The following is a 72,089-nucleotide window of genomic DNA, read 5'->3' on the forward strand; positions in this document are numbered from 1 at the left end:
GGGGCCTTCTTGTGGGACAGACCAGGGGCCCCGAGACTTGCCACTTCCCGAGGTTGAGTCGATAGATCCTCCCGAACTGATATTTATGACGTCGGGGATCTCCCAAGGTCCCTTGGTTTATTGAGTTATGTGGGAGCCTGGAATGATTCTTCCAGTGCACTCCCTAAGGAGAAGGTGACGTTAACGCGGCCAGAATTAATTGGCCCTCTTGAGCAAACGAGCAGTTTTCGCTTAGCCTCTATGTATTTGCTCATCCACCCTTTATGCGGTGATTTTGCAGTTCTTGATAAGCCTATCTCCTTTGTAGAGTCTGCCGCTTTGTGTTAGCCTTTTCGCTTCCCTGCTTCAGAAATTTCTTGCTTTGATCCTCATCTTATTCCCCTTATTCTGATGTAATCATGGCCGCTGCTTCGGCGCCTAATCCTCGGACTAAGTGGAGTCCCTGTTGTGATGCGCCTTTGGTTCGTACCAGCGGCTCACCCCCGATATTGGGAGAGTGAGACTCGGTTGCCCTACCTCAAAGAAGGCTGTCACACCGGGGAGGCCTCCCAATGTTCCGGGCCATCGAGAGCACATGTCGAGGATTATTCATCGGTGAGGGAGGAAAACCTCGAGATGGTCAGGAAGGAATGCTGATGGGGGAAGGTATGATTTTGCAAGCACCTTCCCCCGATGAGAGTGTCATGACATACGTTGAGGGGTTCTTGAGTGTATATATTCATGTTTTTGTGCCGGATTCCCCTAATCGGGTCATGTTTGATTTCTGCAGAAGATATCAAGTAATGCTGGCGAAGATTCATCCCTTTCTTTGGAGAATAGTGTAGTCAATGAGATATTTTGCTGACAAGGTCGGGATAGAATTCACCCTCAGCCACCTCATGATATTGTATCCGTCATTGCACTATCGGGGCCTGATTGCTCTTCAGCATAGATCCACCTGATCTCCTGTGATCGACAGCGAGGAGGATGAGGACCTTGGTTGGAGGAATCGGTTCGTTCGAATCCGAATGACCGATGTTATCCCTGGAGAATTTTTGTCGTTCCCCAAGAAATGGAACTTCACACGTAAGCGCTTCGTTTAAACTGTCTTTATCACAACATGAGGTTGGCCCCGTAACGACATCTTTCTGTTCTTTGTTTATAGCAACTCATTTGTTGCCAGGCGAGGTCCCTAATTTAGACGAGTGGTCTTGTAAGCTAACAGCTTGCTCGACTTACGATAGCCGTTGTTGGAGAGATCTATCAAACAGGAGATGGGAGGCGAAGCATCATGGTAGGTGACTAGCGTTCTACCCCCTAAGAGGTGGCTTCCTTCTTGTTGGCTCATCTAATTTATCTGCTACAGGTGCCGGGTGTCCTTTCAAAGCGATGACGCATTCCCCGAGGGAACAGGAGAGATTGCTGGCCTTGGGTCAAGGAGCGCCGGTAAATGGAAATATGCCCCGGGGTGTGAGAAGGCTTGTGGTAAGGTGACTTCTTTGCAGTAGTTAAGGGTAAGCGATTTGGCCGACCGGAAACCTTCAGGGGTCGATGCATCGTCGGACGTTACTTCGGCCTTCGGCGGGGCTCAGCGCTTTCGCCTTATAGTGAGTTTCGGCCACTGTAAGGATGTTCTGGCTCTGTGCTCCTCTCTTTTCTTTTTATTTACCTAGCTTTCTTTCTCAGGCTTTTGATAGGCTCAAAGTTGAACTACTTTGTTGCAAGGCCCCGTTGCGGGATGCTCGAGATAGGGAGAAATCCTTCAGACTTCTTGTGCGACAAAGGAAAGTGAGCCCGTCTCTTTTCGGTATGAGGTGGACCGGAGCCGGGCACAGGAGGCTCTCTTGGAGAAATAGGTATCCTGCATCTCGTGCTGGCCTGTATTACCTTTCTGTCTCGCCATCTTGATGTGTTGCTGTTTCAATTGAAGGATAAGGCGGATGAGCTAGAACAACTATGGGGTGAGGTTGGCAGAGCCAAAAGGGAATTCACCGAGCTGCAGGCACATGTGAATGCCCATTTTAAAGCCAAAGAGAGGGCACAGGTCGGGGTTTTCACTTTTGAGGCGCAAATTCAGGCCGCCCATGCGAATGATTCTTCTCAAGCGAAAATGATCGTGAGACTCTCATCCGATCTTTGAAGGACAAAAACCGAGGTGGTTAATGTCCGGGCCGAGGCTGTGATGAACAACACCAGGGTGGGACAGAAAATGGCAGCTTATTCAAGAAGCGTTGCCACTACTAAAGTTGAGCTGAAAAAGACCCTCGATCTTGCAAAAAACAGCAAGGAGTATGTGAGGTGCAAATCCCGAAGGGAGATCCTTAAGGAGATTCATTCCAGGGGTTTGATCACTCAGGGGAGATCGAGCAAGTCAAAGGAGAGGAATATGATGCCAAGTTCCTATTGTCCGATGCTGAGGACAATGAGGAGGAGACCGCTGGGCTATAATTGCCGGAAAAAAACGGAATGACTACTCCCTGCCTGCTTTGCTGTGTATATATATAGCTTTCATTATATGATGTAGGCTGAGATTGCGCTCCGTCGTCAATATGTAGAAATAAGAGGGGGAACCCCACAACTTGTATCTTCTATATTTCTGCTTGTGGAGTTTCAATTGGATCGATTCGACCCCGAATTTGCCCTAGGCTTGCATGTTTTAACCGTCTTTGGGTTCAGTCTCCGAGTCGGGATCCGACTCGAGCATAATTTACCCTCGGGTTTTGCGTTTGTTTGGGCCGGCGATGACAGTTTTTATTTCTTGCCCTTGGGCATTTGTTGTTTCGAATTTTTTGGGTCCAGTCTCTGAGTCGCGTTGCGATTCGAGCTTTAATTAACCCTCAAGTTTTTCCGATCTTCAAATTGGCGATAGTGCCTCTTACGTTGTTTTAATCATTGAGACCTTTTGCTATGTGGCCCGGAGGCTTGCATAGTTAACTATTTTGGATCAGGTCTCCGAATCGGGTTACGATTCGAGCTCATTTTAATCCTCAAGTAGTCAATTTTCAAGATGGCGACAATGGCTCTTAGGTTGTTTTCGGTCGTAGGGACCTTTTAGTGTGCGGCTCGTAGGCTTGCTTAGCTGGCAATAATGGCTCTTACGCTATTTTGCCCGTGGGCTATTTGTAGGCTTGTTTTCCGCTAGTTAAGGTCTTTTGAAATAGTTTTGCCTGACCCGTCGTCAGTTTTGGAGATCCTCGATTTCATGTTATTATCAGTGATGTTTGAGCACCTCGGAAGGTTTTTAGCTCGTAGGTCGAGTAGATCGATGCCTTGTGATTGGAGCTGATATGGTCGAAGCTCCTTTTTGCCTATTGAGGGAAGCCTGTTTTAACCGGGCATCACCGAGTAGCGTATGCCATTTTGACCGTAGTCATATGTGTTTGGCCAGAGCCGTTTTTGATCCCAAGTGATAGTTTAGGCGTCTACACCAAGGGTATGCCCTTTCGGGATTCTTATAAATGTAACGTATAGCCTAAACTTCGGGATTTTCATGTTTGTTGAGGTCTTACAGTTTGTCATGCCTGTTGAGGTCTTACAGTTTTTGTTGTAATGTAGAATAGATCTTGTTACGTCGAGTCCGCCTAGTAGGGGTCTTACAGTTTTGGGTTTTCCAGTACATGGCGATTAATGGCAGACATCGAGTTTGTTTAAGCTTGAAGACCGCTTCTCGTGAGCTCGGAGTTGCATTGTAGGGGCTTTATGAGCCTGAAGTTCTGACTCTGGGGTTGCACGGGTGCTGAGTTGCTGCGAAGTCTCTGAGTATCTCGGGACGCGTTTGGTGGAGAGGCCTTCGCCGTGAGCCTGTTAAAATTCCCTTTTTAGAGTATGAGATGCCGAAAGATATTCTTTATTTCTTGGTAAAACATACATTGTTTCATTGTTATGAGCTCGGCCAGCGTGGGTGTGGATCCTCAGACCATTTGATCCGGAACATAATTCCCTATTGAGACTTAGTCTGTCACTTCTCGATCCTCTCAAGGGGACAGTGCCCTTATGAGAAGATCATCGCTCGTCATTGGACTATAGAAGAAGGCCTGCGACCATATCGGATCCTCCTCTAGGGGTACGTTGCTCCGCTAAAAATCTTGCTGACGAGGCCCTCTTCAGGGCGGAAGTCCGATTAAGGGGAAAGAGTGTGGCGGTCCCCTTTTTTTTTAAAGCATATAGATCTTCGGGTAGAGTTTGAACTTCCGAATGTCCTGGCCAGCTGTCTGCATACAGGTTAGTGAAAAAATAACAAGGGATTAAAGCAGTTTTTCCTCATCGTGGGATGCGTAGGCGAGGTTGTGAAATTTGGTGTGTTCCTACCCTTTCAAGGCGTGAGTCCCGAAACAGCCCTCCGCTGTATCTTATCAGGCTTGGCCGAAGATGTGGTTTGCCTACCCTTTGAGCCTTTCGAAGGTGGGGGCATTGATGCCGGCGACGTGCCATTTGGTGAAGAATTTCCTCTCGTTGTGTATTGCTTTCTGTCGACTTATTTTAGTTCTGCCCTTTGCGAGTGGTTTCATTCTTTTGAAGAAATGGGGCCGACGCTATCCCCGGGTGGTGTGCCGGCGGTCGTTTGAACAAGACGTCCGTGCTTTCCACCTCCTCTGATGGTATGGAGCTCGATGTCGCGGCCCGAGCTCAGATGGGCTGTATCTAGAGAATGGTCTTTTTGGCCATTGTCATTTGGAATTTGCCAGGGATTTAGGATGCGGGAGCGGTTTGGTCTGTTAGTCATGACCGCCTATTGATTTTGGTCTGACATCGTTGTTGTAGGTGGTCGAACCACCTGAATTCATTAACACATTTTTTATTTGAAATAGATCAAATAAGGGAGAGCGTTACCAATGCGTCAGTGTGATGCCGAGGCGGAGTCCCGGTGTCCTTTTCCCTGGATGTAAGGGTGTCCTCCGTAATATTTCCATGGGCCCATTTTTCCCTGACGGCAAACATTTTCACTTTCCATTTTATGAGTCCTCGAAGGGTGTCGTCGATCCTTCACTGTTGTGGTAATACGTCGTGGCTTGTTTGCTTCATCCTTCCTGGTTGCCTTCCTCCCTTGGGGCTGAACTCGAGACTGACTATTGGATGGTACTCGGTGGTGATTTTTACTAAGTAGCATGGCTATCATCTTTCTGAGCTGGTGGCAATTTTTGAGCTCGTGGTCGCGCGCGCCCTTCTGTTCCCTCACCGGGATGTAGTTCTTTTGAAGGGGTCTTGGTCGAATAGGCCTGAGTTGTTCAGCTCCCCAAGTTTCTCTTATGGTGATCACAATGTTTGGTATAACAATATTGAAATCGTACTCCGCTGGGCAGGGTCCCTCTGCCGGCTGTGCCTCGTCAGATCTGGTTCTGCTGAAGGTTCCTCGAGGATGTTGCCCTCAAGCTATTTCCCTACCGTTGCGAGGTAGGTTGCATCTTGTTGCATTCCTCCCATCTGTGGCGCATGGATGGTACCTCCATATGTTAGGCATTAGTTTCTTTGTCGGGAGACTGCTTGGGTATACCAAGCCCGTAGAGGTTCGCAGACGGTTGTCCACGGCCCTGATTCATGGCTGGTGCCGGGTACGGGCATCCGACCAGATCTTGGTTGGGTATCTAATCAAACTTCGTTTGAAATGACCCGGAGTTGTCAGGCATGCTTCGTTTAAACTTCGGGTGAGGGCCTGTATTACCCAGTCATCCAAAACCGGGAGTGATCTCATTCGTTCTATTAGGGAACGAGGCACGACTTCCTATGGAGTTTCATACTCTCTGTTTTCGGCCTCAGATGTGTCGGGCTCTTCCGTTACCGCTTTGATGGCATCGATGTGTGCTTCAGCGGAAGAATCTGCTTGTATGGTAAGCAAGTTTGTGAGGTCAGACGCTAGGCTGTAGCGCCACATCATGGTTTCTTTTGAGAGTGTTTCCTCCGGTTTCTTCAACGATATGGGCTCGAACTCGTCATCTTGAGGGTCGCTGTGGTGCCTTCATCAGGATCCGAGGTTCTGTCGCACCTAAAGAGTTCCGGCATTCTAGATTTCCATGAAGCGGGTTCCGAGATTGCTTCCTTGGGGGACAATTGTTTCATGAACCTCCACAAACCTTACTCGATACTTTTGGATAGATCCCCGAGCATATTATGTATGGCGGGGTCTGTTATCGATCCGTTGTTGCCCGATCTTTCGTGTACTCGTTTGGCATAGGGAGATGTTTCCGGCGCTACTGTGTTGGGAGTCTTCGGATAGCTCTGCAGTTGAGTGATAGCCAACTACTGTGCCTGCAACATTTCAAAAATATCATGAAGACTAACTTCCCATGTTTCCCGAAATCGGGGTTTGTTGGGCTTCTTATCGGTCGTTGTGCTGTATGCTCCTGTCGGTGTGAGGGGTTTCGTCGACCTGCAGTGCGTCCTGTGAATCCGCGTCCGCTAAAATCGGTCCGGGAGTATTATCGGGATTCTGTAGTGGTGCTTCGGCGGCCGGGACAGTCACACCATTTTCCCCATGATTTTTGAGGTTGTCGTTCTCGACTCCGTTTATCGAGCCAGACATTTTGACCTAAAATCAAAGGATCTTTGGACAAGAAAAGTGTGAAATATAATGTGCATTTGTGCAATGAAACCAGCAAGAAAATAATCACTTTTATTTTTAGCCCCACGGTGGGCGCCAAACTATTTACCATGAAAATGGTAACAATAATTAAATTTGTAAATGGGATTCTAAAAATACGTGATCTACTCCCGAGCTAGTTTCTAGAGTATTTGATGCTAATAATATAAAGTTTAATGATGGAACGCAAGCTAAAACGAGATAGTAATCGAACCGAAGGTCCTGCTGTCCGGGTGTAGGTCTGGTCGATGGGGGACCTCGGGGTCGATGACAGGGTCGAGTTTGAGCTATCGGGGATAATCGGGAATGGGATAACAACTAAGTATATATTCAAACAAGGCTTTTTACGACCAATACTGAGCTATATAATGAAGAGCAAGTAAGAGAATGATAGATATAAGGTAGCCTCGGGATAGTGAGAACAAACAAGTTAGAAAGAAAAGAGAAAGAGATAGGGAGATATTATTGCATTCGTGGAGAAAATGGAGCAACATTAGCCCTTATATAGGAGAGGGAATACCATGTAGTACAAAGTGTATTGAATGTAAAGACATGGGGATGGGACGGCTAGGCATGGTACTAGTGTCTATTGACTTTAGCCGCTTGCCTTGGGAATTCCCCATCTTTGTAACCTCTGTTGGGTCACACACAGATTCCTTATCCTCAGAGTCTCTACTGGGTCGCGTACGATCCTCTAGGGAGGGAGCTCGATCATAATCCTACAACCTCGAGATGCAGACATGACTTCCCGAATGTACCTTAACAGCGGGAAATAGACCCCCCCTTGATTTCACTACATACACACTCCAATAGAGATTTGCAGTTTCTTAGGTTTGGCTGGGTACTACAGAAGATTTGTGGAGGGGTTTTCTACTCCTGCCTCTCCATTGACTAAATTGATGCAGAAGACAGTTAAATTCCAATGGTCCGATGCTTGTGAAAGGAGTTTCCAAGAATTGAAATCAAGATTGACTACAACACCGGTATTAGCCCTACCAGATGGTACAGAGGGAATTGTGGTGTATTGCGATGCTTCAAATATCGGGCTTGGGTGCGTGTTAATGCAACACGGCAAGGTTATAGCTTACGCTTCTAGGCAACTCAAGAATCATGAAAAGAACTATCCACCCCATGACTTAGAGCTTGCGGCAGTGGTGTTTTCGCTAAAGATTTGGCGTCATTATTTATATGGGGTCCATGTGGATGTATTTACGGACCACAAGAGCCTTCAATATATTTTCAAGCAAAAGGAGTTGAATCTGAGACAAAGAAGACGTCTAGAGTTACTCAATGACTATGACATTGATATTCTCTATCACCCGGGAAAGGCTAATGTTGTGGCGGATGCTCTTAGTCGAAAATCTATGGGATGTTTGGCTCATTTAGAGGCATATCAGAGGTTGTTGGCCAGAGAGGTTCACCAGTTAGCTAGTTTGGGAGTTTGCCTTGCAGACTCTAATGAAGGAGGAGTGATTGTGCAGAATAAGGCTGAATCATCGCTTGTGGCGGAGGTGAAGGAGAAGCAATTCAACAATCCAGGTATTGGATTCATAGACACAAGGCCACACCTTTCTCCTTTGACATGGGTGATGGTACCCTACGGTACCAAGGCCGCCTATGCGTTCCGGATATTGGCGGTCGTCGGGAGAGGATCATGGCAGAAGCTTACACTTCCAGGTATTCCATGCACCCAGGTTCTACGAAAATTTATCATGATATCAAGTAAGTTTATTGGTGGAAAAACATGAAAAAGTATGTGGCGGACTTTGTGGAAAAATGTCCGAACAGTCACTAAGTGAAGACCAAACATCAAAGGCCCGGTGGTTTGGCTCAAAGCATAGAAATTTCAATGTGGAAATGGGAGATGATCAGCAAGGATTTTGTGGTGGGATTATCGCGCACTCCACGCAAGTTTGACTCAATTTGGGTGATCGTAGATCGACTCACGAAATCAGCGCACTTCTTTCCAGTTAAATCTACCGACACAACGAAAAAGTATGCTTAGTTATACATCAAAGAAATAGTCAGGTTGCATGGCACTCCAGTCGCAATCATTTCAGATCGAGGGGATCAGTTCATAGCCAACTTTTGGAAGAAATTTCAGCAAAGTTTGGGTACGCAGGTAAATATTAGCAGAACTTTTCATCCTCAAACCGACAGGCAAGCAGAGCGGACTATTCAGACACTTGAGGGCATGTTGTGTGCTTGTACGCTTGATTTCAAAGGTAGATGGTATGACCATTTTCCACTCATAGAAATTTCTTATAACAACAGCTTCCATGCTAGTATCCAAATGGCACCATTTGAGGCATTGTACGGTAGGAGATGTAGGTCTCCCATTGGGTGGTTTGAGGTTGGAGAAGCAGAATTGTTAGGGCCGGAACTTATGCATCAGGCTATGGAGAATGTCATGGTATCAACGAAAGGTTGAAAACTGCTCAGAGTCACCAAAAGTCTTATTCGGACATTCCTCGCAGAGATTTGGAATTCAAAGAAGATGATTGGGTATATTTGAAGGTTTCCCCCATGAAGGGTATCATGCGGTTTGGAAAGAAAGGAAAATTGAGTACGAGGTATGTCGGACCGTACAGAATCATTCAGAGGACTGGTCAGGTGGCGTACAAGCTCGAGCTGCCACCTGAGATGTCATTGGTACACCCAGTCTTCCATTTGTCTATGTTGAAGAAGGTAGTGGGAGATCCGTCCACTATCGTGCCAGTTGAAACTATTGAAGTTAATAAGGAACTGTCGTATGAAGAAGTTCCAGTTGCCATTCTTGACAGGCAAGTCCGAAAATTGAGAAATAAGGAAATTGCCTCAGTAAAAGTGTTATGGCGGAACCAGGAGGTTGAGGAAGCCACTTGGGAAGCAGAGGAAGAAATTATAAAGAAGTACCCACATTTGTTTGTATAATAGCCCTGCAATAGCTTTTATGCATTTGGTTCCTATAAACTCTTATCTTTTGATTTGATATATGTAAAACTGTTCTATCTTGGTTATATGTTGCCTATGCAACCATGGTTGGTGTTGTACAAGTTATGTTATGTCTATGGAACATGCATATGGTGTTAGGATATGTTTCTAGGGCCCTCTGGTAGGTGGATAGGCCTAGTTACAAAGGAAACTCTGACGAAATTTTTGGAAATTTAGGGAGTTATCCAAATTTGGGGCTGTTGATATGTTCATATTGTGAAAAGCTGAGATTGCTAATAAGTGAACCTTGATCCTCATTTGAGGACGAATGATCTTAAGTGGGGGGAGGATGTAAGGCCCCGTCAAAATTTCTACTAAAAACTCCGAAATCTCGTAGTGCCAAGTTAGGACCATATGTTAGAAATTCGTAAAATTCTAGCTTGCCGCGATTCGGACCCTTTTGATTGATCTGTGCATTAAAAAGTTAAGGAATTATGTTTTTCAGAAAAGTGCATTTCTACAGTTCATTATGCGGTCGCATAATAGATATATGAACCGCATAGTCGCCGCAGAGTCAGACTATTTGTTGGTTAATATGAGGTCAACTATGCGGCCAATTATGCGATCGCATAATCAATATGCGGGCCGCATAGTCATCCCATAATCCCCTTGGAATTTTTGTGAGGGACAGTTTTGTGGTGCATTATGCGACCACAGAACAGGTATGCGGACCGCATTTCTATCGCATATGCAGACAGTTTGTTCAGGTTTTGGGACCATTTTTGCGTTTCATTTTGCGGGCCGCATGTCCATTATGTGATCGCATATGTGATTGCAGATTGTGTCGGGGCTCCTATTTTCTAACTTTTAATCTTGAACCAATCTTATTAAAAACACCCATTAGACCTCTTTTATGTTATTTTTACTGCAAATAGAGTGAGAGAGGGAGCTCTAGAGGGAGAAACTTACTGTCAAACCTTGCCAAATCGTTGAAGACTTTCAAGTAAAATTTTCTAGGCTTTCACCCCAAGAGGTAAGAACTTGAGCGCTAATCTCTGGTTTCGAAATTCACACTAGAATGAGTAATTAGCTTGTGGGTTCATGGGTATAAGAATTGATTTTCTTGCATGCATAAAATATAATAGGATTTCGGGTGGTTGTGAACTAAAAAGATAGCAATTGGGTTGTAAGGTGATGAAAATCCCTCACAAAAGGGTCCTAAAATCACAATGCACACTTAGTGCTTGATAATATACTTAAACGAGCTAGAATCTTGAGCATGTCTCTAATTCGTGGTTAAATTGGTAATTTTTATCTAATAGATTGATGTTGCTAAGAATCTGAGAATTTCGTAAGAATTTAAGGAAAGCTCTATTGAGGTATGTATGGCTAAACCCCCCTCCTATTAGAAATTGAGCTATGTTGGTATGTGTATGTGCAAATGTGGTAAGACCGAAAACTTGATTGATGTATTGATTGTCATTTTACATGAATTTGTTTTGAAATTGTATATATACATGAAAGGTGTGCCCCAATGTGTGCAGAGTACTATTCTAGATATTTAAAGATGTGCAAAGAATATGAACCATGTGTTGAAATTGCCTAGACTTCACGTCAAGAGTTAAAACTGAGATTGTCATGATAATTATGTGAAATCTTACCTATGTTTACAACTTGAACTGCTTTTGTATGTGCGTATGATCATAAATTGCAAGATTGACATTGAAAATGGAAATGATGTGATAATTGTGGCCCTAAGCGCCAATGAATTGATATGATATATGTGAAATAGAGATTCAAATGAGATGATTAATAAGAAAGGAACAACGCCTAGATAAGGTGTCCTAGTCGATCGAGCCGTGATCGGACACCATGCCGCAAACATGGTAGTAATGTGCTGATATTGAATTCCGGAAAAGGGAAATGAGATGGTGATTGAGGTATATGTATCAAATGAGGCAACCTAGCTGATCGGGTCATGATCGTACTCCGCTCAAGATAGCGGTGGTATTGAGAACAATGATGAACATATGAAATGCCCCAAACAAAAGTTACGGAAATCATGTAAAGGTTGTATGATTCTTTATTTGATGATGTGGTATTCGGTTAAAGCTTTTATTGTCTCTTGTGATTTCCTTGAATTCTTGTATGATAGTTCTTTCTAATAAGATGGTGTTTAGGTATACATACTAGTACTATTCCATGGTACTAACATCCCTTTTGCTAGGGGCGCTACATTTTTAAACGAATGTAGGTGGCTCCATAGTGGATAGTGCCGATCGCGCGTAGCGCAGTGTCCCCCTCTCAAAGTCTTGTTGAGACCTTTTCTCCTTCAAGGGGTTATGTTGTACATCTTTTGTTATAGATATCCACTTTTAAGGTATAGCGGGGCTTTGTTGCCGGCGTTGTTATAATTGTATTTTGTATCCTTAGAGGCTCGGTAGACGTTTGCATGGGTTATGTACGGGTATTGGATGGGTCTATGAACTATGTTGTAAATCTAAACTCTTGTTTCTCTAGATTATAATTGTACGAGATCTTAGAACTTAACTACGGTTTAAAGTTGTGATATAAAATGAACTAACAATGTTGATTGTACAATCTTTCATATTGTCTAAGTAAACGAAAGCATGGTTCCATTAATCATATTGAGTTGGGTAGAAAGTGTTAAAAAGGCTTGCTCAGATAGGATCACTCAATTGAGCGCCGGTCGTGCCTCCCGAGGTTGGGGCATGACAGATCACCCCACACAATATCCGGTAAATAATTTTTAATGAGGGGCTACACGTGATATTAACGCATAGTCATCATATCCCATATCTACCCTTCCCATCCCCTTATTGATCATACAAAGCGAGTGTTTGGTCAATGATTTCTATTGTGTGCTGCTACCCATCCCTTCTTAATTGTCCTAGAGGGAGTTCAGACCTCTACCTATAGGTGATTTTAGATGGACCCCTAAGGTTTTAAAGGTAAAAAATTCTAAGGCGACATTCAAAACACTTAAGACTTTCAGCACATAAATGGAACAATTAAAGGCCCAGAGTTTCCTCCTCAAACAAGCACATAAACAGCACGACTCAAGTACAATTAAGGGCTTTTATTAGACATCATCTTGAGACAGGATATCTAGGTGAATATGCAGAAACAAACAACCTATTATTTAGAAACTCATGAGTAGTGACCCTAGCAGTGGCCTATCAATTTTAAAGATCTGTTGGGATCAGAAAACATCAAGCAATAGAAATAGTTTCAGAGTTGCAGGTTTGGAAAAACGCCTTAGGGCCTTGCCTATACGCGGAGCATTGATTCGCACACTTGTATAAAAACAAAGCAAGTTTTGAAACAGACTTCTTTGATACTTATAGGCATGATATCTAATGAAATTGAGGCAGTTTTAAAGAACTAGTTTCAGAAAATATAAACCACTTAGTTAAACCAATTTAGGATTGAACTAGGGGTGGACTAAGTTGATTTATTTAGACTAGATTAGATTGACAGGCAGAATTGTGAGTGTCGTTCCCTATAGGCACGATATCTACATTTGATACTGATTTTAAGACATGATTGTTTGGACCTATAGGCGTGGTTTCTAAACATGATAAATTGTGAAACCTTATAAACATGATTCTACTTAGTAAGGTAATCGAATTTAAGCATAAAGTCATAGGAGCATGATTTCTATTGGAAAACAATCAGATAAAGTCCTAGGAGCATGATTTCTACTTGGTAGAGCAAATAGATATTAAAGTAAAGTCCTATGAGCATGATTTCTACCCGAATTACCCCATAAAATATGTATCTACCCACCCTTTTCACTAAATACCCCAATATTTGTTTACAAGTTATTATAGACCAATGAATGAGCTACACCTCGTATGTTTAACAACCTTACCATAATATATATTCGATATGGTATTTTAAGTTGAATACATTCTGGAAAAAAATAGTTTGAAAAATATGATTTTATATAGTTATTGATATTACTACTTTCGAATATGTTTTAAATTATACGTACAATATGATTATAAAGATAGAAATTATTTTCTCACATGAAAAGAAGGTCGTCGTTTTTATCATTTTAAGAATTAAGCATACGAAAATTTGTATTCTTTATACGAGATTAAGAAAATTATAAGTTGAGAAAATATATGTATTTTTACATGGATATTTTAATAAAATAATAGTGTATACATTTATTTTATATGGTACTCCATAATCAAGATGGTAAGTTATAAAAAGTTATTTAAAAGTGAGTAGTATTTTAATTAAATTGAGATAATCCTTAATTATGTGGGTAATTGATTAATTATTGGGTAACTAATTAAAGAGTGGGGTAGGATTTAATGGCTAAGTAATAAAAAATGCAAGGTGTCTTTGAAAGAAATGTGACACCAAACATTACTCAAGTAAGGCTACCTATTATGTCTCTATACAGCTTTTTCCTATTTTACACTGCCAAAATTTTCGTTCCCTTTACCTTTTCACACCTTCTGAAAGACTATGGCAGCAGAATCTTTTCTCTTCAATATTGTAAACTCCATCTTAGGAAAATTAGGATGAAATGCACTTCAAGAATTTAACTTAATTTGGGTTGTTAAAAATGAGCTTAACAAATTAAAGAAAACCTTAATTACCATTAGAGATGTACTCTTAGATGCTAAAGAGCAAAAAATCAAGAATCATGAGTTGACAAATTGGCTTGAGGAACTTAAAGATGTACTTTATGTTGCTGATAATTTTCTTGATGAAATTCAGACTTATGGTCAACAAATGCAAAGGCTTAAATCCAAGGTTGGGTTTTTATTCTCACCCTTTAAACTGATTCTTTTTAGATACAAAATGAGTCATAAGATGAATGAAATATGGGAGAGGTTAGATAGTATTGCAGCTGATAAAGCTATATTTCACTTAACTGAGAGAATTATTGCCTTAGAAATGAAAAGGGATTTGACATATTCCTTTATACTTCCAGATGTTGTTGGAAGGAGGAATAAGAGTGAAGAGATTGTTGAAGTTCTAATGCAGGAAAATGGTTTTGATGAGTGTCTCTCTGTGGTTTCAATTGTTGGAATTGGAGGTGTGGGGAAAATCACACTTGGTAAATTAGTGTACAGAGACGAGATGATAGTAAAGAATTTTCCTTTGAGGATTTGGTTGTGTGCCTCACAGGATTTTGATGCCATAAAGTTGGCTAGGAACATTGTTAATTTGGCGATTGGTGTATCGTGTGATAACTTTAATGTTGAACAAGTGCACTCTTCACTTCAAGATGTTTTGCATGCGAACAGATTTCTACTCATCATTGATGATGTTTGAAGTCGAGATCGTTCAAAGTGGTTAGAATTAAGAAGTTTGTTGATGGTTGAAGCGCGTGGAAGCAAGGTTGTTGTAAGCACTCGTAGATATTATATTGCCTCAATAATGGAATCTGTTGTTACATACAGCTTGAAAGAACTACCGCATGAGGATTGCTTCTCTTTGTTTCTGAAATGGGCGTTTAGAAATGGACAAGAGAGACATTTTCCAAACCTAACTAAAATTGGAGAAGATATTGTAAAGAAATGCATAAGAGTGCCTTTGGCAAGGAAGACTCTAAGTAGTATGTTATATGCGACAACTGATGAAAGGGAATGGTTAAAAGTGAGAGACGATAAGTTATGGCAACTAAAACAGGATAATAATGATATCTTACTTGCACTAAGGTTAAGCTATAATCAGTTGCCATATTACATGAAGCAATGATTTGCTTACTATTCGATATTTTCCAAGGGTCAAGTTAATCGGTTCAGGTATGTTAAGGCTATTCTTTTTTCCTTTTGGCATGATCCGCACGATACAAATGAAACGAGCAAATGCACAACTTTTATAAATAACTCTATTCCTAGAAATACTAAAGGTTCCTATGTTCTTGATTCCCTATATGTATTTTTATTCTATCATCTGTTCATGGGTCTCAAAAATACGTAAGTTGGTAATGTTTATTTCTTGATATTAATAAGAGGCATAATGGTCTTATGACGTACTAAGAGATTTTCTTAACGTTTTTAAATGCATTTCATGCATTTATACATGCACTCATGACCAGATGTTGTTATATACGCGTATTTATATCTATATATATATATATATATATATATATATATATATATATGTGTATATGGGATATGGGAAGAGGTTATGGCCTTATATACGCACCACCACCTAATCAGCTGGTATACGTTGATGATTTGCCCACAGTGGCGGAGATGATATGATGGGATGCCCTCAGAGGCGTGATAATGTTATGGCGTTATATACGCATATATATATATATATATATATATATATGTATGTATGTATATATATGTATATGTATATGGGATACGGGAAAGGTTATGGCGTTATATACGCACTACCACCTGATCAGCTGGTATACGATGATGATTTTGCCAACAGTGGCTGAGATGATATGATGGGATGCCCTCAGAGGCTATATGATGTTATGTACGTACAGACCTTCGCATTACATGACATTAATACGCATATGCATGATACTATAAATATTTCATGATTTACAGAGCTATCCAGACTTACAGGTTGAATCCTTTACTCCATATTTCTTCCATATCCTTAATTAATGTTGACTTACTATTATGTTGCAGTTCTGCCTTACATACTCAGTACATTATTCGTATCTGATGCCCTTTTGTTGGGGACCCAATTAACTGATCTTTGTTAGAGTAACCTCGTTTCTCATTTTTGTAGGGGTGAACTAAAGAGGAAAAAAATGTATAGTTGTTATAGATAGAATTTTAAGTCTTGCCACTTCAAGAGAAGCATGTATATTATTTTGAATCTTTCGAAGGATGAGAAATAAAATTACTACGAAATACTGTTGATATTCGGATGAAATGATGATATGACAGATGTTTAGTATTTTGCATTCACTTCTACGTGCTTGCAAATGTTACTCTCAATTTTAGTTTTAGAACTCTGAATACATAAATTAATATTCAACAAATGGTAGATAAGTCTCGTCTCCTGTGATCTTAAGAGATCAAGTGTAGATCGAGTGGCAAAAATCCACTTACAGTTGTACATTACGAGTTGTGGCTATGTTGGCCTATGATAGTTACAAAAGGAATGAATAAGTTACAGAGTGGTTCGCTCGGGCCTCTATGACACCGGGTGCCAGTCACGCCTCCCCAGGTTCTAGGCATAACAAAGTGGTATCAGGACAATTTTATCCTAGTGAGTCTACAAATCGTGCCTGGTAGAGTCTCACTTATAGGTGTGTTGTGCGCCACATTTATAATTGAGAGGCTATATGACATTTAGGAAATGTTACCTTTCTTTTGTTTTCAGATCGTGCCATAGAGCTGAGTCGTAAGAAGTCAGTATGAATTTGTCGCGAGTTTTTGTATGCACCAGAGATGCAGGTATCACAGTAGAGCATTAAGTAGTAATGTGGACGGGAGGTTATGAAAGAAACAGCAGATACGATGCGAGATTTAAAATTAAGTAAGTTAAAGGTGAATAAAATATGAGACACTCAAGTACGAAATGTTGTGAATAGTCGAGACTTCAAATAAAGTTTAGGTTTTAGTTTATTTACAGAGGAGACCCTAGTGAAAATTTTGCAAATCTCTAAGAGTTAACATTCGAGGATAAATGTTCTTAAGGGGGGGAAGGATGTTACACCGCGTAAGTTTAACAACCTTACCGTAATATATACGTACAATACGAGAAAGTTATGAGATTTTTTTTATAAAAATAGAAATTATTTTCTCACATGAAAAGAAGGTTGTCGTTTTTACTATTTTAATAATTCAGCGTACGAAAATTTGTACTCTTTATACAAGATTAGAAAAATTGTAAGTTGAGAAAATATATGTACTTTTACATGAATATTTGAATAAAATAATAATGTATGTATTTATTTTATATGGTACCACATGACCAAGATGGTAAGTTATAAAAAGTGTATTAAAAATGAGTAGTACTTTAATTAAATTGAGATAATCCTTAATTATGTGGGTAATTGATTAATCATGGATAATTAATTAAAGAGTGAGATAAGATTTAATGACTAAGTAATAAAACATGCAAGGTGTCACACTTTGAAAGAAATGTGACAACAAGCATTACTCAAGTAAGGCCACCTAATATTTAAGGATAAAATAAAAGGAATCCAACTCATTTTCCTTTATCCTTCTCAGTTGTTACAAAGTCACATGAACAACAAAACTGCCTCTATACAACTTTTTCTATTTTACACTGCCAAAAATTTTGTTCCCTTTACCTTTTCACACCTTCTGAAAGACTATGGCAGTAGAATCTTGTCTCTTCAATATTGTAAATTCCATCTTAGGAAAATTAGGATCAAATGCATTTCAAGAATTTAACTTAATTTGGGGTGTTAAAAATGAGCTTAACAAACTAAAAAAAACCTTAATTACCATTAGAGATGTACTCTTAGTTGCTGAAGAGCAAAAAAAATGAAGAATCATGAGTTGACAAATTGGCTTGAGGAACTTAAAGATGTACTTGATAGCTGATGATTTTCTTGATGAAATTCAGACTTATGGTCAACAAAGGCAAAGGCATAAATCCAAAGTTGGGTTTTTATTCTCACCCTTTAAACTGATTCTTTTTAGATACAAAATGAGTCATAAGATGAAAGAAATAAGGGAGAGGTTAGATAGTATTGCAGCGGATAAAGCTAAATTTCACTTATGTGAGAGAACTATTGCCTTAGAAACGAAAAGGGATTTGACATATTCCTTTATACTTCCAGATGTTGTTGGAAGGAGGAATAAGAGTGAAGAGATTGTTGAAGTTCTAATGCAAGAAAATGATTTTGATGAGTGTCTCTATGTGGTTTCAATTGTTGGAATTGGAGGTGTGGGGAAAATCACACTTGCTGAATTAGTGTACAGAGATGAGAGGATAGTAAATAATTTTCCTTTAAGGATTTGGTTGTGTGCCTCATATGATTTTGATGTCATAAAGTTGGCTAGGAACATTGTTAATTTGGCGAGTGGTGTATCGTGTGATAACTTTAATGTTGAACAAGTGCACTCTTCACTTCAAGATGCTTTGCATGCGAACAGATTTTGATAGATCTTAAATACTCTTGTCGTTTTGATGATCTAGCAAACTTAATGTTAATAAGCAAATAGGGAACCTGACCTACTTGATTTGCTGCAACCTTTAACGGATTTCAGCTAAAGGTGAACTGCTACAGCTTCAAGAGTTAGGAACCAATACAAGGACCTGATGGCCTTGTAGTTTCCTCATAGCAGTACAAAGTTAATTTGACACAGCTGGAAATGAAGTGTCTGATGGCACTATTTCTGCCGCAGTGCACTACACTGTCAGCCCACTCATTCTCTAACCAAACAAAGTACTCATATCATATCAAGTAATGTGATCAAGATGTACAAGCTCATACAAAAACATCACTAGAAGGGTTCTGTTTCTTATTCAAGCCTCTTGCAAAAATAGAGAAATCAATCCTCACAACATGGAGAACAAGGTTGAACGCTACTAAAGACCAGTTCTTAAAAGATAGATTTTTGTTGTCCAAGCTGAGTTGTAACCTTGTTATTGTACTTACTGTATCTCCTAAATCGCTTACCTAGAATCATTCTGATTAGGAATCCTTTTGTAAATTCATAAACTCGTTGAGATTATGTTGTGACTAGATTTAGTCATAAGGAAACGTCTTTGTAATCGAAGAATTACAAAGTGGCTTGTGGTGATAGAATCACAAGTTAGAAAAAGCCTTTCTAACTAGGATATTCACAAAGTGGCTTGTGGTAAAGGTACCACAAGTTAGTTGAGTAAATCCTTTGCAATAGGAATTATTGTAATGTGGCTTGTAATAGGTAGATTACAAGTTAGTGAAGTTAAAAGCCTACAGGTGTAGGTCGTGGATATTTTTATCCCCTTGTGTGGGATATTTTCACGTACAAATCCTCTGCCTCATTTACTTACTATATTATTAAGTGCTTTCAGTAGAACCTCGTAGAGGACCAGGTGCTATATAGTTTGGTGTACTCATATAAACTAACAAGTTGTATCAGAGCAGGTTCCTCCTATCAAGCTAACACCTAGGAAAGATCCTCATGGCGGCTCCACCAAATTTTGTAGAAGGTCAATCCATATACCGATCCCCCAAGTTTGATAGCCAATGCTATTGGTGGTGGAAAGCTAGAATGCACGATTTCATTATGGCTGAGGATTCTGAGTTATGGGATATTATTTGCGATGGTCCTTATGTTCCAATCAAGGTACTAGATGAATTTCCATATTCAGTAGCAAAAACTAGCAAAGAATTTACTAACGCAGACAAGAAAGTTGTGGAAAAGAATTTTCGTGCCAAGAAAATTCTGGTATGTTGAATTAGACCTAAAGAGTATGATAGAATCTCTACCTGTGACACTGCAAAGGAAATATGGGAAGCTTTGCAAATGGCTTATGAAGGAACTACACAAGTAAAACAGTCTGAAGATAAATCTAATACTGGTGATAGTTCCTTGATGGAAGTTGAAGGCAAGGAGATTGGATATGACTCAACTTTTGCTTTGATGGTTCAATCAGATGATGATGAAGACAATGGCAACAAAGAGGTAAACTTCAGGGACGTTCAGAGAAATCTGAAATCCTATTCTCCAAAAAAAACTCATTTGTTTAGATGATGTTTTAATCACTGCTTTTTGTAGTCTTGCGGATGATAGTGATTCCTTGATCTTAGAACTACAAGAATCTGAACATACTAGAGAAGACTTAGTGGCTGTAGTTACTGACCACACAAAAATCATTGAAATCCTTAGAAAACAAAGAGTGATCTGTTGGAAGAAACTACAGACAAAGGGAAACAATAGTAAAACCTTGGACCAAGTCAAAACCTGAAAGTTCTGAAAATGGAAAGGATATAGCAAGTGAGGAATACCTTAGGCTCGTAGATGAGGTGAAAGCTATGAGATGTACGATGTGTGCTGAAACTGAGAAAAACGAGCTCCTCCAAACCAATCTAGAAAAAGTAATGAATGATCTTGAAAGGTCTCTAAAGTGGACCTGGTCCTTAGAAGCTACCACTGCCTTGCTTCGTAATGATAGTGAAAAAAGGCAGGGAGCAGGGTTCCAAAGGGAGAAAACACCTCACAACCCTCACAATAAGAGCGTCACTGTCTCTGATAACTGGACTCGTACCCAATATGGAAACACTGGGCGCTTCAAGAAAAGTGTCCAGGCCAACAATCAATCAGTTCAGAAAGACAAAGTGGCTGTCGAAACCGTGACCACAAAAGAGGGACCATGTTTTACTCACAAAAAACGCACATTACCTGCATGGACTAAGAGAGCACTTATTCATCCTCTAGCTTATTACAAGGGACCCAAAGTTGTTTGGGTTCCTAAAACTAACTTCTAATCTCTTGTGCAGGGAACAGTGAAAGGAAGTGTTCAGCAATGGTTCATGGATAGTGGATGTTCGAAACACATGACTGGAACACCATAGACTTTCTTTCACTAAAAGACCTGCAAGGAGGGAGTGTATCCTTTGGCAATGGAAAAAAGGGATACATTCTTGGAGTTGGAAAAGTTGGGAAGTCGCTCGCTCATTCTATTAAAAATATGTACTATGTCAATGTGCTTAAGTACAGTCTCTTGAGTGTTTCTCAAATTTGTGATAAAGGAAACAAGGTGAAATTCTTGTCCAAAATATGTACAGTCACTAACCTTGTAACTGGTGAAATAGTACTGGTGGCCAAGAGATACAAGAATATCTATGTTGCTGATTTCGAGTCCGTACAGAGCAGTGATCTGAGTTGTCTGAAAGTTGTTGACGATGATGCTGAACTATGGCACAGAAGACTGGGCCATGGAATCTTTTCCCTTTTAATCAAACTTATTCAAAAGGACCTGGTCCATGGTCTGCCTATGTCACAATTCAAGATGCAAAAATTCTATGATGCCTGTGCTAGAGGAAAACATGTGAAGTCCTCATTTATATCTAAAAGAGATGTGAGCACCTCGAAGCCGCTTGAGCTTCTTCATATGGATCTGTGTGGACCTATGAGGGTGCAAAGCAGAGGAGGAAAAAGATACATTTTCGTAATTTTAGATGACTATTCCAGATTCACATGGACTCTATTTCTCAGAACCAAAGATGAAACTATTGAAATGTTTGTGGCCTTTGTGAAGAAAATCCAGGTGAAGATGGAGTTAAGAGTTGTATGCATTAGATCATATCATGGGACAGAATTTACAATGTCAAATTTGATGAATTCTGTAATGAAAATGGCATCACTCACAATTTCTCAGCTCCCAGAACTCCCCAGCAAAATGGAGTAGTAGAAAGGAAGAATAGAACTATGGAAGAAATAGCAAGAACAATGTTGATTGACAGTGGACTTGCAAAGAACTTCTAGGCTGAAGCTGTAAACACTGCTTGCTACTTAGTGAACAGGTGCATGATCAGATCACTTCTGAACAAAACCCCATATGAAAGTTGAATGGAAGAAAACCCATATTTGGATGTAAATGCTATGTTCTCAACAATGGAAAGAATCATCTTGGTAAGTTCGATGCCAAAAGTGACGAAGGAATATTTCTTGGTTACTCTTCTCAAAGCAAGGCCTACAAGATTTATAACAAGGGAACTCGGTGTGTTGAGGAAAGTATCCATGTTATTTTTGATGAATCTCATCTATTATTTGAGAAGAGTGTTGAGGAAGATCAATATGGAGAACCCTTGCTTGTTCTTGGGGAAGTCATTAACATGTCAAATAAAAAAGCAGATATGATGAGTCGAGTCAAGGAGACAAATGAAGACAATGCTGCCTCATCATTAATAGAACCAAGCACTTCAATTACAACTACTAAAGCTGAAGAAAGAGTGGTTGATGCAGTTCAGGGAACTCCACTAGCACCTAAGAGAAGGATAGAGGAAAATTAGCCAAACATACCTTCCTCCTTTAAGAATGAACCTCAAACGTCCAACTGGAGACATCAAAGATCTCACCCTACAGACAATATAATCACTCCTCTAGATTCCGGAGTTTAAACCAGGTCAAGAGCCAAAAATTCACTTGCCTTCTTAGCCTTTCTCTCCCAGATAGAACCCAAAAACATCAAGAAAGCCTTGAAAGATGCAGATTGGATTACAACCATGCAAGACGGGCTGCATCAGTTTGAGAGAAACAGTGTATGGCACCTAGTTCCCCGACCCCCAGATAGAACCATTATAGGAACCAGGTGGGTATTCAGAAACAAGCTCGATGAACATGGAATTACCACAAGGAACAAGGCCAGGCTAGTAGTCTAAGGCTACAATCAGGAGGAAGGGATTGACTATGATGAAACATTTGGTCCAGTGGCTCGCATGGAAGCTATCAGAATTCTAATCGTTTTTGCATCTCATATAAAATTTACCTTGTCCTAGATGGATGTCAAAAGTGCATTTTTGAATGGACTCCGTAAGGAAGAAGTCTATGTGAAGCAACCCCCAGGGTTTGAATGTCATGAGCACCCTGAATATGTGTTCAAACTGGACAAAGCTCTGTACGGGCTAAAGCAGGTTCCTCGAGCTTGGTATGAAAGATTATCAAAATTTCTCTTAGAAAATGGTTTTAAGAGAGGGAAAATTGACAATACTTTCTTCTTAAAGAAACGAGGAAGGAACCTACTCATTGTTCTGGTTTATGTTGATGATATCATTTTTGGAGCAACAACTGACTCTCTGTGTGAAGAATTTGCAAAACTCATGGGAAGCGAATTTGAAATGAGCATGATGGGGGAATTAAACTTCTTCCTGGGTCTTCAAGTAAACAGTCCCTAAAGGATACTTCCATTTGTCAGCAAAAATACATCAGGGAAGTCTTGAAGAGGTTTGACATGGAAGCATCAAAGGTGATAGACACTCCCATTGCAACTGCTACTCGACTAGACATGGATGAAACCGGATCTCCTATGAATCAAACAATGTATAGAGCCATTATTGGGTTTCTCCTCTATCTCACTGCTAGTCACCTGATATAGTTTTAAGTGTGGGGCTGTGTGTAAGGTTTCAATCGAATCATAAGGAATCTCACTTGAAGGCTGCCAAAAGGATACTAAGATATCTCAAGGGAACACAAGACCTGGTGCTGTATTATCTATCAGGTGACAATTTTAATCTAATTAGGTATGTTGATGTAGACTATGCAGGGTATCTTGTGGACAGAAAAAGCACTTCTGGAATGGCTCACTTTCTAGGTTCATGTCTTATCTCTTGGGGAACAATGAAGCAGAATTCAATGGCTTTGTCAACAACTGAAGCTGAATATGTAGCTGCAGCATCCTGTTGTGCTCAGATTCTATGGATCAAGCAACAACTGGAGCATTTTGGGGTACTCACTAAGAGTGTGCCCCTTATATGTGAGAATACTAGTGCACTCAACGTGGCCAAGAATCCAGTTCAACATAAAAGGACAAAACATATTGATGTGAGGCATCATTTTCTGAGAGAAAATGTGGAGAAAGGGCTGATATGTTTGAAGTTTTGCAGCACAGAAGATCATATTGCAGACATTTTCACCAAAGAACTAAGTTGGGAACAGTTTGAAAGAAACAGAGTAAAGTTGGGACTGTTGAGGCCAAATTAAGAACCTGATTCCTCTTTGACTAGCTCGTTTTCTAAAGAAATAACTGGCTCAAAGTGTTTTCTGGCCCTGTCTAACTCACTTCAATATCGTTGCAGGTAAACATGCATGATGATCATAGAAGCAATAGATGTAGTGCATGACTGATAAAAAAGGATTGACTCTTTTCAAAAAAAAAAAGGAAGAAGAAGAAAATGTTCTTTTCAAGAACCAGGTTCTTGTACTAAAGGATAGTAGTCCTGTGCATCCTTTTGATATACGTCTTAAAAAGAGTACAAAATGTAACTGCCATGTCATCAACCTTTTAGATCCCGTTGTCATGTCCTTTCAATTCAAAACGTTCCATCTCCCTTTGAAACATCGCAATTCTCCATGCCCAACTACCATTTCAGAACTGGTGCCTATTCCTCTCCCTTCATAATTATCCTTTTAAAAACCCTCTCTTCTGCCCTTCTTAATCGTAAGCCCTATTCTAGATTCACCCAATCCTCTTCTTCCAATGGCTGAAAAAACTTCCGATCTCTTTGCCTCAACTGTAACTACCTCTGACCCATCTATGAAATCTCTCGTTTTTACTGAGCCTTCGTCACCCTTCATCATTCCTACTCTTGCAGTCACACCTTCCCCAATTTCCCAATCACTTCCCAACTCAAAAACCCTTGAAACTGCTATTCCGTTCTCCCCATCATCTGTTGTTCCCACCAGTAAAACCCTTAGTGGAGAACAAGGTCAAAATACTGAGTTTACAGAGGGTTCTGCCATCGCTGCCGCTGATTCCATGGTTGTGGAAGCACCGGTTGAAGAAGAGAAGTATTTCATTACTATGTTTGTAGTATCCGCTGATGGGATATTGCATGAAATTACTTCCCAGAAAAATGAGTCACATAGTGTGGGGGGGGGAGAAGGGGCCATTATGGTTGTTGAAGGTGATGTAGTAGTAGATACTATTGGGGCGTCACATGAGCAACCTGATCCCTCTCTGGAGGAACCAGATCAGGACTCTCATCCCTAGGACAGTGTTGTTCCTGCATTCGATGATGTGCCCCTAAAAATTCAAGTACCTGAAATGCCATCTAGTGATGAAGAAGACCCGGACAACGTGGCCCTTGATGCATTCATAAGTAACTGAAAGGTTGTCTCCACCCCTGAGTCTGAAATCAAGTGACCTACTACTAGGCTTCAAGTAAAAGTGGCCTACGACTCCGCTCTCCTAAAGAGAAAGAAGAGAAGTAAGAAGAAAAGAAGAAAGTTGGTGAAGGATGATGTACCTGTAAGTTATGAGGCTACCCCTGTAGTTGAGGTGGAAGAGGGAACTCCTGAGGAACCTGGTTTCCTTATTAGGCGTTCCTCTAAAAAGGAAGAGCCTGTTTCAATAGAGAAAGGGTCAACATCTAAGTTCAAAATGAAAGAGGTAGTGAGTGATGAGGATATACTAGTCAAGTCCAAGGGAAAAGGTAAAGTCAGTAGAGAAAAGCTTAGGAAACACAAGTCGAAAACTGATGAAGAACCTAGTTCTGGGAAGAAAGTGAGAAGTGAGGTTTGCCTTGGCTCTGAGCGCCCGAGCCATCAAAAGGTTATGTTGGGTCGTACGTTTGACCCAACAATCTCTGAGATGATCGGAATGCACCAAATTCTGGAAATGTTCGAGTTTCAACAATGGGTGCATCTATTTCACATTGATGCACCTAAAGTGTTTGAGAAGGAGGTACAAAGTTTCTTCGCTAGTCTCTTTCCAGTTGATACTGACCATGTCTGTGCTTTGGTCAATGGAGTAGACATTGTTTTTGATGTAAAATTGCTTGGAGAGATTTTGAAAGTTCCTACAGTTGGGGTGTCATGTGTACGAGATGTTTGTCAGTATAATTTCAGAAATGCAGTGGTGAAAGACAATGCTAATCAGAAAGGGGACCAGATCCCTAAGAAAGCACTACTCCCTGTCTACCAGCTGCTATTTGAGTTGGTTAATAATGTTCTAAATGTCAATACTATACAGGAGGAGGGGTGATTTTTGTGGTACCCAATTTTTGCTCTAGAAGAACCTGCTTCTTCTAGGTGTTCTAACTACTACTGTTTGCGGAATAAAAAGTACATAAAATAAAGAACACAGAGATTTTTACGTGGAAAAAACCTGGCTCAAAAGGTGAAAAAACCACGACCTACTACTCAGTATGATTTTCCTAAACTTCCACTAAAATCACTAAGCCAAAACAACATTTACAAAAATATTTTGTAAACCTAAGGATTAACTCTAATCCCGTTGTGGCACACAGTCTCAACTGTTACGACAACTTTAAGTTAGCTTATAATTTGAACACTCAAAGTACCTAATAAAATTGCTTCTATGAAAGCTGAAAGGTACAACTTTAAACCACCTACTACAATTGAACTAGAATAAGAAAAAATACAATGAAACTGGTTTTTCTATCTCGTTCAAGTATCTTCAGGAGTGCACACTCAAATCTCACATAAATTTCTTGCAAAATTGCCTCGATCTATTGCTTTAAATTTAGTTTAAATTATGCGTTTGTGCAATACCTGTAAAAGAGAACAATCACTGTCATTTAATAGGTTAGAAATCAGAGTTTGATTGGGACTCAATTTTTGATCTTTTATCGTAGTTGAGTCCTTGAAGTTATCAAACTCTAACATTGTCTTTATCCGGATTGTGGTATCTTCATATAAGGAGACTTTCTCCCCTTATCCAATATGCAACCTTTTCGATCAGATCAGGAGATATTGCTGCTTGATCAGTAGGACTTATCCCCTTCACGTGCATCTCTCATGTGTAGGTTGATCATGACAGTGCTTCATAAGATGAACCTGGTCCATGACTGAGTTCATTTGTTATTCTTCAAAACTTCACCTATTCTTGGGCCAATAGTTAACAAGGTCCTGTTGCCTCGAGCAGAAAGGAGGTCTGTGACTTCTAAGTCTGACCTATTCCTAATGGAGCAATTTGACAGTTTCAACCCTGTGAGTCTACACGCCATAATAATTGAACACATGCAGAAGGTTGCCAATTTCAAGGACGGTAATCATGGGCTTCCCTATGGATTCTTTCTTACTCCGGTGTTCAAATTTTTTAAGGTTCCACTAGGAATAGGTAAAGTAGGGACCCAAAAGCAGACATTCTCACAAAAAACCTTAGAAGAGTGCAAGTGTGTTGAGAAGTATGGGGGGTAGGAAGTACATCAACTATTTCTCAGCTCACCAATTCCTAGAACAGTGCAGCTGAGGAAATTCATCGGTTGAACGCCAGAAATGCTATCTTAGAAGGTTAGCAAGCCTGAGCGGTTCCCATGTCGAATGATAAAGTGGTTCGTTTGACATAGGAAAATGCTTATGTCAGGGCGCAGGTTATGAACCTGGAGGCTGAACTGCTCAATGAGCAAAAGTCTGGAAATGCCCGAATAGTCTTGTTCTCCAGACACTTATTGCAGCTACCAAGCCTGTTCCTCCTAGTGCCCCCTAAGAACCCCTTTAGTGACCAGTTTTCTGGATATGTTACTTTTTTTTTCTTCGTTGATGTTTGGTGGATTTTTTTTATTGTGTTTTTTTATGGTTGGGATGTACTACCACTGCTCCCGTGAACAAGTCCAATGTTTCCTCTTCCTTTTTCAAAAGGCAGAGGCGTACTAAATCATCATTAATATAAATCCTTTTTTATTATGTCTAGTACTCTCTCTATGCGTTATATTCTCTATCATGATTGTGTGCACATACATGGTATGTGTTAGCTTAGCTGGACTTCTTTGTGTTGTTGTTTTTTTTAATAATTCCAAAAGGGGGAAATACTCAAAGGGAAACACATTGGGGAACTGGTTCTTATGCTCTATTAATGTAAGATAAGGCACAGTCTTAGGGGGAACTCAAGGCATAGTCTCAGGGGGAACTACTTTTTACTGCCCCAATTCCTACTTATAAATGTTAAGTTTGTCATCATCAAAAAGGGGGAAATTGATAGATCTTAAATACTTTTGCCTTATATTTTGATGATCTAACAAACTTACTGTTAAGAACCAGATAGGAAACCTGACCTACTTGGATTGCTGTAAGTTTTAACGGATTCGAGCTAAAGGTGAACTGCTGCAGCTTCAGGAGCTAGGAACCAACACAAGGACCTGATGCTCTTGTGGTTTCCTCATAGAAATACAAAGTCAATTGGACACAGCTAGAAATGAAGTGACTAACGGCACTGTTTCTGTCGCACTGCACTACAGTGTCAACCAACTCATTCTCTAACCAAACAAAGTACTCATATCATTTCAAGTGATGTGATCAAGATGTAATTATCATATAGTAGTTAGAGATGGTATACATACCTCTCTTAGTAAGACTCTAGAGAATCCCCACTTGTAGTGTTCTTGACCAATTTGGGAATTTGAATGGAAATCTATGGATCTTCAAGATTAATCCTTGTTAACATAAGTGATTAGGAGTAATAATCAACTCAAAATACTTCAAAAATATTACCTTGGTTCATGGGAGGGAAGTATGGGATGGATTCCGCTTGATAGATGTTACACCCCATATGTTCGTACGTGAAAGTACGCCATAAATAAATTGATGAAAGCTCGGAAAGGAGATGTTACATCCCGCATTTTCGTACGTTAAAGTTTTGTCGTATGTTAATTTACATAAGTTCGGGAAGGAAATTATTTTGAGATTACAAGTATTATGCTATTTCAAACAAATGATAAGTAAATTCGTGAAGGTGACTGGGTAATAGAATCGAACAAAATAATTTTCGTCGAAGTTTGAAAACTTGGGATAAAATACGGTTCGAGCTATAATACGCAGTATTTATGGACTAGTACCATACAAGGTACCACATGACTATGATAGTAAGGTGTATAAAGTGTGATAAAGGTGAGTAGAATTTTATGTAATTTTAGCTAATTCTTAATTATGTGGGTACTTGGTTAATTGTGGATTTTTTGTAGAAGATTAACAATGTAATTAATGAATTGTGGATAACTATTGTGTGGGAAATTTTCCCCCAACGGGGCAGCAATGCTTGGTCAATTTAATGACTCTTGAATCAGAAAGGCAAGGTGTAAAAATTAAAGAATTATATGGCTTAGTCATCAAAAGTGTAGGGGCCACACATAAGGAATTGAAAAGCTCTCAAAAAATTCATTTTGTACTCTACAAAGTAATAAAGGAGGCTTCATCAAGTTCATAAAAGAATTGATATGTTAACAACGTGAATTTTTGCTAGAAAAATCATACGAGACTATGTAATGTTATGGCAACAGGATTCGGCGATTCTAAGGGAGTATGGTGCAATATTTCTCAAAGAACATCATACGGATTTCCCCTACTTCAATTCGATGTTACATGTTTTGTCGGAATCAACATGTGTTGGAGGGATTGTTAAAAGAATTAGCTCAGCTATGTTAAGGCTAAAACTTTCCTTCATTTTGGCATGATTCAGTAACTACATGTGTTTGATAACGAGACATAAAGAGGAATTCATATTCCGTAATTTATGTACATTTTTCTAGTCTCATAAGTTACAGTATTCTCCCTTATCCGGACTTCATATTCAATTGAGTATTGTCTTTTTCCAGTCAAGAGATCAGAGAGCCTATATATATAGTATTATAGTATTGTCATTACCATCGAGCTATAATCGACGGGCAGACCCTATTGGGAAACCTCTGATCAGTTGGTAAGTTATATACCGAGCCTACTGTGGCCGAGCACCTATGAGCGTGCAAAGCATATGTTGGTGCCATCAAAGTAGCAATGAGGAAATCCGACGTCTTCAAGATCAAGCAAAGGAAAAACGAGATGCTGCGAGAATTCGTATCTCGCTTCCAAATGGAACGGATGGAGCTACCACCAATTTCCGACCACTGGGCAGTGCAGGCTTTCACTCAAGGTATGAATGAACAAAACTCAGTGGCTTCAAAACAGTTGAAACAGAATTTGATCGAGTATCCAGCTGTGACCTGGTCGGATGTCCACAATCGGTACCAATTGAAAATCAGGGCCGAGGATCACCAATTGGGAGCCCCCTCGGGCTTAGTATATGTCACGACCCAAACCGATGGGCCGCGACGGCTACCTAAGTCCTATTTGTCAAACACCCCTAAGCATGCGTTTAAGAAAAGAACCTGTATAACATGTGCTATATTACAAAAATAACATACGTAAAGGAAACCTGCCATCAATGCATAAGTACGTATACGTGCAAAATACAGTGGGCAAGCCGGCAAGGCTGCTATAGAAAATTATACATCCAAAACTGAAAGACTAAAAGGCCACATAAAACCCAACTAGACACACTGTCTACAGACCTCTAATAGAAACATAACTGTACAAAGACGGGACTGAGCCACGTCATACCCATATACATATATATGTCCAAACGCATTGTACCAATATCAAAAGCAGCTCCAGATCAAATAGAGCATGCCAACTCTAGTTGATCAAGGATCCTAAGAATGGGGACCGTCAACTTGCCTACCTGCACCTGCGGGCATGAAACGCAGGCCCCGTCGAATAGGGCGTCAGTACGAAAAATGTACTGAGTATGTAAGTCATAGAAATTAGTACGTAAAAGACATAGATGAAACATGGAATACTTAAACACATCTTTAAATCTGAATAACTTTGTAAATTCTGAAACATTTATAACATCATGCACGTGCGTGTAAATGTCATGACATGCATAGGTATGGGTGTACATAGTATCATCAAGCCACTAAGGGCATCCCATCATATCATCTTGGCCACTGTGGGCAATATCATCAACATATACCATCTAATCAGGTGGTGGTGCGTATATAATGTCGTAACCTTTTCCCATATCCCATATACATATATATACGTATATAATGACGTTTGAATCATTTTTCAGCCACTGTGGGCAACATCATCGTCATACACCAGCTTATCAGGTGGTGGTGCATATATAACGCCTTAACCTTTTCCCATATCCCCTATACATGTACTTACATATATACACGTATATAATGACATTTGGTCATGGGTCAATGCATATGTATAAATGAGTGAAATTCATGAAAAATACATAATAATCTCGATATTCCTTGCGGATAAACTTTTCCAACTGCATATTATTCTTAAACCCATGAACAGAAGATAATAATAATTCTCATGGGAAATCAAAAGTGTAGACACCTCTACTATTTCTATGAATAGAGTAATTTATATAAACTGTGTATTTGTTCGTTTCTTCAGTATAATTTGGACCATGCCAAAAGAAAGAAGGGAGGGTCTTAACATACCTGTTTCCTTGAAATTGGAACGAACTTGTTCTGCTTCTAACATTTTTTGTATACCAAAAGCAAATATGGATTAAATCTTAAACGTTGAACTTGAACGTTTGCTTCAGCTTCTTTTGTTTTTTGAATCAAAATGGCTTTAAGGCAAATCTTTGTCCCAACGTTGGTTTTGAAGCTTCTGTTTCTCGTTTGATCAGAATGTAACATTTAAAATCTTGTCTTTTAAATGAAATATGTTTTCTCATTTTTTTGATTAATAAGGTCTTGATAATACTTTGATCTTTAAGCTTTTTTTGACACATGGAAAGCTTAATCAATGACTCATTTCAAGAAGGGGGGTGCCACGTTCCTCCTTGGGGGTGTGATTTTAATTTATCCACTTATTAGTTAACCGGGTAATATTTCGTTACCCGGTAATTAATCTATTACCCGCATAATTTAAAAATTATTACAAATTACTTAAAATTCTATTTATTTTCAAAATATTTCATATATAATTTATATATTACACTACCATGGTCATATGATACCTTGCATGGTACTAATTTATAATTATCGGATATTATCGTTCGACCCGTATTTTATTCCAAATTGGCCATTTTCAATGAAACTCGTTTTCGTTAATCCATGTATCCATTTATCCTTCATAGCACTTATTCATCACTTGTTATAAATAGCGTAAGTACGTTGACGTCAAGATGACCTCATCCCCGAGTCTATGTCAATTAACTGAAGACAAAACATTATACGTACGAGAACGTGAGATGTAACATCCCTCCCCCCTTAGAAACATTCGTCCTCGAATGTTTAACTCTCCGGGATTTATATAACCTCGGTAGAGTTGCCTTTGTAACAACACTACTAGCAATTCTCCTTGTAGAAGCTTAATAACACAACGACATAGGACCACAATTATAAATAACGACCATGGCCTCACATGACCAACGACAATAACCAACATAAGAATTTATACATGTACCTTATAATTATGATGTCTCTGTCGAACCCTTCTTTGGAGGAGAAAATAAGTAGGGATATCTAGACTTCATGTTTTCCTTGGCCTCCCAAGTCATCTCTTCCACATTGTTGTTTCTCCAAAGCACTTTCACGAAGGCTACCTCTTTATTTCGTAGCTTGCGGATTTGTCGGTCCAGAATGACAACTAGAATTTCCTCGTATGAGAAGTCCTCTGTAATCTGTACATCATTCTTGGGCACCACTCGTGTAGGATCGCCAATGCACTTTCGTGACATAGATACGTGAAAAACTGGATGGACAGACTCCAATTTCGAGAGCAATTCTAACTCTTAAGCTATTTGGCCCACTCTCCGAATGATCCTATAAGGCCCAATATACCGTGGGCTAAGTTTGCCTTTCTTTCCAAATCTCATCACACCCTTCATAGGCGATACCTTTAAGAATACCCAGTCATCAACCCCGAACTCTAAATCTCGAGGTCGCACGTTAGAATATGACTTCTGACAACTCAGAGCCGTCAATTGTCGATCCTGGATAAGCTTTACTTTTTCTATGGCTTGCTGAACTAGGTCTGGCCCGTGTAATCTAGATTCTCCAACGTTGAACCACACTATAGGCGACCTACACTTTCATCCATAAAGAGCTTCGTATGGAGGCATCTGAATGCTAGAATGGTAGCTATTATTATATGCGAACTCAATAAGCGGCAAATGATCATCCCAGCTACGTTTGAAGTATAGTAAACAAGCTAGTAACATATCCTCCAGTGTTTGAATAGTACGCTCAGCCTGTCCATCTGTCTGGGGGTGAAATGTTGTACTAAGACTTACTTGAGTCCCCAATCCCTTTTGGAAGGATCTCCAGAAGTTAGATGTAAATTGAGTTCCTCTATCCGAGATAATAGATACAGGGACACCATACAGTCGTAATATCTTCTTGATATAAAGTCTCGCATAATGTTCTGAGGAATATGTAGTTCTAACGGGCAGAAAATGGGCTGACTTAGTGAGCCTATCAACAATCACCCATATCGAATTGAACTTACGCTGGGTACGAGGTAAGCCTATGATGAAGTCCATATTGATTATTTCCCATTTCAAAGTCGGAATCTCTATATCCTGCAATAATCCACCGGGTTTTTGATGCTCAATCTTAACCTGCTAACAGTTAGGGCACTAAGCAACAAATTCTGCTATATCCATTTTCATTTCGTCCCACCAATATATTTCCCTGATGTCATGATACATCTTTGTCGCTCCAAGATGGATAGAATAACGGGAATAGTGAGTTTCTCCCATGACCTATTGACGTAGCCATGCAACATTAGGTACACATAATTGTCCTCGATATTTGAGAACCTCATCTTCTGTAATTTCAAACGGTGTCTTCTCCTTCTGAAGGGTGGTATCCCTATAATGAACTAACACAGGATCCTCGTACTTGCGTTCCTTTACTTCAGTTACTAAAGAGGATGTTGCCGTATCCTAAAGAGTAATTCCAATGTCACCTGAGTCTAGTAACCGAACTCCAATTCTAGCTAGCTGATGAACTTCATGGGCTATTCCCCTCTTTTTTGGCTGCAAATACGACAGGCTACCCATAGATCTACGGCTGAGAGCATCGGCAACTACGTTCGCCTTCCGCGGATGATATAAAATATCAACGTCATAGTCTTTAAGTAGCTCCAACCATATCCTTTGACGAAGATTCAATTCCTTTTTCTTGAAGATGTACTGGAGGCTCTTATGATCTGTACAGATATCAACATGAATGCCATACAAATAGTGCCTCCACATCTTTAGTGCATGTAATCACCGTAACTAACTCTAAATATTGGGTGGGTAGTTTTTCTCATGCTTTCTTAGTTGTCTAGAAGCATAAGCCACAACCTTACCATGTTGCATCAGCACACAACCCAATCAAACGCCTGAAGCGTCGCAATAGATAACATAACATTGGTCCCTTCTGGGAGTGTTAGAACCGGTGCTAAAGTTAACCTGTCCTTTAATGACTCGAAACTCTATTCACAAGCATCAGTCCATTAAAACTTTGCTCCCTTCTGAGTCAACTTTGTTAAAGGTGCTGAAAGGGAAGAAAATCCTTCCACAAATCTCCTGTAATATCTTGCCAAACCAAGAAAGCTACGAACCTCCATCAGTGTTGTAGGCCTAGGACATGTCTTCACTGCCTCAGTCTTTTGTGTATCCTCCCGGATGCCTTCACCCGAAATGATATGCCCATGGAAAGTTACAGAGTTCAACCAGAATTCGAAAATTTTGCATATAACTTCCTTTCTTATAGAACTCTGAGCACAGTATGCAGATGACTAGCATGCTCATCCTCTGAATGAGGATATACCAATATATCATAAATAAATACAATTACAAACAGATCTATGAAAGGCCTGAACACACGGTTCATCAAATCCATGAATACTGTTAGGGTATTTGTCAGACCGAACGACATAACCCGAAACTCAAAGAGCCCATATCTAGTCGTGAAGGCTGTCTTCGGAATATCTTCATCCTTAACCCTTACCTATTGGTACCCGGACCTTAAGTCTATCTTTGAAAAACACTTGGCACCTTGCAACTGATCAAATAAGTCATCAATCCTCGGGATCGGGCACTTATTCTTGATCGTCACCTTATTCAATTGCCTATAATCAATACACATTCGTAAGGAACCATCTTTCTTCCTTATGAACAACACAGGTGCTCCCCAAGGTGACGTACTAGGTCTGATAAAACCTTTTTCAAGCAAGTCCTTTAGTTGTTCTTTCAACTCTTGCAGCTCTATGGGGGGCATTCTATAGGGAGGAATAGATATTGGGTGATTATATGGTAGTAGGTCAATTGAAAACTCAATTTCTCGATCTGGTGGGAGACCCAGAAGCTCATCAGGAAAAACATCGAGAAACTCATTCACCACAGGGATGGACTGAATGGTTGGTGACTCCACTTCCACATCCTGAACTCGAACTAAGTGATAAATACAGCCCTTTTTGATCATCTTCCTTGCCTTGAGATAGGAAATGAATCTTCCTTTCGGCGATGCTGTATTACCTTTCCACTCCAAAATAGGCTCCCCCAAAAATTGAAATTGGACTATCTTTGATCTGCAATCAACGTTGGCATGACAAGAAGCCAACCAATCCATACCCATTATAACACCAAATTCTACCATATCTAACTTGATTAAGTCTGCTACGGTAGGTTTGACCATGAACTATTATTATACAACACCTATATACCTGCTTAGCTATCACCGAGTCCCTAACAGGTGTAGACACCTCAAAAGGTTTAACCAATTCAGGTTTTATTTCAAACTTACTAGCAACCAATGGAGTAACGTATGATAAGGTGAAACCTAGATCAATCAGTGCATATACATCATAGGAGGAGACTGATAATATACCTATAACAACATCAGGTGATGACTCTTGGTCCTATCGTCCTGCCAACGTATAAATGCAGTTCTGAGGGTTGCTCGAGCTAGATACTCTGCCTCTGCCTCTACCACGACTCATTGGTGCTTGGGGACCTTGCCTAGGGGCATACTGATGATGACGATCCAGCTACAGATCCCGCTGGCTGAGCTATGCTTGCATCACCTCTTATCATACAATGCCTCATAATGTGGCTCGGATAACCACAAGTATAACAAACACCTAATACCATACGGCACTGCCCGGTATGCTTCTTACCACATTGAGTACATTGTGGCAAGTGTGGCCTCATCTGATTTGACTCACCCCTATACTGAGAACCTAAGGCCCTAAAATTCTGACCATGCCCTGAATATGTAGAATGATCAAATCTCTTACCGCCAAACTGAGGGGGCGCACTAGCCGAGGGTTGGGATGGATATCTTGAACACCGCTGCCTCTAACCACCGCGAATCTCACCAGAAGGACACAAAGACCTTACTCTCTTATTATTGGCCCTATCATGCTCATGATCGGCCCTCTATTTCTATGTACGCTCCTCTACACCCTGAGCGTATGCCTGAATACGAGAAATATCCATGTCTGGATTAAGTGAAACCGACATACAATCGTTAAGCAAGTAGGGCTCTAATCCCATCATGAATTGGTGAACCCGATTCTCCATCTTAGAGATAATAGTAGGAGCATACCTAGCCAACGAATCAAAGTGAAGACTGTACTCCCGAACACTCATGTTTCCCTGCCGAAGGGTCAAGAACCTATCTACTCTGGCTCGCCTAAGCTCTGGTGACAGATAATGACGAAAAAGAGCTTCTGTAAACTCCTGCCATACCGCTTGAGGGGCATTCTCACCTCTGGACAATTCCCAAGACTCGTACCAATTAACAACAACATCTCAGAGTATCTAGGAAGCTAGATCAACTGACTCAATCGCAGTGGCATTCATTACCTGTAACGTCCTTTGCACTCTATCAATAAATACCTGAGGGTCCTCATTCGGGTCCGCTCCAGTGAATACCAGAGGGTCTAAATTAATAAAGTCACGAACCCTCGCACTCACGGACCTATCTTCATGACCAATACCTGTTTCCTAACGTCGAGCCTGTGCAACTACTAATCGGGTCAATAACTGAACAACATCTCTTATCTCCTGACCCGACGTATCTGACTGAGGTGCTAAATATACAGGGACAGATGCTGAAGTTGGTGCCCTTCAAAACTCTTCTAGAAATGGTAGGGTATGTGAAGTCTGAGATGGAACCTCACCATGATATTCACCCCGAGCCCTAGTAACTCGTAGCGCTCGACTAGTAGTCTCACCAGCCACGAACTTTCCCTTCTGGGCGGTCGTATTCTTTGGAGGCATTGCTGAAAATATAATGTATCGTTGGAACATGAATTCTTGTATTGCACGATCTGAGATAAAAAGAGAGGATTACATCCTATATGTCATATAGCCTCCTGTTTATAAGTGTGGTGCACGACACACCCATAAACAAAACTCTACTAGACACGGTTTAGAGACAACCCTAGGACAAAACTGCTCTGATACCACTTTTATCACGACCCAAATAGATGGGCCGCGACGGGTGACTAAGTCCTATCTTTTAAACACCCCTAAGCATGCGTCTAAGATAAGAACCTGTATAACATCTGCTATATTAAAAAAATAACATACGTGAAGGAAACCTGCCACCAAGGCATATGTACGTATACGTGTAGAATACAGTGGGCAAGCCGGCAAGGCTACTATAGACAATTATACATCGAAAACTGAAAGCCGACAAATCCACAAACAACCCAACTAGACACACTGTCTACAGACCTCTAACAGAAACATAACTGTACAAATATAGGACTGAGCCATGTCATACCCATATACATATATATCTACAAACGTATCGTACCAATATCAAAAGCAGCTCTAGATCAATTGGAGCACGCCAACTTTAGCTGATCAGGGATCCTAAGAAGGGGGAACGTCAGCTTGCCTACATTCACCTGCGGGCATGAAACGCAGGCCCCGTGGAATAGGGCATTAGTACGAAAAATGTACTGAGTATGTAAGGCATGGAAATTAGCACGTAAAAGACATAGATGAAACATGGAATACTGAAACACATCTTTAAATCTGAATAACTTTGTAAATTCTGAAACGTTTATAACATCATGCACATGCGTGTAAATGTCATGCCATGCATAGGTATGGGTGTACATAGAATCATCAAGCCACTGAGGGCATCCCATCATATCATTTTGATCACTGTGGGCAATATCATCAATATATACCAGTTGATCAGGTGGTGGTGCATATATAATGTCGTAACCTTTTCTCATATCCCATATACATATAGATACATATATATATGCATATATAACGCTATTTGAATCATATTTCAGCCACTATGGGTAACATCATCATCATATACCAGCTGATAAGGTGGTGGTGCGTATATAACACCATAACCTTTTCCCATATCCCATATACATATATTTATATATACACGCGTATATAACACCATCTGGTCATAGGTCAATGCATATGTATAAATGGGTGAAAAATACATAATAATCTCGATATTCCGTCCGGATAAACTTTTCCAACTGCGTATTATTCTGAGACCCATGAACAGAAGATAATAATAATTCTTATGGGGAATTAAGAATCTAGACACCCCTACTATTTATATGAATAGAGTAATTTATAGAAACTGTGTATTTGTTCGTTTCTTCAGTATAATTTGGACCATACCAAAAGAAAGAAGGGAGGGAATTAACATACATGTTTCCTTGAAATTGGAACGAACTTGTTCTGCTTCTAATGTTTTTTGTATACTAAAAGTAAAGATGGATTAAATCTTAAACGTTGAACTTGAACGTTTGCTTCAGCTTCTTTTGTCTTGTGAATTATAATGGGTTTAAGCCAAATCTTTGTCCCAACATTGGTTTTGAAGCTTCTGTTTCTCGCTTTATCAGAATGTAACATTTGAACTCTTGTCTTTTAAATGAAATTGGTTATCTCATTTTTTTGAATAATAAGGTCTTGATAAGACTTTGATCTTAAAGCTTTTTTTGACACATGGAAAGTTTAATCAATAAGTCATTTTGGGGGGGGGAGCTACCACGTTCCTCCTTGGGGGTGTGATTTTAATTTATCCACTTATTAGTTAACCGAGTAATGTTTAGTTACCCGGTAATTAATCTATTACCCGCATAATTTAAAAATTATTATAAATTACTTAAAATTTTATTTATTTTCAAAATACTTCGTATATACTTTATATATTACACTACCATGGTCATATGGTACCTTGCATGGTACTAATTTATAATTATCAGATGTTATCGATCGACCCGTATTTTATTCCAAATAGGCCATTTTCAATGAAACTCGTTTTCATTAATCCATGTACCCCTTTATCCTTCATAACACTTATTCATCACTTGTTATAAATAGCGTAAGTATGTTGACATCAAGATGACCTCATTCCTGAGTCTATGTCAATTAACTGAAGACAACTTTTAACGTACGAGAACACGAGATGTAACAGTATACCCAAGCAAGCTCCTGGCAAAGGAGCCAAAACCAAATAAAGAAAGATATAAGCCGTACATCAAAGACAGGAGGAACTCCCCGAGGCGCAACCCACCTCATAATGATCGAAGGATAGACCGAGGATAGGATCGTCGGGGACTCACCAACAGAGCCAGATTCGATAGGAACGCAGAGACAACAGGGGTACCTCACTTGTCAGAATACATTTTCAACGTCGATGTATTGGACATCGTGTTCGCCATCAGTAAAATCAGAGATGCCAGATGGCTCATACCTGTACAATCGGGTCCTTCTCAAAGTAATCACAACTTAGTGTGCGAGTTTCACAACACGCACGGCCACAGGACTGAGGACTGCCACCAACTCCGAGAAGAGGTAGCTCGGCTACTTAACAAAGGTCATCTCCAAGAATTCCTTAGTGACCGAGCCAAAAATCAGTTCCGGGAAAGAGAGCAGCCAAGAAGAACGAAGCAAACAATTCACAACATGTCATCCACATGATCTTGGGAGGCGTCGATGCCCCGCAGGAACCCGTAATGAGAAGGACAAAAATATCCATCACCAGAGAAAAGAGAACCCAGGATATATTCCCGAGGATGCCCTCACCTTCAGCGAAAAGGACATTGAGACCTTATCTCATCCTCATAACGACACACTGGTAATCTCTTTCCTTATGAATTCTTTTCAAATAAAATGTTTACTCGTAGATCCAGGTAGTTCGACCAACATTATCAGGTCGAGGGTGATAGAGCAGCTCGGCCTACTTGACCAAAGCGTGCCTACCACCCGAGTCCTCAACAGATTCAATACGGCAAGTGAATCAAAAAAAGAAGAAATCACCCTCCCGGTCATCGTGACCGGCATGACCCAACACGCCAAATTCCATGTAATTGAAAGATACATGAGGTATAACACCTTATTCGAACATCCATGGATACATTACATGAGGGCAGTACCGTCCACTCTACACCAATTGATGAAATTCCCGACAAAGGATGGGATTAAAACCATCTATGGGGAATAGCATGCGGCAAGGAAAATGTTTGTGGTGCACGACGTGGCACCGGTACCCGTACCTCCACTTGCAAAAGAGCCAAAGGGTAATCAAGCCACACCCCCAATTAAGCCCAGTTAAACGAAGTAAAGGATCGTACTGCGTCCTTATCTCGAGTGATTGGAACATATCAGTCCTCAAAACATCGCCAACACCTCACACTAAGGTATAATCATCTCCCTTTTCATTTCATATTTTAGACTAACCATTATGCTGGAGCTCGATCGAAGCAGTCAGAACGTTAACCCAGCTCGAAGACCTTGAGGTTTTAAAGCATCTGTTGCACTCTTTTCCTTCGACCGAGTTTTTATCCTGAAAAGGGTTTTACCCGCAAGGTTTTTAACGAGGCAACATTTGCATGCTACTTAAGGGAGACTCAACAAGTGTCCAAGGCTTATTTTGCAATCAACCTCGAACACTGAGGGGTATTCCCCCCCCCAAAGTTCATCCGCTCGAAAAAGCCGAGAGGCACCGAATCGGGTCCCTATAGGAAAATGATGTACCGGGCCAAACGGTCGAATGAACCGTATTGTATAGCTGGGCCCCCGATGGCGAAAACATGTGCACTTATACCAAATAATTGAAGAATATTTTTTATCAAATCATCTCGCGCTCCAAAATAGTCTCAGCGCCTTCGCATAAATAACTCCTCTGCCGAAAACGTCCCGAATACTCAGGGACTAGCGTCAACAATTCAACACCTAAACGACCTCCGGATCGGGACTCCAAAATCATAAGCCCTCAAATAAGGCAACGCGGAAATCGCGAAATGTCTCCAATGCCGAAAGTACCCTGAATACTCGGGGACTGGCGTCAATATCTCAAAACAAAATGCCCGATCTCAGGGTCGGGATCTCCAAAATCATAAGCCCTCGACGAGGCAATGCAAAGTTTATGAAAAATGGCTCCCGAGTCAAGAAACTCTCAACAACTCGGGGATTGCCGTCAAACACCACCTCCATCAACTTATCAAAACCCGAGGCCATAAGACCCCTAGTGGGTAGACTCAATCTCGTAAGACCTACATAAGGCAGCGATCATATTTGTAAGACGTCAAGCAAGGCATGAACAATACTTGTACCAAGTATCCAAAACTGTAAGACCTCAAAAACATGAAAAACTTGTAAGACCTGACTAAAGGTGTAAACCCCATCTCAAAGTTTCGGCTATATATCGAATTTGTAAAACCCCTAAAAAGGCATACCCTCGATATAGATGCTGAAACTATCTCATTCAGGATAAAAAAATGGCTCCGACCAAACACAAGTGAATCCGGTCACGTGGTTGTACCAGCCGAACTAATGCGACTCGGGGACGCCCGACTGTCGCTACAAAATCACAGGCCATTACTTTGAATCTACTTCGAAAAAAACCGGTTAAACAGGCTACCCTCGGCATAGGCAAAAGAGCTTCGACCATGTCAGCTCCAAATCACAGGATTCGAGCTACTCAGCCTCCGAGCCAAACCTTCAGAGGTGCTTGAGCATCGCCGCAAGTTGCTCGAAATTGAGGTTCTTCCCGAACCGACGGCGAGCTAGGAAAAAATTACTTTAAAAGTCCTTAACAAGAGGAAAATAAAGCCTACATAAAAGGTCGCATCGACCAAGTGCGTAAGAGCCATATTTGCCAGCCTAATGAGCCTCAGGGCCACACACACAAAAGGCCGCATCGACCAAGTGCATAAGTGCCACTGTTGCCAGCCTAAAATCTAAAAACATGAGGGTCAAAATGAGCTCGAGTCGTAACCCAATTCGAAGATTGGATCAAAAATAATTAAATATATATGCCTAAGGGCAAGGCGTAAGATCCACTGTTGCAAGCCCTCTTACATTAAAAGGCTGCATCGTCCAAAGGCGTAAGCGCCACTGTTGCCAGCCTAAAATTTGGCCATTCGAAGGTCAAATAAGCTCGAGTCGATGCCCGAATCGGGGACTAAGCCCAAAACAGGTGGCCTAAGTATGCCTAAGAGCGAAAGTACGTAAGAGCCTACGGGTCAGTCCAATGAGCCCCAGGCCACATAACTATTTTGAGGATTCCTAACATTGCAAAAACTAGCTCGCCTGGTCAAACTCAAGATAGAAAAAGATACAAAAAGAGTAAAGCCGCAAGGTTTTCTTTCATACAAATGCAGGAATCACAACCTCCAGCGACAAACATGCTTTGAAAATGCTATATATAGATGACAAAATCTATGCCCCCTAGGGGTTACGACCGGCAGGTCTCATCCTCGCTTTCCTCGGCATTGAGCAAAAGCAACCGAGCATCATGCTTATCCGCTCTTTCTAGAGCCAATTGTTTCGAGAGGGAAAAACCCCTATCACAGATCTCCTCGAGGGTTTTTCTACGAGACTTGAAGCGAGCATATTCTTCAATATTTCCTTCGCCGTCGAGGATCCTTCTCAGCTCGGCTTGAGAATTGGCCTCATCCTTTGAGTAGATCTCAATCTCCTGGTCAGCCTTAGTCCAGCTCTTTGCAGTTTCTAATCGGGCATCAACGATCTCAGCCCTGACTTTTGAATGTTCGGACTCGAGCTTTGCAATCATTTCTATCTGAACCAAAGCATTGTCATGAGCTAGGCGAAGTTAAGCTTCAAAAGCAGGAACTTTGGCCATAGCATCCTTCCCCCTAGAGCCTGAGCCTCCGCCTGAGCCTCCGCCCGAGCTTTCAATTCATCATGTTCATGCCAGGCCCGCCCAACTACATCTCGAAGGCGTTCCAAAGCCTCCATCTTTTTCTGCAACTGAAATAAACTATGTATTAGCCCAGGAGCCAGGAGGCGGAATGCACACTCACCCGGGACAGAAGACTACCTGCTCCTTCAGGTGGTTTACGTAATTCAAGCTCCGTCCTATATCATACTGCAAATGTACGAACGAGACTTGTTTTTCATCACACAGGAGCCTGAGAGATCTCTCCTCATCCAGAGATTTCCACAACCTGGCTTCACAGCGAAGCAACCCGGACAAAAGTTTGTCAAATGCCTGTAAAAGAAAACTCAATAAGGAAGGAAAGGCACAAAGCTTGAAAAACCTGCACCGAAACTCACTGCAAAGTGAAGCCGTTGGGCTTCCTCAAAGGCCGAACGCACACCTGCCAATCCAGTCCCTTAGTCCCTAAAAGAGCCTACTCCGGTCGAAACGCGGTCGCTCGGTGTATGCGACCCCGGGTTTCTAGTATCTCCCAAAATGCTATCGACGGAAAAATAAGGTGACAACAATGGAGAAACACTCTTTCCAGATCCAGGAGTCGTGGACACGACAGGCTCAGATGATGCTTACACTTCGAAGCCACGGTCCCGCTCCGCCTTACTTAGACCACCATCGCCTTATGAAAGCGCCTTTCGTTCATTGTTACCGTTCTTCAGCCCGGGAGTTGGAAACCCTTCCCCCTCTCCGAAGGAGCACGGCCTCGCCTCAAAAGGCTCTCCAATTCCTACAATGGTGATATTAATGTGCATAAAAGGGATATGCTTCTGCACATTAAAGAAGAGAAACGAAAGAATAGCATAGCATTCACCATGGTATTCTGCTTCCCATCAGCCCCGGGACAGAGCGTGCCACTTGCACTAATCACAGGTCGAGTGGATCGCCAATTCTTTATGAAATCAGTTCTCGCTATAGGCAAAACTGAGAAAGTGCGAAATGCACCACTTACGTGTATAATTCCATTTCTCAGGGAATGGCATAAGCTCTACGGGGATAATGTCAGCAGTCCGCACTCGGATGAAATGACTTATCCATCCCCGATGTCCATCCTCCTCATCATCAACAACGAAGGGCGTGATCGATCGACATCGCAAGGTTCGCAGACCTTGATGGTGAAAGGGCCGGTATAGCCTAATGAGATGACTGAGCGAAAATTCAAGCCCCGCCTTCTCTGCAAAAAACCTCACCATCAACACCGTTTTCCAAAACGATGGATGGACCTGTGCCAAGGTAACCCGATAAGCTAAGCAAAAGTCGAGCAAAACCCTATCAAGGGGGCCTAGTGTGAAAGGATACGTGTACACATTCAATAACCCTTCGGCACGATCCATGATGCCTTCACCCGGGGAAAATGCATGTAACATCACTTTCGCCCCCCTCCGCAGTCTTTTCTCACTAACTCAAGATGCTCATCTCCTATTAATGAAGTAGTCTTCAAGGCGCACTCTCATTGATCCCAAAGTCCGGAGGTGGAGCTTTCCCCTCCCTATTAGACAGACCCCAACATAGCGGCCATGGCGATGGCGAAATTAGAGAACTAAAAGGCAGGAATATGTGTAAATGTGTTAGTGCTAAAGTGACAAAAGGCTGATGCAGAAAAATAAGGGCAACTACTTAAAAGGGCAGAGCCTCCGAAAAGGCAGAAACAACCCTATTTATATATGGAAAAAATGGCGATGATTTACCTACCTCGAAACCTGTCGAAGAACGCTGACCAATAATGCCTTCTCCAGTCCCAAGGTAGTACCTGACCTCGAAGAACTTTGTCAGAACACGGTTAGGCTCCATGAAGCCAATAACGCTTTCTCAAGTTTCGAGGTAGTACCTGACCTCGAGGACCTCCGTCAAAACAAGGTTAGGCTCCACGAAGAAAATAATGCTTTCTCCAGTCCCGAGGTATTACCTAACCTCGAGGATCTTCATCAATAAGATGTTAAGCTCTAAAAGGCCAACAATATCATCGTTAATCCCGAGGTAGTACCCGACCTCGAGGGCTTTTTGTCAAAAGGGAATCAGGATCCAAGGAAAGAAGCATTTAAACTCCACCCCTATACGCTTGGTCATGGGGTACCGTCCGATATCGGAGAAACCCTGTTTCAAGATCCATCTACAGCGCCTGAAGGCTGTTTACACTAAGCCCAAAGCAAGTTTCCAGGTGGTCCAGATTTGAGCGAACCTCCGCTCGGAGACTACCCTCGAAAGATCAAAGGCATTCCCTATTCACAAGCCTTCGAGAAGATTTCTTCTCAAAGGTTACCATAGAGTTTAAGTAATAAATCATGGTTTCAAGGCCTAAAATGTCACTTCTGTTCTACTCGAAGTCAAGGTCCCATCGATCCAAAATCATCGGTCCGATCCGGGTTCGATCCAAGGGATGGCAAAAGGTTTCGTGTGAGGCCATACTAATTAATTGAAGGACAAAAATAATGCTCACACGTGGGCTTGATATTAGCAACAACGGACATAGTCATGCATTCAGAGTCTCTACAAACATAAAAGAATATAGCAATCATCGAAGGCAAATTGGATAAATATATTTGTATTCATGAAACATTCGATTACAAAAGCCCACGATGGGTCCTTACAAATAAATAAAGAAGCAGAAAGGTGTACATATAATAAAAGCCTAAGAGCCTAGCCTATTCTCAAAGGTGTGTCCTCGATAGCATCATTTTCGGGCATCATCTCCTTAGGCAGGCGTCCTAAAAGACAATATCTTCCAAGAACAATCCCCTCAGGAGTCTTATCTCGATTCCCCAGAATGGCATCTTCAAAAGGGGAGACGACGAAGAAGAAAACGATGGAGAAGAGCAAAGTGACGTAGAAGAGGTAGGAAGGAACGAAAGAGTGGCTGGGTGAAAAATCTGGCTAGTATGGATTTCGCCAGGCCATTACTGTAAAGCCACTTCTTGAGACGTTGCCCCCGTACGGGATGCAACAGTTAGTAGATAGTACCACCTCACTCCATGGAAAGCGAAGGGAGCGAGGCGTCGCACCGAATAATCATGGGAGGTGAGAAGCTGTTTATAATCCGAGCCCCCTCTTAAGCAGTGGTGTATAATCCAAATATTTCCTCGGGTCAGAGGAAATCAGTCCTCTGCTTTTTTGTCCCGAGCCAACAGCGACAACAACAACAACAACATAAAAACAAAGTAACCTCGCTCGGCCAGAGAAGGTCCAGGAGATAGGATGTAGCATGCCTGATAAAAGTACCGCCATACAATCTTGAGGCCATGGGCCTCAAACATGGTGAACGACAAAGAATAAAGATAGCGAGAAAGGAGGAATGGATAGGTACAGGAAGATACTTAGGTAAAAGGCTGATCCTAGGTGCCCCAAGCCAGAGTAGGACAAAGTGAGGCTTAGAGTGAGATGTCGCCTCATACCTCAAATACTCCGTCTCCTCCAGAGGATATTATGAGGCACCTAGCACCATCAGTTCCTCTGTTTGGCACTACAGACCATGATATGCAGAATGTGGTGCAGTTGTTGACTAGCTTGTGTATATGGTCAAATCGGAGGAACTAATTTCTCGTTAATAAGGTGTCTCGGAAGGTTACCTCGAAGGCTCGAGACCATGAACCGAGTACCCTCTCTCGAGGTATATCGACACCCGACCTAGGGATAATGTTGGCCGTGACCCAAATAGGCATGGGGAGTTTCCGAAAAGTGCAGCCGAGGCCGGCAAATTCTGTCAGGCTAGTTTGAAGCTAGTCTGAGCGTGCATCATGAAGTTAGTCACCTGTCCCATCCCGTTTTCTTTATCATTAATGTATTTTAATTATGTTGGGATTTCCCCTCCTATATAAGGGGGGTCTTTGGCACTTTGTAAACTCTATTGCTTCAGCTACTACACACAAAAAATACATGAACATTATCTTTGCTCTCTTATACACTTTCTCTTGATATTATTTCTTTTATTTATTGTCTTCATATTTGTTCATCATTTATTATCTATCATTGGCCATAAAGATCCTTCACTGATTATCTCATATCTGTTAGCCCTACCGTGATCACCCACGATAGCTCTAGTTCGAGCCCCGGAATCGACCTCGAGGACCCAAATCGGCGAGCTCGAGGCCCCTAATATTTCACTTAGCAGTTTGATTGTAGCTTTCTCCTTGACTTCATTTCTCCTCTAAATCTCATATACTCAACATAAACTTCTTAACAAACTAGCATAAAAATAGATCCCGTATTTTTAGAGTCCCGTCAACAAATTTAATTGTTATTACCATTTTCATGGTAAAAAGCTTGGTAGTTGCTCAGGCTCAGAGGCAGAATACTGGTGTTGTTGATAAATAAATTAGAATGAGAGCTAGTAATTTTATTAATCTAGACCCTCCAATGTTTACCGGATCAGACCCCAAGGAGGACCCGCAGACTTTTATTGATAAAGTTCATCGTACATTGCGGGTTATGCATACTAGTGATATAGAGGCATTAGAGTTGGCTTCTTATCAACTATGGGATTTAGCGATTTTCTAGCATGATAGTTTGGAGAGATCCAGGGGTCCGAACGGTCCTCCAGCTATGTGGAAGGTATTTTCCGAGGCTTTTCTTTGTCATTACTTGCCAGTTGAGATACAACGAGCTAGAGCTGATAAGTTCTTGAACCTTCAACATGGTAATATGAGTGTGCGAGAGTGTAGTATGCAGTTTGATTCTTTAGCAATGTATGCTCCCCATAGGGTGCATCTGCTCGTGAACGGGTTGGGACCACATTTGATAAATGAGTGCACATTAGCCTCCTTGGTGAAAGGCATGAATATTTCGCGTATTCAGGATTATGCCCAGACCTTAGAGGATCGCAAGCACCAACAAAGAGCAGATAGGGAGCAGGATAGGGGCCAACATAAGAGGGTGAGATTTGTAGGGTATTCTGATGACTTTAGCGGAAGTGTTAGGCCCAGTCTTTGAGGAGTTCGGTGCCACCTGTAGCTAGCCCTTCTCTATAGTTTCAGAGGCCTCGGTATGATCAATTTACCTATTCTGGTCTAGGTTAGAGTTTGCGAGCATCAGGCTCGCAATATCACAGGGAAACTAGTCAAATGAGACCCCCAACACCACGTTGTTATTAGTGCGGCAAGGCCCACTTTGGACTGTGCCGTCGAGGTTCTGATGCGTGCTATTCTTGCGGACAGCCTGGACATATGATGCGGGATTGTCCTAACAGGGGAGTTGGTGGTATAGCTCAGACGACTAGATCTATGTCTGGTTTTTCCTCATCAGTTCGACCTCTGACACGAGGTTTTCAGCAGTCGACATGTCGTGGTAGAGGTAGAGGTGCAATGCCGAGTTTGAGTGGTGCTCAAAATCGAACCTATGCACTAGTATGTCGACAAGATCTTGAGTCGTCTCTGGATGTTGTTACAGGCATATTGTCTATGTTTTCTTAAGATGTATATGCGTTGATTGATCTGGGATCTACATTATCATATGTTACACCCTTTGTGGCTAATAAGTTTGGCGTTAAACCTGAATTGATAAGTAAACCACTTGTTGTATCTTTTCCGATAGGAGATTCTGTGATTGCTAGAAAGGTATATAGAGGTTGCATAGTGATGTTTTGTAGTCGTCAAACCTCAGCGAATTTATTTGAGTTAGAAATTGCTGATTTCGATGTGATAATGGGGATGGACTAGTTGGCCACATGCTATGCAAATGTTAACTATCGTACCAAGATTGTTAGGTTTTTCTTTCTTGGTGAACCCGTCATTGAATGGAAAGGGAACATTGCTACGCCAAAAGGTACGTTTATTTCTGTTACACCCCGTAAGTTTAACAACATTAACACCATTATATGCGTTTGATATGATATTTTAAGTGGAATATTTTTGTAAAATAGTTTGGAACAAAATATAATTTTATATATAATTATTAATATTATGTCACGATCCAAGCTGAAGGGCCGTGATATACACCCGGTACCTTACTCAACCGAGTACCAACGTAAAGTATCTTTATTATTATATTATCATATACACATGACATATGGGCCTAATAGGCCAACGTGATTATTAATAAACTCAAAACATAGGATGACAAGGTCATACAATCTTTCACGTACATGACATATGTCTATAAGCTTCTAAGAGTACATAAATGTCATAAAGGTCGGGTCAGAGTCCCGCCATACCAAACAATACAAGCCTAAATCATACTAACCAAATGAGAAACTCCGAAGCAAATGTAGCACATCAACATCTTTCGCTGAGCTGATAGCCCATTTTGAGGGCTCTCGACCCGTCTATCGGGACCTGCGGGCATGAAACGTAGCATCCCCATACAAAAGGGACGTCGGTACGAATAATGTACTAAGTATGTAAGGCATATAAATAAATACATAAGACACATGGACGAAGTATAGAGTGCATGACTCAACCTGTAAGTCTGAACAACTTTGTAAATCATAAATTACTTTTAGCGTCATGTATATACGTATGAATGTCATGTCATGCATAGGTACATGTTTCATAACATCATCAGCCTCTGAGGGCATCCCATCATATCATATTGGCCACTGTGGGCAAAATCATCATCATATACTAGTTGATCAAGTGGTGGTGCGTGTATAACACCATAACCTTTCCTATATACCATATACATATTTATACATACATATATACGCGTATATAACACCGTTTGAATCATATTTATATACATATATATACATACATATATACGCGTATATAACGCCATTTCATCATGGGTCAATGCACATGAATTCAATGCATGAAAAGTACGTTAATAAAATCTTTCGGAGCTTCAAAAAGCCATTTTTCCTTTGAGTAATATCATAAGGTAAACTCTTTTCAACTTTCATATTTTTCTGAGACCCATGAACAGATGATAAAATATTATGACACACGAAAATTCAAGAACATATATATCTCTAATACTTCTATGAACAGAGTCATTCATGGAAGTTGTGCATTTGCACGTTTCATTTGTATCGTATGGATCATGCCAAAATAAAGAAGCGATAGCCTTAACATACCTGTTTCTTAAATTATTTTAACGAATTAGCTTCTGCAAAATATGGACAAAATTACACTTTGATTGAAATGAAACTTTTCTGCTTCTAACGTTTTTTTTGGCTTGAATATCTTTTGAAATTGAAAGATTTGCTTGCCTCTTCCCCTCATGTTTTTGTTATTCCTTAACATAATATTTAATCAAACTTGGATTGAAGTTGGAATTTAGATGAAATACTTGCTGGCCAACGTTCTTGGTCTCAAAACCAAGAATGAATTTTGATGTCTTTAATTCCTTTTTTCAACAAATGATGCCCAATTCTTGTAGTCTTTAATTTCCACATACTACAATGATTTATAGAGTCATCAAGGATGTTGATGGGGGCTTCCATGTTTACCTTTCATCCTTATCCAAGTTTCTCAATTATTTTAATTAGATAATATCCTGCTACCCGGTAATTAATCAATTACCCGCATAATTTAAAAATTACCCCAAATTACTTAAAATATTACTCACTTTCCACATACCTTATACACCTTACTATCATGCCCATGTAGTACTTTGTATGACACTAGTCCATAAATACTGGGTATTTTAGCTCGGGCCGTATTTTATCCCAAAATGCCAAACTTTGACAAAATTTATTTTCTTAGACTTGCTCCCCATTTCACCTTTATGAATTTACTAATCATTTGTGAAATAGCATAATCCTTATAATCCCCAAATAATCTTTTCCTTGGACTGATGTCAATTACCTTACAACAAATTCAATGTATATTACTGCAGGGTGCAACATCATCATAACTTATTATTGTGAATCATAACACCACTGTAATGTAATAATGTTGGGTACAACATTGTCGTAACTTAAAACTGCAGCATCAATCGTAATATATTACTGCAGGACCTAACACTATCGTAATATATTACTGCAGAGGGTAATATCCTCGTAATATATTAATGCAGAGCATAACATTGTCGTAATATGATACTACCGAATGTAATATCGACGTAATATTGCGGGGCATAACATCATTCCCCCCTTTGGAACATTCGTCCTCGAATGTTGACTGATGCTCTTATCATTTTCGTAACTTATAGATCTTGTGAATACCTTAATACTCTTATTACCATTTAAGCAGTTGCTTTGTAAATAAATCCAAAGTCTAGGGTATTTCCCCCCTTTAGTCTTTTTGCTTATATCATGACTTGTGGTCGAAATCTTCCTAATCTTGCGACTTTTGTTACCTCCTGTCATGCAGCCTGTTTGACCCTAGCTTTGTAGGTGCACTTATGCGATTCATCTTTCCTTGTTCCTTTTATCTTTTAGTCAATCTCTAGGCCTTTCTTTGTATATACAAGCCTTAATAGGATGCCTCTCTAGGACTCTATAGGTATACTGAAGTCCTTTGCTCGATACTTTGTAGAACTTGCGAATATGGCCATATCTTATTTCGTAGATCTGGTTGCCCATTCATATGACTTTACTGCATTTACATGGGTTATACTATACCATAATTGTTTTTGCTTCAATCTACCTTTACTGATGTATGCTTACCAAGTTCCCAATTACTTTTGTTGCCTACCCTTTAGGTATAAATCTTAGTCCTTTAATGCCCCTTCATTACCGTTCGTCTTAAGAATCATGGCTTAATCACATGTCATACTTTGTAACTTATATCTGACCGTTGTTGATTCGCCTCAATGTTGATCTATAATCCTTTACTTGATGACTTGAAACTTCTTACATAATACATTACCGCTAGGCTTACATTGCATTGAGGAATATGTGAAGTGATTTTCATAATCATATTTCATATTGTCTCAATGTGATTCACCTTATGGGGGTATCCTAATTTCATGCCGCCAACGAAATCTTTTCTCCTTCTCTTCTTCTATTTTTTTTATTCATGTCACTATTCAAACTAAGACCCAAACGTCATCCTTTATCTGTCACAATTATACCCTCATTTTATTACCAGTCAGCATTTCATTCCTTGTAAATGCTATTAATCTTAGACACCTTTGAGTTCATTCAGGCTATACTAAACTTTCATTAACTTAGAGAAACCATTATCTCTCTTGTTTTCATGGACATAATCTCGAGGACTTATCCATTTTCGTCACTTTTTCACTTGCCTTTCCTCATCCTTACTCATGTTCTCTTAAAACATTGTCGCTCTACCATACTTTAGCTTGCGACCTATAAATAGCCATTTATAATACTCGCAACTTTCCGTTAACTTGCTTGCACCATATATTTCCTTATATTATTCTGGAATGTCAAGCGATACATCATACCGTCTCCAACTCTTCTCTATTCTCTTAACTAGATCTCTCAGTACTTAGAAACAATATATTAGAAGACATGTCGCTGACGATACCGTTATCATTCCCGATTACTGGATACCCATGCTTATAGCCATCTATACGAAGTATGGACTATTCACGATGTTCTGACTTTAGGTATCTCGTATGTTGTTCACCTTTACTTTACTTACCTTAAAATCTAGTATCGTATCTTCTATCTCTTTTCTGACCTCCCTTCAATCTAGGTGTAATTCACATCCATAACTTGAAGCTCTATTATAGTACTCGCACCTTTAGTACATACATAATTCGATGGGAGCTTCGTACCGACTTCTTATGAGGCTGGTACTTCTTCTAACTGGCTTCCTTGTAGAGCCATTATAGATTATAGTTGTTGTGTTATTTCTCTTCAACATCTGATATTAAGAGTGCTTTTGCCATGTTCTCAAGCATAAGTTCTATAATTTTTCTATGTCCAATAATCAGACTCCTGCTATACTTAGGTGATGTAATCCTTTAGTTTCCTCTTCCTTCTGATCAGCCTTTACGTAGGCTTAAGCTATCTTCTGATTCGTGGCTCATGGTATCAGTTATTACCTTAGCCTTTCATGGGCATTATGGAATATCCATGATACAATCTCCTAACAATTCAATCCTTTGTCTATGCCCTGGCCTCAATTCTTTCTTTTAACTTATACCAAAGTTTTTTATGGCTGTATGATTGTCAACAAATATGCTGCCTAGAAAATGTTCCAAAATCTTGAGTGTATCCATAACGTACTAACTCTGGATCATTGATCAAATATTTCTTTCGTTCCGTCTTAGCTTTCTTTCAATCGTAAGCTATTACTTTCCCTGGTTTTTCTGCCCCCTTTTTGCGTCCATACTTAGCTTATCTTCGTGCCCACACTTGCCAGAGTATTCATACAACTCATATGATCTCAAATATTACTTTTAATTCTTACTTCTCGTTCATTAGCCACGGTAGGTGCCATTTTCCTTTGGAATGCTTACAATGTTGTTACGAGATTGTTGTTACATGACCATTTCCTCTTTAGGTTGTTGTGCTTAGGTTGAAGCCTTCTTTCTTATCTTCTCAGCTAGTCTTTCGTTATAGTATTTAAGGAGAAACCTTGACTCTTGTAAAGCTGTAAGCTTATCACAGACCTTTTTTTTATGTCCTTACTTGCCTATAATCATCTATAGTTGCTTACTTCCATGTCCTTGTGCTTGTATGGTTGCTTCTGAAGTGATATTTTGACTGTCTTCCTAGTGGCACTTTCTTTTATCCCCGTAACACTCATATGGTACCTTTAACTACCCCAAATCCTACTTGAATATTTTTTGCAAGTGTTACAATGTCATAATTGTGGGGCTAAATTCACTATATTGTGTTTTACTATATTTATCTTGCAAGACCTGTTGTCTTGTTCTGTATCCTCTTAACTAGCCATAGCTAGGCTCTTTTTGGATCAACTACTAACTACTTGTTGGTCCAGCCTCATGTCAATATTTCGCGAAATCTTTCTTGGGTTATATCACGACCTCGGTTCGCCCTTTGTGAACCATCGTGATGGCACCAAGTCTCTACGACTAGGTAAGCCTAAACTTGCGGAAGATAACCAAAATTTGTGTAAGTAAAACAATTTAAAAACAGAAATAAGGCAATAACAGTGTTAAATGTGTCGTTCGACATACACCATATTTATATAGATCTCAAAACCAATATCTAAATCCAAGACCCGAAAACCCACAAATCACATGCTAAGAAAAAGAAATGCTACATAGCTCTAACTCCGGAATCGTCTAATAAGAACAGAAAGTACATAAGGGCTAAATACTAGAAAGCAGGAATCAAAAGGACTCCTCGGTCTGTGGACGTGGAAGATGTACCTCGAAGTCTCTAAGTAGTGGCCTACGTCAAGGATGGTAGACCTGAGTAGAAGTACCTGGATCTGCACATGAAAAACATGCGTAGGAGAGGCATGAGTACACCACAAAGGTACTCAGTAAGTGACAAGCCAAACCTCGGTTGGGTAGTGACGAGGAAGGTTAGGGCCCTACTAAGGTTAAATACAATATAAGGGTTAATAATGTGGAATAAAATAGTATAAATAAGTGCAACAGTAAGAAATAGCATAGAACTGACAAAACAACAACAACTAGAACAGGGACAAAACAAACCATGGAAAGAAATACAGCTCAACACAGAGACAACAACTGGGGAACCTTCCAGGATACCGTCTTGTAGTCCCAATTACAACTGTCCAGTGGATCTCCGGGGATACCATCCCGTAGTCCATCATATATATGTCCGAAGGATCTCCCGGGATCCCGTCCCGTAGTCCAACTATCAATGCGCGGGGATCTACCGGAAACCCGATCCGTAGACCCAAATGTAAATAACCAGTACTGGGGGAATCTACCAGGTGCATTCCCGGAGTTCCATGTGCAGGGGGATCTATCGGATATCTAACCTGCATTCCCAAAGTAAATGTGCAGGGGGATCTATTGAGAATCTAACCCGCAGTCCCAAAGTAAACAGACAAAGGGGAGCTACCGGAATCCCACATCCATAGTCCCAATGTAAATACACAATAGCCGCAAGAAAATATTCAGATAAGGGAAATTTATGTTAAGGCAACAAATAATTCTTGCCTAGCATGTTGCACAGAGTTCAGGTAAATGGATTGAACAATTAAATCACTTAGATATGTTTTCCTAAGCTAACAACAGGCTTAATAGTATAAGTAATAAAAGCAGGAGAGGGAACATACTAATAAGTACTTAAAGAAAACCGGATTTCCAACAATTTGCACAAGTACGCACTCGTCACCTCACGTACAAGGCATTTCAATTACCAAGTATATCAATCCTAAGGGGAAGGTACCCCACACAAGGTTAGACAAGCCACTTACCTCGAATCATTTCAAAATCAATCTAAAACCACGCTTTTGCCACGAGTATCCGACTCCAAATGGCCCAAATCTAGTCAATTCAATTTCATAATGTAAATAACACTTGAAGTAACTGATTCTACAATTAAATTCTAAGTTAATATGCGAAATTATTTAAAATGACCCTCGGGCCCACGTCTCGAAATTGGGTAAAATTTACATTTTCAGAATCCTCATACCCTCACGAGTCTAACCATACAAAAATTAACCAATTCCGATACCATTTGGTCCTTCAAATCATCATTTTACATTTTTGAAAGATTTCACAAGTTTTCTCCCCAAATTCCATCCCAAATCACGAATTAAATGATGAATTCAATGATAGATTCATGTACTCTAGCCAAATCTGAGTTAGAATCACTTACCCCGATGAATTTCTTGAAAAATATGAAATAAAACCCAAAACCTCGTATTTATAGGGCACCCACCCCCCCACCCACCCACGAATTTCCACCACTGCGGACCGCACAAAAATGAGTATTGTCCGCACAAAACCAGTGCTATCCGCACAGGTTTTGACTGTAGTGACAGGCTTTAGTATGTTGGCCATAACGTTCTCTACATATGTCCAAATTGTGATTTCTTTACTTTTCTGGAAACTACACACGAAGGACTACAACTTTTATTTTTGAATCATCTCAAAAATACTTGTAGATCAAATGATATGAGCTTCCAAAATAGGACCAGTGAAAATTTTCCTCAACGCGGACCGCACTGCATTTTGTGCGGCCGCACAGCCCCCACCGTGGATGCACTGGACTTTGTGCGGACCGCACTGGTGGGTTCCGAGGCCTGCAACTCTTCTGGACCTGCAACAACTATGATTTTCGGCCTAAAACATCCCAAAACTGTCACGACCCAAATCCCGGTCGTGATGGCGCCCAGCACACTACTAGGCTAGCCCGACCATTATTCAACACTTAACCCAATTTATCAAAAATAGCGGAAAGATATATCAATTAAGCAAGATTAAAGTACTGAAGAATTTAACAAAATACACAATATAATCTCACTAGGACCCGGTGTCACGAATCTGAGCCTCTAGAATACAGAATATCATCCTAATACATGGTATATCCAAAGTCTGATAATGCGGAAATAAAGAGATAGGATAGGAGGGAGAAGATCAATGGCTGCGAACGCCGTGCAGCTACCTCGATACTCCCAGAAGCTGGATCTGCTGATCAACTGGATCTACTGAGCCTGAGACTGCCCTGGATCTGCACACAAGGTGCAGGGAGTAAAGTGAGTACTCCGACCCAGTGAGTAATAAAAGTAACTACAGTCCGAAGATAAGAAAATCCAGTAAATACACAAAGTAAGCTAAAATCCAAATATACAGCAACATATGGAACTGAGCAGCTAAACAACAGTATAAATAGAAATACATGAATGCAATGCAATGCATATGATGGTACATTCCAGTACCCACTGCGGCGTGCAGCCCGAGCCATCCATATTTATTTATCGTCGACGGCGCTCACTGGGGGTGTGTACAGACTCCGGAGGGGCTCCTACAGCCCAAGCGCAATATCTTGGTCAGTCATTGTTACCTGACCGGTCAGCCATTGTTACCTGACCAATTTATATCATACAGTGCCATTGTTACCACTGTTCAAGTATATCACACAGTGTCATTGTTACCACTGTTTCAAGTATATCACACAGTGTCATTGTTACCACTGTTTCAAGTATATCACACAGTGTCATTGTTACCACTATTTCAAGTCACTTTATAATCAGTCCAGAAAATAATATAATAAGCCCCTTGGGCATTTACAAAACAGAAGTTCCCAGCCCGGAATACATTTAAAAATATCATTTAAGTTTTCAACACTTAGAATTATGGCTGAGTTTGCAAAACAACATTTAAAACCTTGGACTGAAATTAAATGATATGCAAATCATGCTAAGCAGTAATATCAATCCTCGAAGGATTTTACAAATCGGCACAAGGCCCCAAACATGGCATCAAGCCCCGTAATATCAATGAAGTATGTGTATCAATCACCAGTATAGTATAAACATCACACGGGATGGATCAAGTCACAATCCCCAATAGTATCTGACCCCGCACTCGCCATGGAGTGCGTGTCATGCCTCAATATAGCGTTACGATGTGAAAGTCCGGGGTTTCAAACCCTCAGAACAGCATTTACATCTATTACTCACCTCAAGACGGCCAAAAGTCTACTCCGCGATGCCCTTTCCTTTCGATTCGACCTCCTCGCGCGTCGAATCTTGCCAAAACCACAAGGAATAATTAAAATAGGCTAAGGGAATATAACCCAATCGAAAAGACTCGAAAAATATCGAAAATCACGAAATTTGCAAAACCCGAGCCCCGGGCCCACTTCTCGAAAAATTACGAAAGTCACATCACCGGATTCCTCGTCTCGCCACGAGTCCGTACATATAAAATTTACCAAAATCGGAGTTCAAATGACCCCTCAAATCTTCATTTTAGAATTTCAATCTCAAGCCCTAATTTCTTATAATTTGGCTATATTTTCATGGATTTCAAGGATGATTCTTCAATAAAATCATGTATTTAACTCATAAAACTTACCTCCAATCGATCTCAGTTGAAACTCCCTTCAATCCCCGTCCAAAAGCTCTCAAAATGACTGAAAATGGTGGAAAAATGGCCCAAAATCGGATATAAAATCACTGCCCAGATTTTTCGCAATTACTGTTCACCCGCGCGGTACTGTTCACGCGCGGGTTACTGTTCACTGCTGCTAAAAAAATGCACCAGCAGCCAATTTAAATTGCAGCACAGCCATTTTTCACTAAAATGGCTCCAACTCCATCATACAAACTCGGAATTAGACGATTCTTGTTCCTGTGAGTCACAAATAATAATACAAACACAACCCTTCAATCGAAACTCAATTCAGAGCTCATTTTCCTAGTGCGATATCCATTTCGCTCTTTAAACAATTACTCATGCTTCGCGTCAAAAACCCAATCGCGACTTGATAAAATTAGACCCAAATTTCCAGATCAGTCCTATAATTCATTATCAAAATTCCAGAAGTCTCGGAATCAAATTTGAATATCTAGAAATAATGAACCTTTAGATCATTACATTTATGCTCAAAACGGCAAAAATCTTCCAAAAACTCTTCCAAAAACTCTTCCAAAATTTGTCCGAGCCTCATGGGATCCCAACAAAGTATACTAACAAGTCCCATAATATGACACAAACTTAGTTGTTCCTTCGAATCACCAAAAACAACGCAAAAATACTAAATTCACTATGGATTCAAGCCTATGAACTTTGAAACAACAAATTTTCACATCCGATGTCGAAACACGCCAAACTAGTCCGAATGATCTCAAATTTTGCAGACAAGTCCAAAATGACATAACGAAGCTACAGCAACTCTCAGAATTCCATTCCGAGCCTCGGATCAAAATCTTACCTATCAATCGGAATTCGCCAAAATACTAACTTTGCCGATTCAAGCTTAATTCTACACCGGTCATCACAAAAATATTCCGGACACACTCCTAAGTCCCAAATAACCTAACAAAGCTATCTGAACCATAAAATTCGCATTTCGAGCACTCTAACACATAAGTCAATATCCGGTTGACTTTTCCAACTTAAGCTTCCTTAAAAGAGACTAAGTGTCTCAAACCTTACCAAAATCATTCAGGAATGAATTCAAAATTTGCACACAAGTCACATTCGACATTACGGAATTGCCCCAACTTTCGAAATCGCATTCCAACCCCGATATCAAAATTTCCACTTCCGGTCGAATTTTCTCAAAAACCTTCAAATTTCTATATTTAGCCAAACGGCTCCAAAATGACCTACGGACCTCCGAATTCACTTCAGATCGCGCTCCCAAATCCAGAATCACCATACGGAGCTACTCCTAGTCTCGAAATTTCAAACGGACATCAATAACACTGAAATGCATTTTAAGCCAAACTGATGCAATTTCTTCTAAAATGTTATCTTCCACAATAGGCGCCAAAACGCTCCCGGGTTATCCAAAACCCGATCCGGGCATACGCCCAAGTACGAAATCATCATACGAACCTTCTGGAACCATCGGATCCCAATTCCGAGGTCTTTTACTCAAAATTCCAATCCTAGTTCATTTCTTCAATTTTAAGCTTTCAAAATGAGAATTTCCATTTAGATTTGACTCCAAACTTCCTGAATTTTAATTCTGACCATACACTCAAGTCAATATACCTGAGATGAAGCTGCTCATGGCCTCAAACTGCTGAATGACACGCCGGAGCTCAAAACGACCGATCGGGTCGTTACAAAAACTCACCCGAGTCCCCGGGGCTTCAAACCAATTGTACCAACACGTCCCATGACATCGTTCAAACTTGTTCAAAACATCGGAACACTCACAACAATATCAAATCACCAATTTAACATAGGATTCAAGCCTAAGAACTCCATGAACTCTTAACTTATGTTTTCGATAATAAGGTCTATCAAATCTCGTCCGAATGACCTGAAATTTTGCAAGCACATCACAATCAACACTACGGAGCTACTCCAATTTTTGGAATTCCATTCCGACCCTTAGATCAAAATATCACTATCGGCCCAGAAACTTCAAAAAGTCGACTTTCGCCATTTCAAGCCTAAATTAGCTATGGACCTCCAAAACACAATCCGAGCATGCCCCTAAGCCCGAAATCACCTAGCGGAGCTAACAGAACCGTCGGATTTCCATTATGAGGCCGTCTACACACTGTTCCAACTACAGTCAACTTTCCAACACTTAACCTCTCATTCTGGGGCTAAGTGTCCCAAAACTCCCCGAAACTCAAAATCGAACATCCCGGCAAATCGAAATAGCAGAAATAAACTCAGAAAAGCAATTAATAAGGGATCAGGGCATTAATTCTTAAGACGACCAGCCGGGTCGTCACAGGTTATTTTCTTGGTCTTAACTTACGTCTCGTACTGGCTCCTTAATTATCAATAACATCTCGAGTAGGAACCCTTACTTCTTCTCCTTGACATCGTGTTTTCATAATGTTCTGGAATCATAGCATATCTGTAGCATTTGGATAAGTGTAATCTCAGCCCTTTCTTATTTTTATCGCATTCTTCCTTTTATCATTCCATTTTCCCCTCTTTAGGGGAGTACTAAGAGTTGGAGCTACGACGACCTGCCTATAGATGTTTCATCCTTTCATCTTTGTTGTTCTTTTACATCATCGATGGCCCTTACTCGCCTTGCAGTAATCCTTATGTACCAAGGATATAAAATTCTTTACTCACAATGGTGACACTTAGTGTAACTAGCACATACATTCTCTTAAGCTTAACTTTGTTCCCCTTGCTTGCTTTAGGGAAACGTCTTCCTGAATGACCATTCTCTGAATATACCATGAATCTTATTTTATTATCCATTCAATTATCGCCGGAACGCGATTTGAAATTCTCATGACGTCAACCGTTATAGAATCACTCAGTCCCTAATTCATGTTTAGTTTATCTTGCTCACCTGCCCATACTGATTTCTATTACTCTGGGGTCTAACTTTTCCTCTTGGTAATTGCGTTATAGTTGCGAACTTATTTCTCTAAATGGGGATATGACTTTATGACCTATATTCTTTTATTGTCTCAAGGCCTGTCATCTTTTGTCTTTTCCTTCACTTGACTGTAAACATTGTAAAACTATCATCATTTTTTACCTACTGTTATCATCCGTGTATCACATCTTACTCATAATGCTTCATTAGCTCTCTTCTCATCTCCCGCTAATTATCTATGTCTACTACTTTACTCTGAATACTCGAATAAGACATTCTTCTGCTTTTGGATCCCCTTGATCCATCCCTTGGCTCTTTCAATTGCCTAACATTCTTTCTTTACTGGGGGCGGGAGCCACACTAAGGTAATATTTATTCCTTTAAGGCTTCCAGTGCTCATATCTAGCTTTAATATTTTAGGCTGCACCAACTAGGTGTCTCACAAGGAGATCTACTAGCATAATTGCAATATCCTTCGGAAATGTCAACTAACACGAACAATCCATTCACCATTTTGGTTTACTCTAACCAATCCAGGTCCTGATGTTCCGTCCTTTTCTTAAACTACACTCGTTAGCCCCCACAGGGCATAACTGAAATGGGTGTGACCAACTATACATACCTCTGTTACTATTGAATATAACAGAAAAAGTTTATGTTCCTCTGCCTCAATTATAAACGTTGTTAATCTTCATTAACTAGGCGCCTTGTACCCTTCTTCATCTATCTTCATTTTCTTGTTGAAACTTGTATTTATCTTTTGAATCTCTCGTTGTCTTTCACTACAAAGGTGGATAGGCATTCTTGCCTTAAGGCTCCTTATCAAGAGGCTTACACCTTTGAATATGCACATGATCTGCTGAAGATCTCATATTTACTTATCATAAGCATGATACAAAGTCAAGTTCCTCTAATTCAACACTTCCATAGCTATATCTCTTATCGATCATCTTTCTGAACATAGGCATCGTCTTATTACGAATAAAAATAGAAGCTCGGGACTTGAATTCTTATAAGTGGGCTCTACCACACGATCTAAAGTAAGAAGAAAGAGTGACAATCCTAAATGCCCTGTAGCCTCCTACTTATAAGTGCGGTGCACGACACACCCATAAACAAGACTCTACTAGACATGGCTTGTAGACATCCCTAGGAAAGAATTACTCTGATACCACTTTTGTCACGACCCAAACTGATGGACTGTGACGCGTACCCGGTACCTTACTCAACCGAGTACCAACGTAACGTATCTTTCTTATTATATCATCATATACACGTGACATATGGGCCTAATAGGCCAACATGATTATTAATAAACTCAAAACATAGGCCGATAAGGCCGTACAATCTTTCACGTACATGACATATGTCTACAAGCCTCGAAGAGTACATAAATGTCATAAAGGTTGGGACAGAGTCCCGCCATACCAAACAATACACGTCTAACTTATACTAACCAAACGAGCAACTCCGAAGCAAATAGAGCGCACCAACATCTTCCGCTGAGCTGATAGCCTATTTGGAGGGCTCTCGACCTGTCTATCGGGACCTGCGAGCATGAAATACAGCGTACCCAAGCAAAAGGGACATCAGTACGAATAATGTACTGACTATGTAAGGCTCATAAATAAATACATAAGAGACATGGAAGAAATATAGAGTACATGACTCAACCTGTAAGTCTGAACAACTTTGTAAATCATAAATTACTTTTAGCATCATACATATGCGTATGAATGCCATGTCATGCATAGGTACATGTTTCATAACATCATCAACCTCTGAGGGCATCCCGTCATATCATATCAGCCATTGTGGGCAAAATTATCATCGTATACCAGCTGATCAGGTGGTGATGCGTATATAACTCCATAACCTTTCTCATATCCCATATACATATATATACATACATATATACGCGTATATAACGCCGTTTGAATCATATTAATATACATATATATACATATATATATATATACACATATATAATGCCGTTTGAATCATATTTTAGCCACTGTGGGCAACATCATCATCATATACCAGCTGATCATGAGGTGGTGCGTATATAGCGTTGTAACCTTTTCCATATCCCATATACATATATATGCGTATATAACGCTATCTAGTCATGAGTCAATGCACATGAATGCAATGCATGAAAAGTACGTTAATAAAATCTTTTGAAGCTTCATAAGACCATATTGCCTTTGAGTAATATCATAAGGTAAACTCTTTTCAACTTTCATATTTTTCTGACACCCATGAACAGATGATAAAATATTATGACCCACGAAAATTCAAGAACATAGATATCTCTAATACTTCTATGAATAGAGTCATTCATGAAATTTGTGCATTTGCACGTTTCGTTTGTATCGTATAGATCACGTTAAAAGAAAGAAGGGATAGCCTTAACATACCTGTTTCTTGAATTATTTGAACGAATCCGCTTCTGCGAAATATGGACGAAATTACACTTGGATTGAAATGAAACTTTTCTACTTCTAATGTTTGTTTTTTCGCTTGAATTTCTTTTTAAATTGAAAGATTTGCTTGCCTCTTCCCCCTCATGTTTCTGCTATTCCTTAACATAATTTTCAATCAAATTTGGATTGAAGTTGGAATTTGGATGAAATACTTGCTGACCAACGTTCTTGGTCTCAAAACCAAGAATGAATTTTGTTGTCTTGAATTCCTTTTTTCAAGAAATGATGCCCATGTTTTGTAGTCTTTAATTGTCACATACTACAATAATTTAAAGAGTCATCACGGATGTTGATGGTGCTTCCACGTTACCCTTTCATCCTTATCCAAGTTTCTCAATTAATTTAATTAGGTATTATCCTGCTACCCGGTAATTAATCAATTACCCGCATAATTTAAAAATTATCCCAAATTACATAAAATATTACTCTTTCCACATACCTTATACACATTACTATCATGGCCATGTAATACTTTGTATGACACTAGTTCATAAATACCAGGCATTTTAGCTCGGGCCGTATTTTATCCTAAAATGCCAAAATATGACAAAATTCGTTGTCTTAGACTTGCTCCCCCTTTCACCTTTATGAATTTAGTAATCACTTGTGAAATAGCATAATCCTTATAATCCCCAAATAATCTTTTCCTTGGACTGATGTCAATTACCTTACGACAAATTCAATGTATATTACTACAGAGTGCAACATCATCGTAACTTATTACTTCGAAGCGTAACATCACTGTAATTTAATACTGATGGGTACAACACTGTCGTAACTTAATACTGCAGGACGTAACACCATCGTAATATATTACTGCAGAGGGTAACATCCTCGTAATATATTACTGCAGAGAATAACATTGTCGTAATATAATACTGCCGAACGTAATATCGACGTAATATTGTGGGGCGTAACATATTACTACTTTTAATTATACACAAAATACAAGAAAGCTTATGAGATTTTCTTTATTGTAAAGATAGAGATTTTTGCACAAGAAAATAAGGTTATCTTTTTACCATTTTAAGAATTAAGTTGACAAAAATCTATGCTCTTTATATGAGATTAAGAAAATTATAAGTTGAAAAAAATATGTATTTTTACATAGATATTTTAATGAAATAATAGTGTATGAATTTATTTTAAATGTCACCACATGACCGTAATAGTACGGTGTATAAAGTGTATTAAAAATAAGTAGAATTTTAAGTAATTTGAAACAATTCTTAATTATCCGAGTAATTGGCTAATTATCGGGTAACAGGTCATTACCTAATTAATTAATAGTTAAGGAATAAAATTAAGCAACCCTCCCTTAACATGGCAACCCCCACATATTCTATTGGCGACTCTTAACAAAGAGTGATAGGTGGCATCATTTTATGCTTGGGCTATAGGTTTGACATTTAACTGCTTTTTTTCTATGTCTGATGGTAGGTACTTTATACTTAATCAAAAGTGAAACGCACAGGAGATAGCTCGCGTCCTTGTTCAATATTTTGATGCTTTTTTTATCATCCACACCATAAGAGTTTGTTCTAGTGTAAATACGGCCTTTAATTTTCTTCTATCTTGGCATTCAGTTATATTAGTTCTTATTTCCACTACTCCTTTCTGTAAGATATTAATACTGGTAGAAACAGAACCACTATGTCCACTTAAATTGATAGAGTTTGGTGAACGTGTGTATTAAAAAGATGAAAGTACAAAAGTTCATATTTCCAATATGCCTTAGGATTACTAAAGCATAGAGAGGAGAAAAGAATGTTCTTCAAATTGCTTCTTTATGATTCTAAAAAGAAAATTTAATGTTTTAAGTTCATGTAGTATCTGATTGTTACTTCATTATGTTGATCTTTAAGTTCTTCCTCTTCCTTCATTCTGTTAGAAATGATTTGTGGATTAGTAAGTGTGAACAACAATTGGAATAAATTAATGGAAATTATCGGCTTTTAGAATTTTCAAAAAGATTTATCTCGAACGAACTCTTTAATTTAGAGAAAGATATCATAAATTGACACCTTGGATTTGGTTTTGATATAATTTTTAGAAAAAAATATTTAGAAAGATATTTTTTTAAGAAAAAAATAAAAGTTGTACGGTTGGATTACTTTATAAAATTGGAGTTTAAAATACACCATAATATTTGGTTGTTTAGTATGTACCATGTAATACAACTAGCATTGGAGTTTTATGGCATGGAAAGAGATAATACTTGTGTGAGGACAAATGGAGTTGGACGTTGGAAGAGTATCACTGAATGACTTCTACAGCAATGTCACTTTGGGGTGGACAATGGTATTCTTATAAGATTTTTGAAGGACATGGTTAAGAGGAACATCACTAAGAAACGAATTCCTAAGTTTGCATCTTATAGCATCACATCCAGACTCAAACATTGCACAAAAATAGATTAGGCAACACATAGGACGTGAGTTTCTGGAGAAACATGTAAGAGGGATTGTCATGGTTCAGGTATATTAAGGCTAAGCCCTTGCTTCATGTTCGCATGATTCAAGTAACGACACGTAAACATAATGCTATTTCATAAGTGTTTTTATTCTTAGTAGTTAAGGATGCCTACGTTATTCATTCCTATAAAATAATAATACTCGAATGTATAATGGTCTTATGACGTTCCAAGACGTTTTATTAATGTACTTTTCATGCATTTCATTCATTTACATGTGCATTTACCCATGACTCAGACGGCGTTATACACACACACACACACACACATATATATATATATATATATATGGGATATGGAAAACGTTTACGGCGTTATATACGCACCACCACCTGATCAGTTGGTATACGATGATGATTTTTCCCATATATATATATGGGATATGGAAAAAGTTTACAGCGTTATATATGCACCACCACTTGATAAGTTAGTATACGATGATGATTTTTCCCATAGTAGCACCAGATGACGTTATATACGCGTATATATATAAATATATGTATATGGGATATGAAAAAAAGGTTACGGTGTTATATACGCACCACCACCCGATCAGCTGGTATACGTTGATGATTTACCCACAGTGGCCGAGATGATATGATGGGATGGCCTCAGAGGCTTAATGACGTTTTGAGCACATGTACATATGCACGACATGACATTTATATGCATATGCATGATATTATAAGTATTTCATGATTTATAGAGTTATCCAGACTTACAGGTTGATTCTTATATGTCTTTAAATAAATATTAACTTGTTATATTTCAGTTCTACCTTACATACTCAGTACATTATTTGTAAAGACATCCTTTTCTTAGGGACGCTGCATTCATTCCTGTAGGTATAGATAATCAGCTTGACGAGCCCTCATAGTAAACGAGATTGACATTCAACGAAAGATCGGTAAGGCTCCACCTCATTCGGAGTACAGCCATGTCTATGAGTCATCGTGTCAGAGTTTTGCTACAGACTTATTGGAAGGCCAGTACCTTGTCCCATTTAATGTCGAATAATCTTAGAGGCTTTGTAGACAAAGGTTCATTTTGTACAGTGTGTCAGAGGCCTTGACGGCCCATATATATTCATGTTTTAAGAAAAATGGTTCAGTGATACAATGTTGTCTATTTACAATTGTACATTACGAGTTGTGGCCATATTGGCCCATGGTAGTTACAAAAGGAATGAACGAGTTTTAGAGTGGTTCGCTCGGGCCAGTGCGGCACCAGGTGCCAGCCACGCCTTCCAAGGTAGGGGCATGACAATTTCCTATCTTAAGGCAAGGAAGATGATCTCAAACGGTTATATTTGTCATCTCGTTTTCGTTAGGGATGCGAAGGCGAAGCTGCCTACTCTACAATAAATCCATGTGGTCAATGAATTTCCAGATGTTTTCCCAGATGAACTCCCAGGCCTTCCTCCTGAAAGAGATATTCAATTTTGCATTGATGTGTTTCCTACACTCAACCCATATCTATTCCTCCATACAGGATGGCCCCGGCAGAGTTGTGAGAGTTGAAGGCGCAGTTGAATGACTTGTTGGATAAGGGCTTCATTAGGCCTAGCACTACACCTTAGGGTGCGCCAGTTCTTTTTGTGCGAAAGAAAGACGAGTTGTTAAGGATGTGTATCGATTATCGACCGTTGAATAAGTTTACAATAATGAATAAGTATCCACTTCCAAGGATTGACAACCTATTTGACCAACTCTAGGGTGCCAAGTATTTCTCCAAGATAGACTTATGTTCAGGTTATCATTAGGTGAGGGTTAAGGAGAAGGATATTCCAAAGACGACCTTTCGGAAAATATATGGGCACTTTGAGTTCTTAGTAATGTCGTTCGGACTAACAAATGCCCCATCAGCTTTTATGGATCTCATGAATACTGTATTCAAGCCCTATCTTGATGTGTTTGTGATCATATTCATTGATGACATTCTTGTGTATTCTCTTTCAGAGGCGGAACATGCAGGCCACTTACGGATAGTATTACAAATGCTTCAGGATTGTAAGTTATATGCTAAGCTCTCCAAATGTGAATTCTGGATGAAGTCAATAGCATTGTTTGGCCATGTGATGTCTGACGAGGGTATTATTGTCGACACTTAGAAGATCGATGTAGTAAAGAATTGGGAAAGACCTAAAACACCATCAGGAGTCCGCAGCTTCCTAGGGCTAGCAGGATATTATAGGCTATTTCTAGAAGGGTTTTCCTCTATATCAGCACCATTGACTAAGTTAACACAGAAAGCTACTAAGTTCCAGTTGTCTTATGCTTGCGAATGAAGTTTTCAGGAGCTAAAGAATCGATTGACTTTTGCGCTAGTGCTCATTCTCCCAGAAGGAATAGAAGGTTATGTGGTATATTATGATACCTCAGGTATAGGTTTGGGGTGCATATTGATGCAACGTGAGAAGGTGATTACTTATGCATAAAGACTATTGAAGAAGCATGAAAATAATTACCCGACCCATGATTTGGAATTGGCTGCAGTAATATATGCTTTGAAGATATGGTGGCACTACTTATATGGCGTTGTTTACCGGGCAAATGGTAAAAATAATTAAATTTGATTTAGTGGTTCTAAAAATATGTGATCTATTTTGATGCTAGTTGTTAAGAAGTTGATGCTATATGGAAGGCTTGGAATCAAGAAAAGAACTTTGAAACAAGATGTTAACCAAATAGTATCGCTGTCGATCGGGGCCTCGAGCTTGCCTATTCGAGGGCCTCGGGGTCGAATATGAAGCTCGGATGGGAGCTATCGAGGGTGGTCGATGGAGACTAATAGTTACAAATAAATAAATGGCGTCTCTTTATGACCAATAATAACCAATAAATGAAGAACAATGAATGTAAGCAATGAATATTAGCAATAAATGGAATAATGAAATCAAGAGAATGTGTTAGAGAGCAGAGAGAATGTTCTTGTATATTTAGTATGGAGCAACATATGTTTACAAAATGATAAGGATCCCCTTATATAAGAGGGGGAATCCGAACATAGTACAAGTGTATTTATTACAAAGATATGGAGATGGGATAGCTAGTTAATGCCACGATGCGTGCTCAGACTAGCCTGACAGACTTTGTCGGCTCTAGCTTGATGCCTTGGGAACTCCCCACTTTCTTTTCGTAACCGTCGATCTCATATTGTCCCGAGGTCGAGCGTTGATGGCCCTCGAGGGATGAAACTCGACCGTGATTTCGAGTCTTCGAGGTGTTATGACGATAGAAAATTGGATCCTGCGATTTTACCGCATATAGATAGTCCTGGCATTTCTTAGAGTAGAACGATAAGAAACGACCTTGATAACCATCTTTTCGAATTTCCGCGATAATGTTATATTGATGACGTCATACTCATGACATAGGCTTTTATGGAAATTGCGGCGTCCTGCTGATTGTCTTTTCAGCGCCTTTCAATGCACTATCGATCCTCGTCCTTTTAAGCGATAATATCGTCGCCGATTCAGTTCCAAATATGCATTAATTACACCTACTGATACGTCTTTCAAGGACATTGATGGTGCCGTCGGTTACATTTTTCAAAAGAGTATTAATTGTTCTCACCGGTTACTCTGCCCTTTCTCTATAAATGGGGGTTTTTTGGAAATAATGCTTTATTCAAGTATTCTTCAATCAGCCTTTCTCCCATTTCTTCTCTCCATCCTTATCCACTTTCATTTCCCATGCCTGAGGCTCGTGCCTCGAAGTTTCCTGGTGGCGTTCTCATCAGCTATGCCATGGCTTTTTCCCGGGGCTTTTCCTTTTGGAGCGAGATCTCACCAGCTTGTTGTTGTTATTGTTGTTGTTGTTATTGTTGATACTGCTATCGCTATTGGCTCGAGACGAGGAGATAGGGAGGCCAATCTCTTCCGTCTTGGGAAGGTATTTGGACTCTACACCGCTGCTCACGAGGGTGTTCGGACTACACTGCTGCTCACCTTCCTACCCTAGCCTGGTATGGCACTTCACCCCTTTTGCTTTTCGTGGGGTGAAGTGGTACCTCTGGCCAGTAGCTTACACGGAACAATGTCCCAAGAAGTGGACTCAAAGTAGCCATGAAAGCGAGGACGACGCCCTCCAAGCCTTCTACCGGGCTGTGATCTTCTTGGCTTGGTGAAAACCTCTTCTCTTTGGTAGGCTATGGTGTTTTTTCATCTCTTTCTGCCTCTTAACTTTCCTCTTCTCCATATTCCCACTTTCCTCTTCTTCAACTTCTCCATTTCCTCTTCTTCATCTTCTCCCTTGGAGATACCATTTTGGAGGATCGAGATGAGACCCCCAAGGAGGTGGCGGTCGAAGATACTGTCGCCGAGGATGAATACCCGAGGGGATGGTGCTCGAAGATATTTTCGTCGATGATGAACCCTCGAGAATAGATTAGGCTCCTAGCTTTTATTACATGTATACTTTTACTTTTTTGTTTTTGTATAAGGACCTCTCGTGGGCTTTTGTAATCATATGTAAGGACCCCTCGCGCGCATTTGTAATCAAGTAAATATAAAAATGTTTCTTCATCTTCTTCCTCAGTAATTTTTACCTGCTTACTTTTCACTGCAGATCTTGTTCTTTTGGCTAAAAAAGGTTCAGCAGATACAAGTTCAGAGGAAGACTTCTTGGAAGAAGCCTTGGCCCTTTTTGGTTTGGATGTAGGAACTTCCACAGTTGTTCCCCTTTCATGATGGACCAGTTCCATCTCCTCCTGTTCTTCTTCTGCAACCTCAGAACTCTCCACAACCTTTGTTTTTCCCTTCTCTTCTTTTTATTCTTGCTTTCTTCCAGAGGTTTCTGTAACTCAGCTTCACTTTGTTTGACCCTGCTTCTAATGGCTCTTCCCTTATGTACTGAAGGTACAGTAGGTTTTGGGGATGACATTTTGCTTTTCTTTGTTGGCTTGGAAGCAGTTGGAGCCTTTTGTGTGGAAGCTTTCTGCTTATTTGGATCATAACTGGCCCAACCCTCTTCAGAAGATCAGCCAGTGTTTCCTCAGTAGATGAACCAGGTTCATCTTGTTGCTTGCTTAGATGCACAAGCCCTTCAGCCGCCTCCCCAGAACCACTTCCCCCTGACTTGTTGCCACCTTCTTCAACACCTCCACAGATAGCCAGAAAGTTTTCTTTCCCATTTCCCCTCTCATCACCACTTGCTCCTTCTCTCTCTTTTTCTTTCTTTTTACCTCCACTTCTACTAGATTCAGCCCCCTTTACATCTTTGATAGGACCAACCAAGACAAACCTATTTTCTATATTTTGAACCACAATAGAGAATACCACGCAAGAACTTACCTTACCAGGGGTTTCTTGAATTTTGTCAGTGATAGAAGACCCATGTTCTTCACCTTCGTTGGCAGAAATAAAAGCTTCAGACTCAGAGCTTGAGTCAGATTCTTGAGTAGGACTTTCCTTCCTCTGGCTAGCCTTCAATTTCTCATTTAGAACTTTTCTTAGATCTCCAGAAGCTACAGTTTTTCTGGCCAACATTTTCTGCCTACGAAACCTAGGTTTTAGGGTTTCACTAGGGGGTGTAGATGAGGATGTATTAGAAGGGGATACTGGTGGGGGAGTGCCAGGATTGTCTTGGGGGTTAGTCATGGTGGATTGTTTCTAGAGAAAAATTTGGGAATTTTTGGAGAGAAGAAGGGCGATCAGAACTTGAGAAGAGTTTTGACGGTTATGGACTAATGAATAATAGGTGTGGTGTATATTTAAAGATGATTAGAATTAAATGCAGTAACGACAGCTTTTTCAGAGGTCAATTAGAAGTCTAATCAAGGTATAATTCCGGTCTCTTAGTGATTAATAGGCATCGCTAGATTTTAGGCAAAAATCTCAGTTTTTAGAGTTCTATGGGAATGAAACTGGTTCAATGCTCAATGGATAGAATTTCTGGGAATTTGATGAATGTAGGACTTCTGCTCATGATTGGAAAAATAATCTTTCTAATTGTATAGAGTATAGAAAATATACATGAGCTTTTCATATGAACACATACTGATGAACCAGGTTCTTTATATAGAACTCTCTTGAACATGCCTCAAATGCCAAAATAGAAGAAACTTTGTAAGAGATCAGTGAGTCACATGTAACAGGAGTATACTAATTAAAGTATGAAACTGAGTAAGAATTGATCTAGATATTTATACAAAGTTAGAACTCCTAACCAAAAATTAATTTTTTCTATTTTTAATATTGTGCATTTTGAACTGGACCTATTAGGTGATCTTAATCATCCCTAATTCCACCCTGTTCCTCTCAAAGT

General features: G+C 40.1%; 3 protein-coding genes and 1 long non-coding RNA gene across 4 annotated transcripts in view; 2 read left to right on the plus strand and 2 right to left on the minus strand.

The window, feature by feature from the left end:
• The first annotated feature begins 14,890 nt into the window (after positions 1–14,890).
• On the plus strand, positions 14,891–15,211 carry LOC138875699 (putative disease resistance protein RGA1). Its single transcript, XM_070154562.1, has one exon. It carries the CDS (start codon positions 14,891–14,893, stop codon positions 15,209–15,211), a length of 321 nt encoding a protein of 106 aa, XP_070010663.1.
• A 2,778-nt stretch (positions 15,212–17,989) lies between these two features.
• Positions 17,990–18,568, plus strand: LOC104245044 (putative disease resistance protein RGA3). Its single transcript, XM_009800602.1, has one exon. It carries the CDS (start codon positions 17,990–17,992, stop codon positions 18,566–18,568), a length of 579 nt encoding a protein of 192 aa, XP_009798904.1.
• A 37,925-nt stretch (positions 18,569–56,493) lies between these two features.
• LOC138874512 (uncharacterized) lies at positions 56,494–57,957 on the minus strand. Its single transcript, XR_011401491.1, has 3 exons — positions 57,909–57,957; positions 57,512–57,579; positions 56,494–56,559 (listed from the first exon to the last, which is right to left on the minus strand). It is a non-coding gene; the product is annotated as an uncharacterized lncRNA (long non-coding RNA).
• Positions 57,958–72,042: 14,085 nt separating this feature from the next.
• The window catches only part of LOC138875700 (secreted RxLR effector protein 161-like), a 750-nt gene continuing 703 nt past the window's right edge, over positions 72,043–72,089 (minus strand). Inside the window, exon 1 of the mRNA XM_070154563.1 lies at positions 72,043–72,089. This exon is cut by the window's right edge and continues 703 nt beyond it. Within this exon, the coding sequence (XP_070010664.1) occupies positions 72,043–72,089 (47 nt within the window).

Source organism: Nicotiana sylvestris, chromosome 8 (assembly GCF_000393655.2).
Source record: "Nicotiana sylvestris chromosome 8, ASM39365v2, whole genome shotgun sequence".
In the NCBI taxonomy this organism is placed as follows: domain Eukaryota; kingdom Viridiplantae; phylum Streptophyta; class Magnoliopsida; order Solanales; family Solanaceae; genus Nicotiana; species Nicotiana sylvestris.

Excerpts from the sequence above, each read along its gene's own strand:
- LOC138875699 (XM_070154562.1), top strand. The coding sequence starts at position 14,891 with ATGGAATCTGTTGTTACATACAGCTTGAAAGAACTACCGCATGAGGAT.
- LOC104245044 (XM_009800602.1), top strand. The coding sequence starts at position 17,990 with ATGTACTTGATAGCTGATGATTTTCTTGATGAAATTCAGACTTATGGT.